At 32.7% G+C, this 60,760-nt stretch overlaps 3 protein-coding genes across 5 annotated transcripts in view; 2 read left to right on the top strand and 1 right to left on the bottom strand.

The window, feature by feature from the left end:
- Positions 1-9,716, top strand: part of LOC126725800 (uncharacterized) — a 10,159-nt gene extending 443 nt beyond the window's left edge. Inside the window, exons 1-10 of the mRNA XM_050430724.1 lie at positions 1-51; positions 520-585; positions 711-891; positions 1,020-1,216; positions 1,724-1,774; positions 1,932-2,023; positions 3,353-3,486; positions 7,407-7,501; positions 7,668-7,772; positions 9,422-9,716. The exon at positions 1-51 is cut by the window's left edge and continues 443 nt beyond it. Of these exons, the coding sequence (XP_050286681.1) occupies positions 1-51; positions 520-585; positions 711-891; positions 1,020-1,216; positions 1,724-1,774; positions 1,932-2,023; positions 3,353-3,486; positions 7,407-7,501; positions 7,668-7,772; positions 9,422-9,559 (1,110 nt within the window). The 3' untranslated portion in view covers positions 9,560-9,716. The remainder of the gene's footprint in view (positions 52-519; positions 586-710; positions 892-1,019; positions 1,217-1,723; positions 1,775-1,931; positions 2,024-3,352; positions 3,487-7,406; positions 7,502-7,667; positions 7,773-9,421) is intronic.
- A 19,499-nt stretch (positions 9,717-29,215) lies between these two features.
- On the top strand, positions 29,216-45,524 carry LOC126725799 (putative expansin-B2). 3 transcript variants are annotated; one of them, XM_050430723.1, is made up of 5 exons: positions 29,216-29,480; positions 29,592-29,704; positions 30,800-30,993; positions 31,266-31,285; positions 45,049-45,524. In XM_050430723.1, the coding sequence occupies exons 1-5, from the start codon at positions 29,306-29,308 to the stop codon at positions 45,354-45,356; spliced, it is 810 nt and encodes a 269-aa protein (XP_050286680.1). In that variant the 5' UTR covers positions 29,216-29,305; the 3' UTR covers positions 45,357-45,524. The 3 variants fall into 3 exon arrangements, with proteins under 3 accessions (XP_050286680.1, XP_050286678.1, XP_050286677.1); XM_050430721.1 differs by lacking the exon at positions 31,266-31,285 and having other exon boundaries at positions 45,029-45,523; XM_050430720.1 differs by lacking the exon at positions 45,049-45,524 and having other exon boundaries at positions 29,217-29,480; positions 31,266-31,805.
- Positions 45,525-55,375: 9,851 nt separating this feature from the next.
- LOC126728106 (mediator of RNA polymerase II transcription subunit 15a-like) overlaps positions 55,376-60,760 on the bottom strand; it is a 13,990-nt gene continuing 8,605 nt past the window's right edge. Inside the window, exons 5-7 of the mRNA XM_050433977.1 lie at positions 59,336-59,552; positions 56,020-56,094; positions 55,376-55,725 (exon numbers count right to left, since the gene is read on the bottom strand). Of these exons, the coding sequence (XP_050289934.1) occupies positions 55,537-55,725; positions 56,020-56,094; positions 59,336-59,552 (481 nt within the window). The 3' untranslated portion in view covers positions 55,376-55,536. The remainder of the gene's footprint in view (positions 55,726-56,019; positions 56,095-59,335; positions 59,553-60,760) is intronic.

Raw genomic sequence — 60,760 nt, 5'->3', positions numbered from 1 at the left:
GACAATCGCATTCCCGCCACTATTATCACTGGATTCCTAGGCTCTGGAAAGGTATATTTACTTTTTTTTATGTGTGCATTTCATGTCTCACTTGAACAACACTAGTAGAACCGACCCATCGATTTGGGACTAAGGCTTTGTTGTTTCTTTATGCAATTTCCTGAAGTAATAGTTAAATTTGGAAGTGGGTTGTATTTCTATTTTTTGAAAAGTAATGAAATTGTGTTTGAAATGAATGTTGGCGTAGTAAATTATAGTAAAATTCAAGAGGGTATAGTTGCTTGCGAATGAAAGAGAACTAGTGGGTTGATTTTTGCAAGCCTTGAGAGCTTGAATTCTGATTTCCGATACTGCCATTGCAAATCTTGCTTGTGACTTATCGGGTTTGCTAGTGATTTTCACATGCGAAGAATTATGATATAGTAAGATTTGAGTTGATGGAGATTTTAACTTTGTTTTTTTAGTTGTGGGTGTTTGTATAAGTGCTTATGTTGTTATGTTTTATTTTGAAATGAGCAGACAACTTTACTTAACCATATTTTGACTGCGGAGCATGGGAAGCGAATTGCGGTGATTGAGAATGAGGTATGAGGTTAACTTTGCTTCTCCTGTTGTGCTTATGTGTGTGTTGTGCATCCCATGTTGGTAATAGATCATTGAAGTTAGTTTTTAAATTTGTAATTTGTTGTGTTCTTTTCTTGATTTTGTAGTATGGGGAAGTAGACATTGATGGTTCTTTGGTTGCTGCGAAAACTACTGGGGCCGAAGATATTGTCATGTTAAATAATGGCTGTCTTTGCTGCACTGTTAGGGGTGATCTTGTGAGAATGATTGCAGAATTGGTCAATAGGAAGAAAGGGAAATTTGATCATATTGTAATAGAGACTACAGGTAGGGATTACGGTTGTTGCTTATGTTCATGATTATTATTTTTATATGTGCACTAGATGTACATGGCTGGCTTCCACTTATTTTCGATACTTTGTAAAACTTTATGCAATTTGTCTGGAATTCTGCAGGATTGGCGAATCCGGCACCTATCATTCAGACATTTTATGCAGAGGACCAGGTTTTCAACGATGTCAAGTTGGATGGTGTTGTCACTTTGGTTGATGCTAAACATGCTGGTTTTCACCTGGATGAGGTTAAGCCAAAAGGGATAGTCAATGAGGCTGTAGAACAAATTGCTTATGCTGACCGTATCATTGTGAATAAGGTATGCATGATTATATTCTTTTTGCTCATGTACACATGATTATTGTATTCTTTTTGTACACTATGTGTGACTGCTATATTCTTTTTGCACGCTGGACTTAGAGCTTAGTCATCTAAAATTGAGACTTCAGGATTCTTGACAATGTTAGCCAATCCATATGCTTTTCTTGATTTGAGTTTCAATCCCTTTCCTAGTTTGTTGCTGGCTTGTGCAACAACCTCATTCAGTGTGGCCTGATGGTCTCAGACTTCAGAAATCTATGAGCTAACTAGTTTACTTATATATATTTACACAAGTGGAAGTTGATTGACATCTTAGACATGGAAAAGTTTGGCTTTATATATATCTTATGTTGGAGCGCTTCCTCATGTTTGTGGTGCTGGGGTTATTAGAACCACTGTAATTGAGAAGTATATATCAAAATTTATTTTAGGATGATTGATTTAATTTTACTCGAGAAATTTGATTAATTTGCACTTACTGATTGGTTATTGTTGTTGTCACTAGACTGACCTTGTTGGTGAGCCAGAAATTGCTACTTTGGTGCAGCGAATAAGGGTTTGTATCATGCCTCTCCTTTAATTTAACTTAAATACTCTTTCCTTTTTTTTTTTTTTTTTTTTTCCTTCTAATCTTGTTATCTTCTTTTGGTTTTCTCATTATTCGATTCATCTCCAGTATTATGTTGATCTTGATGTTTTGTGTCTTAGAGCAGAATATAAATCGAATGGCTAACTTAAAGCGGACAGAGTATGGAAAAGTTGACTTGGATTATGTTCTTGGGATTGGAGGCTTTGATTTGGAGAGGTAATCATTGATTCCCATTTCTGTGTTGTGGGGTTTTAATAGTTCTATTATTTACAAAAGAAGATCCAAGTCTCATTGCTGTATATTTAGGACGTTCCCTGCTCTTTTCTCTAAAAACTAGTTTCTTTATAATATAACTTTAATTACATTATCATTTTATGCATGTATCACCATCCAATAAATTGAGATTGGTTTTGATATTGGAAGTTTGCTTCTTTGCACTCCGATTTGGCAACTACATGAAGTTGTCTCAAATTTGTGATGACCAGTTTTAATTTCACTGTTGCAAAGTAGCTATGCTCCTGGCCTGCTAGAGGCATCTGTTCCATTGGTGAATTATGACATTGAGATTCCAATTCTGGATATTTACTCTAATTATCTCATTCTGATGTTAGATCTTGGGCCTTGGAACGTTAATGCTTCCTTGACCAAAATAGAAGTGGTAAAATGGAACAAAAAGAAGAGAATATATTTATTTGAAGCGGGTACTATGCAATTTGCTCTTTGGTTTGCTGGTTGCTTCACTCACAAAACATTAATGTTCTCATTGTGAGAAAAATTCAGTAAAAGGTAGCACTCAATTTTTTGCCATTCACCAACCACCACTGTGTCCAAATTACTATTGAAGCTCCAAAAGAATGTTTTATCTTAATCTTTAATTTTTATATAAATCAATCTGCACGTTTGTTTTCTTATAAAGAGATTCCCATATTAGTTGCTGGTGCCATCTTTAACTTAATGCTTGATTTGTTTCTTTTAAGACTGCTTGTGAGTCTAGTTCTTTAGCTCTTAGAAAAAGTTTTTTAAAGTTCAGAAAAAAAGGACAAGGTCTTTGAAGTTCTTGCAATGATGGTAGGCTAAGTATTGACTTGTGCTCTACAATCGTCCCAGAAAAGGTAAAAAAATAGCCAATGAGCTCTAGCTCAAATGGCACTTCCTCATTTTGAAATAATGGGATGGAGGGTGAGGTTGTAATAATGGCACATCCTCTTTTATTTTATTTATTTATTTATTTTTTTTGAATTATTCTCTTACTTATCAAAAAATAAAAAATAAAAGAAAAAGATCCACTTTGTGTGTGTAACTTACCAATAACAAGAAGGGTTACACAATACACATTCATTGGGGTGCAATGGGGAACAATTTGGTTTGTCTATTTCCTTTGTGACATCCATTGTTATGACATTATCAAAGGGGCCTATTATTACTCTGATGTTTTTAGTCTTTATATGTGCTGGGATGCTTTGCATTTTTGCCATATTTCTTTGTTATTCCCCTGCTTCAGCTTGCATTTGCATTTGTAGGCTAACATTGCTGGAATATTTCTAGGATTGAGAGTGTTGTAAATGCTGAAGGTGCAAAGGAAGATGACCATGATCATGATCATGATCATGAACATGACCATGACCACAACCATGATCACCACCACCACCATCATCATGATGAACATGACCACGCACATGGTAACTCAATCATAATAGCATTTATTGACTTTGTTTGTGCCTAAAATGTTATCCTCTTTTGATATTGTGTACAACAATAAATATCTGTTGTTAGAATTTGTGGTGCGTTAATGGTGGTTTTATCAATTTCTTCTTGTGAAATTAAGACTGCGTAGTTCATCAAATTTATTAGATATTCTGAGCTACTTTTAGTAGATACTTGCTGTAACCTTTGCTTTCAAAATTTTTTTTCTTTTAAAGTAAACCCTCCCTCTCCCCCCCTTAATTTTCTGTTATAGCATGGTTACATGGTTGTAGTTGGGAGGGCACAAACCACAAAATACATAAGCTTAGTGAATTCACTAGAGTTTTTTGCAGATACAATAAATTGCAATCCTTGGTGAATCATGATATATATTACCTGGGAGATTCTCAAGCACAAGTCTTATTGGGTTTTATTTGGTGATCACTAGAGTTCTAGCATATGTTGTCTTTGTGAGAATTACTAATGTGATATTTAAATTGAAACTTCATTGATAAAATAATTATATAGAGTTAATTTCGAAAAAAAAAATTGTTTATATTTCATCCAAAAAATATGTTCATTATTTCAAAAATAAAGTTCAAGGGTATTTTCTTCATTTGCAAAGTCCTCCATAATGGTAAAAAAATTAATTATATAGCTATGAGATTAGTATGTATAAGACCATTCTTAGCAATCAAACTTTATATTTTTAAATATACTGTAGTCTAAAATATGATATTTATTCTAAGCATATTTGGAATAATAATATGTCAATGCTTTTAAATATTCTAGTTCTTGTGAGTTTAAACTCTAAAGAATCAGTTCTCTTAAGATTTGAAATTCTTAGCAACTGAACATATCTTATCGATTCCAATGAAATCTAGAACAACAAAAGAAATTATGTATACTTCACGCTATTATTGTTCAAGTGATTTTTAGAGAAAGAACCCACTACAAAATAATGAATATGTGAAGGAGTTCTTTTAGTCTATGACTTACACCTTATATAACCCTTCGATCCAGAACACAGGCTACTTAAGGCTAGACTAGAGATCCCTTCAACTTGAGTTTTGTTCTCTTTACCATTCCTTCCATCAAGGAGTTTAATTGAAAGTTACTTCAAAGTGTTATTCACCAAATGACATTCTAGGTGGCTTTCACAAATAGAATCTTGAAAGATGGGTCTTTATAAATTACTATTACTATTACTATTCAATAAAATAAATCTAAATATTATAATTAATTAATTACATAAATTATATGGGAGAAACATTAAGTCTCCTAATGGAGGTAATCTTACATTCTCCCACTTGGCCACATGACTTTTAAATAACTTGATGAGTGATATTCGCTGTAATATGGCCAAGATATTACCCATGCCATCTTGTTCTGAAATGCTCACATTCTAATATGATAATGCCCTTGAAGCCCCGACTCTAACCCCGTACCCGTACCCGTACCCGTACCCGTACCCGTACCCGTACCCGTACCCGTTTTGCTCCTACTGGACAGCCTGGATTCGGAAAATTTGGAGCTGTTTTTGGTGGTGGATACGGGGTTCCTTTTGGGGTTAGCAGGCCTTATTATGGCTTGGTGAGACTCGGGTCCGAATATGGATTCAGGTATTGTAGGAAGAGTGAGTATGAGCAGTCGAATCATAATGTGGATTAGCATATGAATGAAAGATTGAGTTTGAATAGACTGAGTTGGAATATGGGTAGGGTATGTACGGAGACTGGAATCTGAGGGGCATGGATTGGAATAAGGATCTGAGTATTGCCAAAAGCTAGAGTTTGAGGAGCCCATATCAGAATACAGATATGTGTATGCCAAAATTCAAGTGCAAGACATTCAATTAGAAATATGGATCTGGGTATGGTCGAAAACTTGAGTATGAGGCTATCATATTGGATTATGGATCTGGGTATGGCTGAAGTATGGGACACCTGGTCGGAGTATTTGATTTTTTATTTGAGTTGGAGCATTTCACTACTTGATGGTACAGGTGTTGGGAATTTACAAGAATTCCTAGATTTGTGAGAGGCGAAAAACAGATAGAAAAATAACACACCAAGACAATTACATGACACAAGAAATTACGTGGTTCGGTAATTTGTTTACGTACACAGAGTTGCTGAGATTTACTATTTCTAGGGAAAAATAAAAGATGAGGCAGTACAATGTTTCTCTCTCAAAACAAAACACAAACCCTAATCTGAAACGATGGTATATATATCCTACACAGAGGATCCACAATGGACCAAGCCTCAGAATATCTCCTATTAAAACCGTAGCACTTTTATCGGGTCGGGTTATAATCCGAATTAAACACAAACTAGGCCCAATTTAATAGGTAATAATATTATGGCCATATTACAGTGATTATCACTCATCAAGTTATTTAAATGCCATGTGGGTCAAGTGTGAAAATGGACGGTTATCTTCATTAGGAGACTTAATGTGGCCCACATACAATTTATCCTAATTAATTAATTATTACATATTTAGATTTATTTATTTTTTAATAACAAGAGTGATTGATGAAGACTATCTTTTAGGAGTATTTGTGAAAGTCACTTAAAAATGTTATTGGGTGAATAGATGTTATCTTGTGAATGGGCATTAATTTGTGAATGAACACTTTAAAGTAACTCTTAATTGGTGAATAAAAATTTTGAAGTAGCTTTCAATTGAATTCTTGATGAAAGGAGTCTTAAAGAGAACAAATGTTAAGTTGAAGGGGTCCCTAGTCTAGCCTTTAAATAACTTGTATTCTCCATCAAAGTGTTTTATAAAATGTAGGCAGAAGAACTTGTATTTTCCATCAAAGGGTTATATAAAGTGTAGGCCACAGACTAGAAGAAATTATATTGCAATGGGGTTTTTCCTTGAAACTCACTTGAACAATAACGGTATGAGTTATGTTTAATTTCTTCCATGGAATTAATTTACTTGAGCTAGGTAGTAGCAGGAAATGAGGATTGTTTATTTTGGACTCCAGATGGAAGGAAAGTTAGTGTTTGATTCTGCTACGCATGTTTGAGACATGCGACTGCAGCTAGGATACCTTGGAAAGGTGTATGGGGGTAGTAAGGTCCCAAGTATAGTGACTTTCATTGTGTGGACAGCAACCTTAAGTTCTATATTGACCGTGGATAATCCTATCAAATGGAAGATGGTGGTTAATAGATGTATAATGAGTAAGTGTAGCTGCAAAACCATGAGCTTTGGCCTTTTGTACTCAAAGCTTTCAGGGTTTTATGGGTGATGCCAAGGCAGGTGATGGATTTGTTGATTGTATGGAGAGGAGTGTTTGGCCATCACAAAAACAAGGTGGTGGGGCAAGCTACGTTGCATTGTCTTATGTGGATGATATGTAGAGAGAGGAATCGTCGGAACTTTGAGAAACGAGGAACTATTTTTGGAGGAAGTTAAGAAGAGTTTTCTGAGATCTTTTTTTTTTTTTTTTTTTTTTTTTTTTTTAAATATTTTCCTTTGATCGGGGGTTGTCATGTAGTTCCATTGTTGATGTTTTGGATCATATGAATGTTCGTTTGTAATTCCTTAAGAACCCCCTTTTTTAAGGGCTACTTTTTTATGAAATATCTTATAAAAAAGAAGTTGCGTTTAGATTCTTCCATTGTTCTAGATTTCTTACACTGCATGGATTGTCGACATCTCTCTCTGTCACGAACGCACACACACACTTTATCTCATTATTTGTCACTTTGTATTGGATATATGCTTGTTAGTTGCCAGAGCAGATTTGTCTGAGTATTTGTTTTATGGCCCTGGCCATCCAGTAAAGACCGGAATTTACAAAATGCTGTTGCTCTTCTACATATAGTATTATGATAAAATCCCAATGCAGTAATCCTAGAAACCAATAACAATGTTTGTCCCTCCTTATCTGCAGAACATCATGATGGTCACAATTCTCATGATCACAGCCACGATCCTGGTGTTTCTTCTGTCAGCATAGTTTGTGAAGGGAATTTAGATCTTGAGAAGGTTGGTTCTGTACATATGTTTTGCACTTTTGTGACAGTTATCTTTATGATTGATGAGCATTTATACCTTTTTGCTCAATCATATGCTCTTAATTTCAGATAGTTTAATGGCCTGGAAAAGGTAAAAAACTGACAATTTGAACTGATGACCGATCATTTTATTTCAGGCAAACATGTGGCTTGGCACATTGTTGTTGGAACGTAGTGAGGACATCTATCGGATGAAAGGTCTCCTATCTGTTCAAGGCATGAATGAAAGATTTGTTTTTCAGGTGAGAGTTTCTGAAATGCCACTGGCCTTTGTATATATTTTTCTTAATTATATGTAATTTTGATTGCTATATATCTATTATCAAATTTTTTATTTACATCTTTAAAGATAATTCCTTGGGGTACCATAATTGATTGGGGACAATGTCTAATGAAATGGATGTCACTAGTTTGAATCGTTCCCTTTCTCTTCTATTGGGGCTAAAACTCACTCAACGTATTTCATTTTTCAAAGAAGCTCTCAGGATTTCTTGAGTTGATATTTCTCCTTTCACTCATAGAATGGTGGGTCTTAGGACATCCAAGTAGAGTTACCAAATTATACTCAGCTAATAGGTACTAAGAGAGGACCTATCTTCCTTTCTGTTGGTTGCACAAATATTCAGCATCTTATTCAATCAATGACCACGTCTCTTGTCAATTTTGAAGGTATGAGTTGGGAGAGGCTCCCCTTCTGTTTAAAACTCTCATGTTTCCTCCCATTTTAATACAGATGGGGGACACGTGGCAAGTAACAAATCTAATGGTAGAAAATAAAACACGTTACAAAAATTTTTTTATTCTTAATTGACCGCACCTTTCAGCAATCTCCTTACAAACCCACCGGGGCCACCACTGATGCAACGACTTTGAGCAAACAGGATGGAGCCATTGGAGATGATGGGTCTTACAACGACTTTGCAGCAAATAGGACAGAGCCATCGGAAACGAAGGCAAAGGTGCAGGACTTGCCTTTCCGTCGATTGAAAAACATGAACTTTTATTGATGGTGGGATTTATCTGTGAATTCCTATGCCTGAAACTCACATAAAATCTGATCCAATTCTCCAAAACCACCATCTATAAAAATAAAAAGCACCATCAACCCATCAGCCACCCACAACGCATATTCATTCTACCCATATTCACAAATCTAGAGAAACCAAACCCACATTTAAAAAACCCAGCCTCTGCCGTTGAACCAAATGGCCCAACTTATCTAGTTTCGCTCCACCGCAAGCTCATCGGAGGACCTCCGTTTCGTGTGCCACTGCTGGACCTAGTTAGCCTTGACGGCGTCAACGCTCTAGCCACAACACTCACCGCCACATCAGTCCCAACTGCCACAGTTTCTTTGGTGTGGAGAGTGCTGACGGGAGAAAGAGGAAAAGAAGGGAAAAAGAGACAAAAAAAATTGAGAGAATGACATCGCATATTTTTAGCCTTTAGATTGTTTATCTGCCACGTGTCCTTCATCTATATTAAAATGGGAGAGAATGGGAGAGTTTTAAATGGGAGGGGAGCCTCGCCCGTATGAGTTTATGTGTCTGGTTGAAAGTCGAAACTTGAAGGACATTACTCTTTAATCTTTATTATATGTTTATTAGAAAGATCAATAATGCCTGATAACAAATTTCTTTTGGGAAGTGAAATGAGATCTTTCACATTTATGTCTGCTGTCTCTCTCTCTCTCTCTCTCTCTCTCTCCCTCCCCATATTGGACTTTTCCCCCTGATTGATTCCTTATTTGATGTATTCTTGCATATTGAGTTCAATGAGAGCCGGGTTTATCTGTTATTATTTTTGAGTTGGTTTTGCACAATTTTTGTTGCATTTCTGAGCATTTTTATCTCTGCCTTTACTGCTTAATTGTGGTATTCTTGTGTGGTAGGGAGTCCATGACATATTCCAAGGTTCACCTGATCGGTTGTGGGGCGAGGACGAACCAAGGACAAACAAGATTGTGTTCATAGGCAAGAATTTGGATGCACAGGAATTAGAGAAGGGTTTTAAAGCCTGCTTACTTTGATACTAACAGGAGGTTTTATCCATTTTGAGTCTCACTCTCTGACACTAGACAGATGGTGCTTGAACGTTGTGTTGGTAACTTGGTTGTCTAATGGTGCATATGAGAACTATGTGAAACAGTCAATTATAATTGCCATATAGAAATTAAATTCTGATCCCTTGAGTTGTTTGGTGTTGTCAACAATAGGATCTCTGAACTTTTGTCACACGACGACTGTCATACTGTGCATATTCAAGCGATGATCTCTTAACAAAATTCTGGTAATTTTTCTTTCTGACTTAGAATATGTCATCACATCTTGTTCCTACAAGTAGGTTTAGCCCAATTTTAACTCTTAAGAAAGCCTTTAACTTTTCATAGCTCAAGACCAAGAATCCTAAACCTGGGATGTCAATGAAAAAAGTCATAATTAAAATTACTTACTAATATCATACAAGGCTTAATAGGGTGGAGGGTGAGGTGTTAGGTTCAAAACTTGTTGGATGTATATAACTAATAAATAAAAATTGTTTAATTTACCAATAAAAAAATTATAACAGTTTTAATTACCAAAGTTCCACCTTCAAATGTTAAGTAAATTCATTCAAGAGTGCCTTACAATTCTCCAATTTATACAGTATATATAAACCCCTTAATCTTCTACAACTATTGGAGAATTTCCGAACAAATATTTATTTTAGCTGGACGAAAATATTCCACTAAGACATAGAGCCATTTAGTACTAATTATGACTTTTGGCAAAGTAGGGGAGCCTTAATTTTAGATAATTACTAGAACTTCAAATTAAATAAATAAATGTATCTATGCTGGGGGTCAAATTAATGCTTGTAATAGTTGATAGAGTGTACTACGAATCATATGAAAACATTTAGCGTAATCTTCACGATGTATTGGGAAGAACACGTAATGATTAATGGAATAGAAGTGTAAAAGACAGTATTAGTTCAACAGGAGTGATGCAAAAGACCATATATAATCAACATAAAAGTACACTTCAAAAACATGAAGAGAGACGATCCCCCATCACCATGTTAATTTAGTTTGCCCTTACAAAGAGATAAAGATGTGGTAAAAAAAAAATAAAGATAAAAAGATAAAAATAATATATATATATATATATATATTTATTTATATATATAAAAAAAAAAGACAAAGACATAGATGTAATTTTTTTTTTTTGAGACTGAGCTCAGGGCAGTTATAATGGTCTTTCACAGCAATTGAAATTCAAGTTTCCCATATCATGACACTTTTAAGCCCAAATCAAGTTCATCTTTCACATAACATTTAAACTCAAAGTAGTGATTTAAAAAATATATATATATATATATATTTATTTATATATATTTATAAAGGCTATATATGGCCTTTGACAACAATTGAAGTTCAAGTTTCCCATATCATGACACTTTAAGTTTAAATTAAGTTCATCTTTTACATAAAATTTAAACTCAAACTAGTCATTGAAACTTAAAAATAATTTATTTATAAAAACATTACTTATGTCATGACTTGAGCAAAGTGCTAACTATATATGTGCTTACACCCCTAAAAGGACTAGCCAAATTACAAGTGGGGCTTTTCGCAATCACTTATAAACATAAAATCCACCCCTACCAGGTTTGCTTTGACACAGTTTGTAAAGGATCGGGGAAAGCGCTAGCCATATGTGGCCTTACACCCTAGAAAGACAAATCAAGTTGCAATTAGTGCTCCTTGCAATTACATATAAACCTAAGATCCACATAGTAAACACTAAATGTGGGCTTTTGTAACGAGCTAAGGAAAAACTTTAGCCATATTTCACTATACCCTAAAATGATTAGTTTAGTCATCACCATTAAGGCTCTTTGGAGTTGTTTATAAAGGTCAGATCAACTTAGTATATGCTTGATGTGGAACTTAAAATACACCCACATAACACACACTCAATTAATATTCAATCAAGCTGGGGCATCACAAACTCCCCCATTTTGTGGATTGTGTCATTGAGCTCACACAAGGTTATCAGGTTGGCTTTGATATTGTTTATAATGAAATGTACTAGTTACATCTACTTTGTACCCCCAAAAGGACTAGTCTAGTCACAACTGCGGATTCTTGTAAATATTTTTAAAGCCTAAATTAATAGTATATATATGCCCGATGTGGGACTTAGAATCCACCCACACAACACAATCTTAACAATATCCAATCAGTATGGGACATCATAACTTACGTCTATTTTTCTCACAACACTTAGTCAAGGAAGTTGTTACCATACCAATACTGGCCATTAAATTGATATCGATATTCCTCTAAAATGTATCAGATAAAATATCGAGTTGTACCGATATGTGTCAGAGATATTTCAAGTGTTTTGGCTAGTATAATAAAAAAAAATGAAAAATAATTATTAAAAAACATGATAAAAGGCTAATATATTGGGTTTATGTACTTAGGCTAATATTTAGGCTTATAAAATATGTGGGTTTTAAATTTTATGTTGATAAATATAAAAATTAATAAATTAATACTTATGCAAATAAATAAATAAAAAACATACACACACATAGATATATAAATAGTGGTAATCCCGAAATGGTATATCGGTATGAATTAGTATTGAAATATTTTGTTTCTTTGACCAAATTGAAACAACCTCGTGTATGAAATTGACTCTCCTGCGCTAAATTCCTAATCTCTCCGCTAATTTTTCAATCCAAAAAGCCTTGGGTATGAAACCATTTTTGACGCCAAAAAACAAATTTCGTAGCCAAATGTCATAGACAACGAAGATTAGGACTTTTGGTGATTAAAATTTTTGTTACCAAAAATACATTTTGTTGTAGTGTCAATGTCTTGGTTCTTTCAAAGTTTCACACTTTCAATGTTTTTCTATAAATTAAAATTTTAAATAATTAGAATAATAGAGAAATAAATTTGAATTCTACATTATTTTTTTAAAAGCATTCAAGACAGTGAGGCAAAATACAACTTTCTAGGTATCTTGCTATACTTTTAACACTTTTATATTGATCTATTTTCTAACTTTATTTTGAGTGATCAAATTACATGGTTTTTACTTTATATACTTAGATTAATTTCTTGAATTTGTTTGAGATTAATTTTGCTTTCAATCTTCCCCCATTGAATTGAAACAACTTTATCACTGGGACAACGATTAGGTTTTGTCTATGTAATTTTCTTGGAAAATCTTCCCCCTTAAATTGTAACTAGGAAATAAAGCTTTCTAATTTTAATTTTCCTTTGATTGTATCTAAGACACAATACCATGCAAAATTTTTTCTTTTTAAAATATCTTAAAATATTTTCAATTATTAATAAGATTTTAGGTTTCTTAATTTTTCTTATAGTAAATTAAAGGCAAAAATATAATTTACACTATAATTTTGATCAATTGTCATCTTAGTCCCTTAATTTAAAAATTATCATTTTAGTCCAGTAACTTTAATAAAACACCACTTTAATTCTTCTATTCGTTACCATTAAAACAATTCTGTTAAATCCCTTAAATGAGGAGTTTCATGTTTTTAATATAATTTTTAAAAGTGTTACTTACTAAACCCAACCCGGATTGGCTGGTCAGACTAGTAACTCGGTGACTCGGCACATAAACCTATTTGGGTTATCAGTTGAATCGGATGTGCACAAGACTTAGTCAAAACCGGTAAAACTTGGTAGGTTTTAAGCAAAATGTGTGACCCAACTAGGTTTTAATAACTCAGCTAAATTTGTGAATTGTGTACAATTATATTAATAGGTTCATTTCGTTGATTTTTTTTTTATTGTTTAATGTGTGATACTATGGTAATTTAAATAAGAGAAAACCTAAAGAAAAAAAAAAAAACACTTTTCAGTTTTACGTAGCCAGTTAGCACATATGTATGAGTATATGTTATATATTTTATTTCTTAAACCTCATTTTCTCTTCTTTTGCTTATGTTTTTTGTGCTTTATTTGTTTATTGCTTTAAGTTTAAGCCTTTAACCCTTTTTCCCTTCTTTTGTTTATATAGTTTGAGATTTGCAATTTTTTTAATATACAAAATTTTGAGACACGTAACAGGATTTTATTTAGCAAAATTTTTTTTACAATCTTATGACATTCATTTATTTTGCTTGTGAATTTTATAAAATTTCTAATGCTATTGCTTATAAATTAATCCTTAATTTTGAATTATAACGGCAAGTTTAATTAGTCATATGCCCTTTCTTATCTTTTTCTATTTATTTAATATACATATTCATGTTAAATTTTTTAAAACTTACTTATATATATATATATATATATATTTTTAATTTAAAAAATATTTTTATTTGACCTTGCAATTCAACCTTTGACTCACTAGTTAAACAGTGACTTAGTGATCAAGCTCATAGACAGGGTTGATGTTTAGGCCCAACTTAAAAAAAAGACAAGTGTCCGTTTGGGAAAGATTATTTTTGCCAACTTATTTTAATATTCAGTTTATTTTTGCTACTATTCATGAGTCACATTACACTTTTTGTTACTATTCTTGGATCTTACTGTACTATTTCAGCTAATTTTTATGTTTACATACCGTACTTTCAGTAAAAAGTTTTCAATTTTAATAAAATAAGTAGATCTTAAACAAATATAACTAAATTTTTTTTTGGGGCCAGGGTGCCCGATTCCCCTTGAGTCCCCTACTGGGCCTGTCCCTGCTTCAAAAAATAAATGAGGTGGCCTTGTGTTTTAATCCCAAAACAAATGTAAATACCCATGCCTTTCATGAGCCTTCCCCAGCTCATGTACTCTACAAATCCATACTTTTGCATCACCTGCGCGACCTATGTGGTCATCCTTGTCATATAGAAGTTTAGATAAAGAAGCCAAAACTTTGGGAGGCTTTAGTTGCTCCTCCTCGCATGCTGACCACTGTGATGGAAGAACACGATCACCATTCACACGATATAGCCTCAAGAAAGCTGTACGCCATGCATGTCAATTATAATCAGGTATGAATGCATCATGCATGCTTACAAAGACATGAATACAATATGTGTTTTAACACAGTCCATGCACACCCTACGGACTTTTGTTAGAGACTGTGAAAAGCCTTTAATAAGACTAGAGCCACCTAGACAAACTTTAGGCACAAGCTAGGGCTGTCAAAAGTCAAAACAGTTCTTCTAATACACGAATCATTCGCCACTTTGTTAGAAAAAAACCTTAATAAAACCACCAATAAAGGTCCTGAAGAATTAAGAATGGTAACACCCCTATAGGGGCGGAGCCACATAGTGGCTTGGGGGGCCCCGGCTCCTGCCAAAAAAAAAAAAAAAAAAATTTCCATTAGAGTAGGTAGAAAAAAAAATTGACCCCCCCCCCCCCCCCTCAATATTGGACAACCGGTCCCCATGCCAAATTCTCAACTATTTTCCTAAGCCCAACTCAAATATTCTCTCAAGCCTAGCTTTAGTTTTAGGCCTTATCACCTTATGTACTCCAAATAAAACAAGCTGGCCCGCTCAAGTCCAAACACTAAAAACAAAACTTCACTTTCTCTTCATTTCAAAAAATCCACCCACTGACCCACGGAATCCCTTTCTTTACTTCTTATTCTTTTGTTTTGTCTTCTTTGATACACTTTCATTTGCACCGGTACCGTTGCCCACCTACCAGCCCCCAAAACTCCAGTCCTCTGTACTCACAGTCCGAAAAAAAAAAAATATCTTGACCAATTTTTTCTTTCTTCATCAGTTTTAGTTTTGAAACTTGGTGACTGGTGAGTTTTCTTCTCTTTCTTAAGCATTAGACATTCATCTATTTTTAGTGTTTTTTTTTTTTTCTCAACTATCTACACCTAAATATTCACATGCTCTTTATATTTTCATAGATTTTTAGAGAAATACATGATTGAAGGCATGGGGAGATTGTTTGTGATGGGTCTTGAAGGGAAGATTTAAAGTTGGAGGCAGTCAGGCAGAGATAGTAGGCATTGCCACACGGGTGACCCATCTTTGCACTTTGTGAAGACAAAGTTTCTAAGGTAAAATTGTTTTGATTTATTACCTATTTTTGATTAGTTAGATATCATGTGGCTGTGGATGTGGCCGTGGGTGTTGTTAAATTGTTTGGTTTTGTGTACCAGTACTTGCGTATTTAATTTTTGCTTTTGTTTGAGGGGTTATTATTAATTAAAGTCGTATTAAAAATGGGTTGTATGTTTAAATTATAGTGGAAATTTTGTTTTTTCTTGAGTATGAATAACATTCATATAACTAAGTAAAAATTTCTAATTAAAATTTTATTTTTTAAACTTCTTTTCAGGTTAATTTTTGAGTCATATTCTTATAGCTAAAAGAATTATGAGCAAACGAAAAACAATTGATGTATTCTTTAAGAAAAAAGATGTTAGCAATTCAGAAATTAGGACACCTATGGCTGTAGAAACAAATGTTGATACTTCGATGCCTGATGAACACCCTGATCCCTCCAAATGTTCAAGAATTCAATCTGAAGAGATAGATCGTGATCCAGGATCACGTAAACAAATATGTGAATTCCCTATCAACAAACAAGATGAAATCCGACGAGCTTATCTCAAAGAAGGTCCATATCAACCTAAAAATATAGACTATCCATACAACGATGATACTCATCGTCGTCAATTTCAACCTTCATAGTTCGAATCAGCCCCCCCATGTAAAAATTCCTGGCTACGCCCCTGCACCCCTACAACATAACCCAAATCACTTAGACAAGAGCCATGCATCGACATAAACTTTTAAGAAGAGGCACGAATTTAAATGACAAAATAACTCTCCAAACAATCCTAGAGCAAAAAAAGGAAGACGAAAAAAGAAAAAAAAAAGGAAGAAGAAAGAAAAAAAAGAAAATGATAGATCAAGTCCAAATCAATTGCATTTAAAGATTTAAAACAGTAAAACTCCATAATATTGAAATACATTTATTGAAGTACTCATGAGTCATGACTATAGAGATTTTAAAGAGTTCTATTGGGATACTATAACTTTTACTACAAGAACTTTACAATCTGATGTGACATCCTACTTAAAAGATACGATGACATCACTCATTAGCACCTAAAACTAAATTCCATGTTAAGTTTAATTTCATTATATCATTACCATCTCCATCTAAAAGATTAAGTGCTCGTTTGGAGAGCACTGAAAGTTGCGGTGCGTTTTACCCTTCACGTTTTGCCTTTTTTTTTTTTTTGATTCAACCGCAACATTTGACTTAGTCTTCCGTGAACAGTGCATTTGTGCATTGTTCATGTACCCATAAATTTCACTTTTCAACAACTTTTTCATTAAAAATGGGTCCCGCGATACTATTCACATATTTAAAAATTATTTTGTTACAGTATTTTCAGTTTCAGTTTTCAATTTCAGCAACAATAAACTCAATCCAAACGGACCCTAAAAATTAAAAAAACCTTGAACTCAATTTGATGATCCATATCTCCTTTTACAATCTGATGTGACATCCTACATAAAAGATACGATAACATCACTCATTAGCGCCTAAACTAAATTCCATGTTAAGTTTAATTTCATTATATCATTACCTTCTCCATCTAAAAGATTAAAAATTAAAAAAACCCTGAACTCAATTTGATGATCCATATCTCCTCCATCTTGCTTTTGGTGTCAACCTCCTTTTCTCTTCACATCCTTGCTTGTTGTTAGGGTCATAGTTAAACTAGTGACCTAGTGACCTAGCTCATAGACAGGGTTGACGTTTGGTTCGGATTTAATAATTATGATTTTCCAAAAAAAAAAAAATACTAATAAATTATTCAAATTTTAGATTTGATGGTAAAAAAATAAATATTTTACCGATCAAATACCTGGTATGGGTTTTGTACCTAATTTGGTTGCTTTTTTCAAGCACCTGGCAGTTTATCTCTGTGGGAATATTTTCTTTTCTTTTTGAGTTTCGTTGGAGAAGGAAAAAAAGAAAAGAAAAGGAACATTAACGAATATAAATCTCAAACATGCAATCTTTTGCTTGAGAAATTTGGTTAGTTTCTCTTCAAAATAGGGATAGACTCAGGATTTCAAGCTTAGAAAAGCTGGAGTACTGTAAGCAAAAAAGTTAAAAATTAAAAAACTACAAATAAGCATTCATATAGTATTAAAATGACTTGGATTGGGCTGAGCTTTCTAATGGGAGCTAAGATTTTGAAAGAGAGGGAGTCCAACTTAAAAAAAAGACAAGTGTTTGTTTGGAAAAAATTATTTTTGCTAACTTATTTTAATATTCAGATTATTTTTGCTACTATTCATGAGTCATACTACATTTTTTGTTACTATTCTTGGATCTTACTGTACTATTTCAGCTAACTTTTACATTTATATACAGTACTTTCAACAAAAAAATTTCAGTTTTAATAAAATAAGTATATCTTAAACAAATATAACTAAATTTTTTTTTGGGTCAGGGTGCCCGATTCCCCTTGAGCCCGGGCCTGTCCCTGCTTCAAAAAATAAATGAGGTGGCCTTGTGTTTTAATCCCAAAACAAATGTAAATACCCATACCTTTCATGAGCCTTCCCCATCTCATGTACTCTACAAATCCACACTTTTGCATCACCTGCGCGACCTATGTGGTCATCCTTGTCATATAGAAGTTTAGATAAAGAAGCCAAAACTTTGGGAGGCTTTAGTTGCTCCTCCTCGCATGCTGACCACTGTGATGGAAGAACACGATCACCATTCACACAATATAGCCTCAAGAAAGCTGTACGTCATGCATGTCAATTATAATCAGGTATGAATGCATCATGCATGCTTACAAAAACATGAATACAATATGTGTTTTAACACAGTCCATGCACACCCTACGGACTTTTGTTAGAGACTGTGAAAAGCCTTTAATAAGACTAGAGCCACCTAGACAAACTTTAGGCATAAGCTAGGGCTGTCAAAAGTCAAAACAGTTCTTCTAATACACGAATCATTCGCCACTTAGTTAGAAAAAACCTTAATAAAACCACCAATAAAGGTGCCTGAAGAATTAAGAATGGTAACACCCCTACAACATAACCCAAATCACTTAGACAAGAGCCATGCATCGACATAAACTTTTAAGAAGAGGCACGAATTTAAATGACAAAATAACTCTCCAAACAATCCTAGAGCAAAAAAAGAAAAAAAAAAAAAAGGAAGAAGAAAGAAAAAAAGGAAAAAGATAGATCAAGTCCAAATCAATTGCATTTAAAGATCTAAAACAGTATAACTCCATAATATTGAAATACATTTATTGAAGTGCTCATGAGTCATGACTATAGAGATTTTAAAGAGTTCTGTTGGGATACTACAACTTTTACTACAAGAACTTTACAATCTAATGTGACATCCTACCTAAAAGATACGATGACATTACTCATCAGCGCCTAAAACTAAATTCCATGTTAAGTTTAATTTCATTATATCATTACCATCTCCATCTAAAAGATTAAAAATTAAAAAAAAACCTTGAACTCAATGTTGATGATCCATATCTCCTTTTACAATCTGATGTGACATCCTACCTAAAAGATACGATGACATCACTCATCAGCGCCTAAAACTAAATTCCATGTTAAGTTTAATTTCATTATATCATTACCATCTCCATCTAAAAGATTAAAAATTAAAAAAACCCTAAACTCAATTTGATGATCCATATCTCCTCCATCTTGCTTTTGGTGTCAACCTCCTTTTCTCTTCACATCCTTGCCTGTTATTAGGGTCATATTTTTCATGTATTGACATATCCTTTGACAAAATACACTTTACTTGTATTTGGATAGTTTTAAGTGATTTTTAGAATATCATGAAGAATGTACATCTTAGGATTTTATCAAGTGGTATCGTTAAAGACATGAAGATTGCACTAAGAAACAAGTAAAGAAAAGCTGAAAAAGTGAATCTTGACGCTAGCTCGACACTAGCTCAATACAAGCTATCTATCGAGAATTAATGAAAAGCCTTGATACAAGCTCAACACATCTTAATCTATGCTTCGCATATCCAGAATTTAAAATATGTTTTTCGGCTAATGATGACTTGGACTTCTAGGGTTTTATTCACTAAACATCTAGGGGGTATAAAAACTTTATTTTAAAATCATCATAAGATACATACTTAATTAGAGAATCTGTACACTTATTATGAAGCTAGTGCATTCTTATCTTTAGGGTTTTGTGACCAAGTGCTTCATTCTTACAAGTATATTGAAGAACTTTGCATCCAACAAGAAGCTTCAAGTTGTTGGGAGTTAGTCACGTCCTAGGATTCGTGCAAAGGGAAGAATTTTCTACAAAATCAAGACCAATTGGGGATTGGCTCGAGGATTTAACTATAGGTTAGTATTTTGGGATAGACCAAGTTTGGGGTAAGATTCTTTGTACTTATAATATCTTAGTTTTGATTAGTAATTCTTGAGAGTGGTGACATAAAAATCACTCGGTGAGGTAATTGCCTTGTGAGAGGTTTTCCCCGTTAGTCAACAAATCACTGTGTCAATTTATTTTCCTTTGCACTCTAATATATTTTGTGATTTTTTTGTGCCTCCATGATTTACATGTAATTTGACCTAATTAATCAACTTGAATAATTAAATTAATTAATTGGGTTCAATCTATAACCCAACACCTATGTATTGAAAGAAGCATATCGAGTCTTGTGTGTCTCTTAAACTGTCCAAGCCTGACAAAGCCATCAAGGCATTACCCACCAATTTATTTGAGGTTGACCGGAAAGCCCTCTCTGACCTTATCTTGAGATTTTTTTATTATTTTTATTGATTATGTTGTTCTTTTTTTTAGTTGAGTAATTTTGGTTTAATAGGAGCCTCTTGCTCTAAAATTTTATACTTTAGTCATTTTTTAAAGTTAAATACATGATTTTTATATAAGATTCAACCAATTTGTGCATCATTGGATTCATTGCCCTGGAATGAGATATATAGAAAAATCTAGTTGATGATACTTAGAAATGTTTTCATGGTCTTAATATTATTCATCCATTTGCTGTCGAAGCATTTTGTTTCAATGTTAGATTCTTTACAATATATATACACACACACATTTTGTAAAAGATTTCAAATGTATTTTTTATTATTGGTGTCATGCCCCGAACCCAGTAAGAGCTAGGCACATGACAGCAACTACACACTTATAAAGTTTACACCCTACAAGTGTGAAATGCCTTCTTAACAACTAAAGAATTATCCTCAAGGAAAATTTTACAAATAAATCCAAAAATATCTTCAATAATGTAATTCTCAAAGGGTCTCCAAAATAATAATCTTTCAACATCATAAAGAATATAAACTAAATATTTGAGACTAAAGTCTGAACAAAAGACAATATTAAACATAAAGTCCAAATCTTATTCCAATGATTCCTAAACTTCACTCATACGCACATCCCAGCGGAAGCCCAAACACATGCTACTCTTCCTGATCAAAATCTGAAAGGGGAAAGAGAGGGGTAAGTTGACAGCTTAATAAGTAACCAAAGTCTTAATAAGTTTTATTAAGCAAATTGATCTGTAAAAATAATAAGTTGCACATAAATCAAATATTTTAAATCTTACAAATATATCATAGATGGATTAGAAAATAATCAGTCTTCCATATATCAAAACTATAATTTATAATATATTCCAAAAACACATAAGCAATTTCAAGAACTTAAAACAGTTCAAATATTCAAACATAATTCATATTCTTAACAATCTTTATGACTATGATCACGCTATATCCCTGTGACTGGGCATCAAATTCAAATGAAACTAGTTCTGTGCTAATGTATATCCCCCATTAGCTGGGTCTAGAAACATGATAGGCTCGTGATGCCCCAAATAGAACTGGTATCAAAGTACCAATGAATAACCCCCATTGGCTGGGTATCAGAATCAAAACATAGTTAAATTGTCTAAAAATCATATATATCAAATCATAGTTCAAACAAAAATATATTTCATTCAAATACATATATAATAAAATCATATATTTAGTAAATCAAATATATTTGTGATAATTCTTTATTCTTTACTTTAAATTAATGTAGCTAAAACAATTAAGATAAAATTGTAACAATTGTAAACAATTTTTAGTAGTTAAAATACGCAAAATAAAACCAATTAGGATAAGGTTACTTATTTCAACTAACTCACCACAAAAGAACTTTTCTCTAACACTTTCTCTAAAATCCTTAGATTTCAACTAAACAAATTTTCAAGTACCATTTACTCAATAATCAAATAATTAAGAAAAACTTATAATGATACCCGGTCAGAAGAGAGACTTAAAAATATATCATAATTTTCCACTATTATCTCAAAGCAAAAATTCACTTATTCACCATATATTTATATATATATATATATATATTCTTTATTTTCTGCCACTAATAATCCCCTAGGATAAGACCCATAGAATGTATAAAGGGTAAAAGTCACTTGTAAAAGAAGAGGAACAGGTGGACTCATCTTTAGGTACACGTGTTTTCCTCTTTTGTAATTTAATTTAATTTTTTTTAACTGGTGAGACCTCAAAACTATACTACTAGATTTTTGAATTTTCCCAACTCCATCAATTTCGGGTACAATTCCTTAAAGCAGAACTGTGCAGAATCGAACCCACCATGGCCATGCCTAACCTTTTGCAAACCCTTCAACACTTAGTGCACGTTTGGATTACATTGAAAAGAAAAGCAAACGCGCTTTTGCGTTTTTTGTATGGGTCCTGTACATAGGTGGACTCATCTTCAAGTACACATGTTTTCCTTTTTATTATTTATTTTTAAATTATTTATTTATTTTTTAACTTGTAATACCTCAGACCTATATTACTAGACTTTTTTATTTTCCCAACTCCATCAATTTCGGGTACAATTCCTTAAAGCAAAACTATGCGGAATCAGACCTAGTATGGCCATGCCTAACCTTTTGCAAACCCATCTACACTTAGTGTACATTTGGATTGCACTGAAAAGGAAAGCAAAAGCACTTTTGCGTTTTTTGTGTGGGTCCTGTGCACTATTTATGGGACCCGCAAATACTTTTTTTTAGCAAAAACAACTTTAAAACTGAGTCCTACGGCATTATTCACATATTTAAAAATTATTTTGTTACAGTGTTTTCAATTTTTAGTTTTCAGCAATAAGCGAAATCCAAATAGACCCTTAATATAAAAGAGGCATAGGAAAAGAATAACTATTATCCAGACAGTACAAGTACCAAGAATATGATTTAATCCCTTCTTGGTTTAGATCGTAAAATTCATTAGATATTTAAATAGTTTCACTTCTTGGCCAAAATACCCACATAAAAAAAAATACTCTAATTCCAAATAAAGCTTAAATTTGACAAGAAAGAGATTCTTAGGCTCTTACCTCAACTGTGCAGTCAAACCTTTTCTACTTGAGTATTTTGGGTAGTCTCTTCTCTCAAAATATCTGTCATTATACGCTAATTTAAATTAGCTTATATATAGCTAGGGTTTCAACCTTATTTTCTAAAAACCCCCTTAGTAATATTAATTATAAAATTGACCCATAAACAAATTTACTTAAATACCCCTCCTTTTAAATATATATATATATTTTCCAGGTATTACAATTGGATAATGGAATAGTATTTCATTGTCGTAGACGGTGAGGATTATGCGTCTTGAGATGAAGGAACTATCATCAATAAGGATGAAACAATATCTTCAATAAGAAAGAAAATTAAGGAACAAGATGTTACATGAAAGTCAAATTATTTGAGAACCAAGGTTGGAATGTTGTTTAATTCCAATGAAGAAGTCAAGCATATTATATTCATTATGCTAAATAAGTAATTTTTGGTGTGTCAAAAAGAACCTCTAGATCTAGAGATGATGGGAAGTTAAGATACTTCACTCTCAAATGTAGGGCAACTAATATCCTTAAGCTGCAACCAGTAAAGAGAGAAGGGAGCAAGGCCAAGATATATATATCAATGTAACCATATGTCCTAATGGAATTTATAGACTATCTTATGTTGTGCTTGATCATATCTATACTTTGAGCTGGGAAAAGTTAGATATTTTAGATGCAATAAAAAGTATGTGAAAAAGGAGACCTGAAATAAATGATAAAGCTAGAAGTTGCATGAGTAAGAACTATAAATCTCTTGTTATTGAAGTAGAAGGACATAAAAATCTTCCATTTGAAGAGAAAGATTGTCAAAATTACATTGATACTCTTTGATTTAATTGAAGTATAATTGATCAAGTTCTTAGTTGCTAATCACAACGAGCTTGTAATCTCATGCATATGCATGAATATACTTAAAGATATACAATAAGATGCATAATATAATTCCTATATATATAATTTGAATACTATTGATAGTCATTTTTATATTTTGTTAATTCTTTAAAAAATTTTGTAATGATATTATTAGGTATCAAAATGTAAATTGTCCAAGTTTTTTTTTTTAATTTTTATTTTAATTTTATAATTATTGTGAAACACCTTCTTTTTTTTTTTTTTTTTTTTTACGATTCATTTATTCTAGACTCTTTGGATTTTGTACTTAATAACTTACTTGGAAGAATATTTATAATATGGTTTCACATTTAATTCTTAAATTAAGAAATAAAACTTTTTAAGAATAAATAATTTAGGACACATAGCGCAAAATTGGAACTCTAATTTGGAATTTTAATTTGAGTTTCTCTCAGCTTCACCTATTATTATTACTAGTATGTAGCCCCGTGCTACCGCATGGGAATGGATATATCATTAATCATGAGTTTATTCATATTTAAAAGGTTCAGTTAAGTCTAAATTCATATTATTAACCAGAAAATTTCATTAACAAAACTTAGCAGTATATATATTTTACACAGAAAGATGAACCTTGGTGACAATGTTTATCCAAAAGATCCATTCACGCTTTTGAATCTTTAATCTCTATTGGTAATTGAAATTTTCGTAGCCTAAAAAATTTAAAATTAAAAAAAAAAAAAAAAAAAACCCTCAGAGTTGTACTCATTTTGTAATTTTACGATGGGCCATTTTGTAACATGATGGGCATTTGTGTGAAGAAAAAACCTTTGAAATTCCATGGCTGATAAAAGAAATTCTCTCCAATCTCTTTTTATAGAGAGAGGGGCTTGTGCGTGTTTTTATACATCCTTCATAGTTGTATTATCACGAAGCAGGTCCAATGGATTTAGATTAATACTACTGAATCTCAAAGCATGAGTGTTTAATGTGTTATTAATTTTATCTCATTGGCTTCTGCACATGACAACAAAATTAAAAATAATTAGATTGTACACGTGTATAGTAAAATTGGACTCCAATTTCAGATTCTAATTGAACAATTGGAATGATAATATATGATAGTAACAACAATAGGAAAATTCAAATAAAATTTCGAATTAAATTGTAACAATCTGAATTAAAAATTCCAGTAGAAAGACAGGGTGGAGTGATCCACTCCAAGAAAGCGACCAAACTTGCGTAACTATAGAATAATAAATCTCTCTTCGGAAATTTACATTGTTCATAGATTTTACCTTCATTGAACATTTTAAAAATATAGTGACTCACATCTGCCATCCAGACATCTACAGCCGGGTCCTCTCCAATTCGCGTGAGATTCCATTGATCACTAAGTTCCTTTGTAGCCTGCAAAAAGTATCATCCATCGGTCCACAGCAGTACTTTCTTCATTGTTATAGGTGCCAAACCTGAACAAAAGCCAAATATAAGGATAGTGAATTTTAGGCATAATGTGCATCTAATCACATATTAGCAATTTATAACAAATGTAAAGATGCAAACTTTGTAAGTGAATAGTAAACAAAATTCAGTGTCAAAACCAAGAAGAAAGCAGTTTAATCCGAAACTCAGTGCAACTGTAAATATGCAAACTTTGTAAGCAATTTATAACAAAGATGCAAACTCTGGCTTTGCTATCTTTTTGGAAATTATGCAATGTACCCAAACCAAGTTCTCATCACCTATATTAATCTCTTTGGTTTTCACGTTTGACTACAAAATCAAGAAAATACTTAATTAGCACAGTAACTCACTTGACCCGATACATAGAAGTGGTTTTAATGAGAATGAGCCCACATACATTTAGCCACATGATGCAAAATTCAACTTCAATTTCAGATTCTAGACACATGGCACATAATTAGAGTTCTAATTTAGAATTCAATTTCACACTCTCTCTGCTTCACCTATTATTTTATATATAGATTATTATTATTATTATATAAATTCCTTAATTTTCAATCTGATTTCCTCTATATTTGATATTACTTTTATGATTATTACAATCTCCAATACTATTAAGTTCTTTTAATGGAGGCATTATTGAACCAACTCGAAGTTGAATGCGTTCCTAGAGTTAATTAAAAAACATTCATAAATTTATTTTTGTCAAACATATCTGCTCTTAGATCAATGTATTTTTCCATACTACTAATTTAAAGACTGTGTTCTACTCACCTACTTAAATTTTTTCCTGGAGAAGAATTAATGTCAGCTTCAACGTGCTAATAGAATTTAGAAGTTGTATTATTGAGCAATTTTGGTACTATATATATTTTTAATTCTTTTTCATCTACTAAGAATTTGTCCAATTGTGGGGTTTTCTTTCCTTTCTCTCTTTTTCTTTTCCTCCTGTGAAACTGTGAAAGTGATTCCCATGTGAAGCCTCAGTCACCGGATTGGGAATTTAAGATTTTTCTTTTTTCTTTTTTCTCATCTTGAAAGTGATAACCATGTGATTAGCCTCACATGGCTTAATTAGTCAATTTAATATCCCCAAAATTCTTTACATTAAAAAGCAACAAAATGTGGACCATTGGATGATCCTAATTAGATGTTACATCAGAACAAATTTGTCAACTATTAGACGGCGAAGAAAAAAAATAAAGTTTGACCTATATATACCTTATGTACGTAACATTCCCCTATATAAAAAAAATAAAAAAATTAATGATTATCGACAGAATTACACGAAGTGCCTTATTCTATGTACCAATTAAAGAACCCCAATCCTTGCCAAATATTACGTGCCGTTGTTTCTGAATGATGTGGACTCCCACGTGCGATATGGGTATTAATTCTACCGTTGGATAGGCAAAGAATGATATATTCAATGGCTATAACCGTTAATAACGGCAACATTAAGGAACATGTTTCGCTTTTAATCAAATTCCTCAAATCTTGTGTCAAAAAAAAAAATTCCTCAAATCTCTAAGGAGCTTGAATACGTATCCCCCTGAAAACGGGGTCTTTGTAAAACAACAAGCTAGCTAATCTAGGACCCAAAGACAATCCAAATTGAGTAATAATGTTAGGAATGTTGCAAAATTTATTAAATATGTCCTACAAATTGATAAGTTACCAATCAAAAGAAACGTGTGTTTTTTTTTATTGTTTAAACGACACAAATCATATTCTTACTATATTGTTTCTCAAAAAAAAAAAAAAAATTCTTACTATATTAATTTTGTAAATTTTTTTTAATAAAATCTATCATTGCTTTAGTATTTACCAACTATTTATTTTGAGAGGAATTTTTCAACAAAATATAATGAGATCGGTAGATTTCGGTTAGTTTAACTGGCTAGGTTCTGATGGTAAAGTCTCTAATAATTGAATAAGAGATATGAGATTTAATTTTCGTCTATATCAAACCGATTGATGTCTTGATCTGATAATAAAAAATTATCATTAAGAGCGAACTTCATAAGTTGAAACTCAAAAAAAAAAAAAAAAAAAAAAAAAAAACCAAACCGAATTAAACCCTCCATTGAATATGGGATTTAGGAGTCATGTGGGTCCAATGCGGTCCCTCCAAGATGGCACAAATGCACGGGCAATTGTTTTCTAGTTGATGTAACCAGCCAAAAAAGAAAAAGAAAAAACAAAAGGTTCTGTTGTTGATGTAACTGTCATGCGAAATTCAACAAATATAGTATGGTCAGGTGGTCAGGATCAATGGTTACTTGTACACACGGCAAAGTATCTTAATCCTAAAGACTAAGGGTTCATTTGGATAAAACTGAAAATTGAAAACACTGTAACAAAATAATTTTTAAATGTGTGAATAGTATTGTGTCACCTATTTTTAATGAAAAAGTTGCTGAAAAATGAAGTTTGTGAGTCCCATGAATAGTATACATATGCACTGTTCACAGGAGAAAAGTCAACAATCACGGTTTGAAAAAAAAGAAAAACCAAAACGTGGATGTGGGAAGCGCAAAATGCGCTTCCCAAACGCACACTAAAGGGGAATTTGGTTTGGCTTAATGTTACATTATACCGTAATATTACATTATTGTAATTTTACATTAATGTAATCTCAATACAAGAATACAATATTACATTGTTTAGGAAGGCAATAAGATTAAGATGTTATGATATATTTTGTAATTTTAAATTATGGTAATATTAGAAAAAATAAAATAAACAAAAAATCGTAATGTTACACTATCGTAATGTACATCACATTAAAGGTATATCATAGAGAACCAAATGCCCCCCAAAGAGTGAGCTCGGATTCAACCCATCAATTCTCCATCCAATTTCCTTAGATAAGTTTGATTTTTTTTTTTTTTTTTTTTTTTAAGAAAAGGAAAATTTGTACACACACTAGTAAATTCTTTTATGTTAGGGTTTCACAGTAGTTGAAGAAGTGCAAAAAGGTCAGGAGGCTGTTGTCTATGTGGGGTTTGGTCATTTTGGACGGTGCAGGAAGTCATTAATATTTTCTTTTTTAATAATGGAATTATATATATTTAGAATTATTTATATATATATATATATATATATATACACGGAGTATATAATTACTTACAAAGTCATAGCCCGTGTTTTACTTGAACAAAATATTATAGAAAATTTTATTAACAAGCTCAAAATTATGCTGAAGTCCTTATCAAAAAAAAAAAAAAAAAAATTATGCTGAAGTCACGGTATGCTATGATATGGAATAGCCCATATCTTTATAACTTGTAAAAAACAAATTCAAGGGTACCCGACCATTGCACCATGGTGATAAATACGTGAAGGACATGTGAATTCAAATTCGTTGGCTTGATGCTTAAGAAAATTGATGCAGGACAATCTAGTCTTCCCATGAATCCCACCTAGATTAGTCCTACCATAGACCTTAGGCTTTTCACCTAAGGTGTTTGGACTCAGTCTCACCACCAAACAATCACAATGCAATCTCTGTAAATAATTTCAATAATAATAATAATAGTAGTCTATGAATACAAAAGAAATCATCTAGAGCTTTATATGCAACTTCCAAGAATCCCAAAGATAATGATAAACTATCCTAAATAAATCCTAAATAATTTCAAATACCAATCTAATAATCTTATAAACAATTTCAAATACTAATCCAATAATCCTAAACAAAAGATAATTATGAACAACTAATCTAACCAACTCGAATACCAATCCAAACTAAACAAATAACTACCTTACAATATGAAATTATCTACTGAAAATCTAAAACAAAATATTGAAATAACATTTGGTTATACTCCAGCATTAAAGATGAAACTCAAATGCTCTTGTAATTAATGACACGTGGCATGTGATCATTGGAAGCAGTAGAAACCAAGCACTGGCCTCTGCCTATAAATACCATCAAGCCATTCCTCTGACACATTATCTCTATCAATTCAAGCCAGAAACCACAACTTTCATAGGCTCAAATTACTGGGGGTTCTTCGAGCACATTGTGATAATGGCTTTTGTTCCATTCTCTCTCTTTACTCTTCTAGTCCTCTTTTCACTTTTACTGAATCCAACCTCTGCCTTCAACCCCAAGCTGCTTAATGTCTCTAAGCTTCAGTCTAGCACTAGTTGGTCACCTGCGGGTGCAACCTGGTATGGAAGCCCCACAGGTGCCGGGAGTGATGGTAAATGAGAACAAATTAAGCTTACTATATCACATATTGATACAGTATTTGTGCAAAATATGACATTTGTTTAAGACAATGTGCTTGATTTTTCATAATTTTTCCTTGTAGGGGGTGCTTGTGGATATGGAACTGCCGTAGACCAAGCACCATTTTCTTCAAAGGTGTCTGCTGGAGGCCCTTCTTTATACAATTCAGGCAAAGGATGTGGAGCTTGTTATCAGGTGCAAGCCCATGTTTCTTTGGAAAAGTATAGATTTATATGGATAAAGTTTGGCTCTAAACCAGCTTGGAGTTATCTTTTATTCTTTTTAACTCATTGCGTGACGAATTATGTAACTATCCATGTATATTATTTAAATAAGATATACGACTTATTAAAATATTTATGTGACTAGTACTAAACATGGATTATCTCTTTAATTCCTACATAATTGGTTGAAAGAAGGAGGCTCCTAAGGGCTGAGGAAGTGGGGACCTAGGGGACCATGGCCCCTTTGAAATTTCAAAAATCCCTATTCTCTCTTTATTTTTGGTAAAAAAGAAGAAGTAATTTTAGATATAAATTTAAATAATTTTCTGCCTAAATTTTACTAAAAACATGTAACACATTTATTTAGGTGATTAATGCATATTTTGTTTACTCTAATTATTTTTATACTATAAATTACTCATTAATTCAAACTGTATTTAATGTATTCAAATAAATAGAAACATTTATATATTATTTATGTATTGTTTCTTTTCTCTAATTACTCTTATACCATAATAGCATATCATAGAGATATATAAGTAAATATTTTTAATAAAAACATTCTTTTTTCTTTTTATTTAGAAAATTAGTGATATGAACATTATTTTTTTCCTTTTAGAAGAAACAATAAAGGTTGACTTCATGGTAAGGAATTAAAAATATATTAGATTATATATATATATATATATATATAAAGAAAATTTCTGACTCTGCCACTAATGGCTCCAAGCATGTTTGTAATCTAACTTTTTCCAATTTACTATGCCTTGTTTAAAAAAATTCAACTTGTTAAGAAGTATCATTTAATTTATTGTCTTCTACATAAAATAGTATAAGTTTTGAAAACTTCCTTTCTTAATTTAAATTCAAATAATTTAAGTTAAAAAAAAAAAAAAAAAAAAAGAGTATCAGGAACCATATAGAGTTCAGTAACATATAGTCTTTGTTACTACCAAAATGGATTAGAAGACTAGAGAAAAGGGGTGAGAGTGAAGACGGAGGGAGTGAAAATTGTATATATGTGTGAACCTCACAAAATCATCTTGTACGTATTGGTTGACTTCAGGTGAAGTGTACGGCGAATCAGGCATGCTCGGGGAATCCGGTGACTGTCGTTATCACTGATGAGTGCCCTAGTGGTCCATGTGTCGCAGAGTCTGTTCATTTTGATTTAAGCGGTACTGCCTTTGGAGCCATGGCAATTTCTGGTCAAGAAGATCAACTACGCAATGCTGGGGTCTTGCAAATTCAATATACAAGGTAATTGCCGTGAGAGAGAGGCTAAGGGAATAAATAAATAAATAGTACATTTTTATTTCTTGAAATGTGACAAAATGCTTCAATTCATGTCCTTAAAAAGTCCACATTTTGGCATGGTCTACATGTCAAGTGCAAGAGATTGTTGCTCAATTTCAAATATTTTGACTTTATATTATCATTCTTTTAACTTTCTCAACATTTTCTTTTTGTCAATTGTCGTTTCATTATCTTCTTGTCTAATATGACTAAAACTATGGTTTGCAATAACGCAGAGTTCAGTGCAACTACCCAGGTGTGTCCATAGCCTTTCACGTTGATTCTGGCTCCAACTCCAATTACTTTGCTTCCCTAATTGAATATGAAGATGGAGATGGAGACGTATCTGCAGTTGACCTTAAACAGGCAGTTGACTCGAGCACATGGCTTTCCATGCAGGAATCATGGGGTGCAGTTTGGAAACTTAATTCAGGCTCAACATTGCAAGCTCCTTTCTCCATCCGCTTGACCTCGGCCGTGTCCGGAAACACTGTTGTAGCTAACAATGTTATTCCAGCTGGTTGGCAACCAGGCCAAACTTATCGATCAGTCGTCAACTTCTAATCCTAAATAATATGCTTGCCTTTGGTCCTAGCTAAAGGAGGTGGAAAAAAAACAAAGATAATGAAAAATATTTGTAGCTTTATATTTACGGTGAAGATGAATTAAAAGTCAGCTTATAGTTAAATGACTTTATGTTTGTCTTTGTACCCCTACTATGAATACTATAGACTTACCTTCTGGGAAACAAATGACCAGGAATCTTTTTTTTTTTATCCCTCTGATTATTATTTTCTTTTTCTACATTTATCATGTTACTATGTCTTAGATTTTCTCCATTTGGAAATTTAACGTGGTTCACACTTCACATGGAATTTAATTATTATATACGCCAAACTACACTATTGGTTTCTCAAGTTTGTCAAGCGATCGTTTTAATTTGGTCCCCCAAGTTTCAAGTTAGCACCATTAGTCCGCAAAGTTTTAAAGACGAGGTTTATTAGTTATTCGGTTAACTACCATTAGTTTTAATGCTTACGTGACTAATGGATTGATATGTAGCATTTTTAAATGATATGACAACATTTTTAATATTAAAAAATTAAAATTTATTTTTACACATAAGCAAACTCATGACTTATTTTAATATCCAATAACTGACTCATTATGAAACGGGGAGTAATTTTAGAGAAATCTAAGGAATAGCATCTAAAGTACTGTACTTAAGTTTTGTCCAAATCAAAATAAATTGAGTGATAGCTTAGTCGTATCGACATCATCTATGATGTCTTGGGTTGAAAAGAGGTGGCTGGAGACGCACCTTCTCCCCTCCTCATTTATCTAGAAGACTAAAAAAAAAAATCTCTTGGGGACTATATTTGTGATTAACTAAGGGAAAAATATTAGGTACTCTCGGAGTACCATAAATGTGTACTCCCTCCTCTCACATAAATGGTGGGTCCCACCATGAATTTAATTAGTGGGACCCACCATTCATGTGAGAGGAGGAAGTACGCATTTATGGTACTCCGAGAGTACACAATAATTTTCCTTAACTAAGGGTTTTTTTAAAAAAAAAAATTATATAATATTTTTTAGAATTTATTTATGGGATTAAGACAATGTTGTTAATTATTAGCATTGATGGCCATTTTTAATAGAGTTAAATGGTTTGTAATAAGGCCTTACTCTTCAACCTAGTGTTTCCACATATGGATATAAGTATTACATTATTAAGGAGCATGCTCATTATAGTATGTTTTTTTGGGTTAGTTCATTATTGCTCCTATTTATTTCTAACTTTTGAGTAATTCTTAGGTATCTCAGAGCACGGAGAATGGTACTCATTCCTTTCACATTCATGGTGGGGTCCATCATGAATGTAAAAGAAAGGAGCACCATTTCTCTATATTTTAGGAGTATCTAAGAATTTTCCCTAATTTTCAATTGTTGTTTTCTTTGGATTCTCTTCTATCTTTTTCATTTAGTAAGTTGTACACTTTAGTGCTACTACATGACGTTGGCAAATTGGTTTTGTATGTCGTTATTGGGTGTGCTAATGTGAGGCAAAGTTCTAATGAAATATTAGAAATCATAATATGCTATTTGACATTTTTTTTATAAAAAATATTCTATTTATTATTTATTTATTATATCATTGAAAAAAAAGGAAGATATATTCAACAATGTCTCCTTCCTTCCCCACTCCCCCTAAAAAAATTAATGACCTGCATTGTATAGCCATGAGAGTTGAAACAACAGATTGAGTTTTAACAAAAATACTCATCTCACAAATGTCACACTCTAAATAATCAATTCTCATTAAACCTATCTCGAGAGGATGTTTTGTACTTTGTTGATGCCCATTTTTGTGAATCCATATCCAAAAGCCCATGAGGAAGAAAGCCCAATAAAAATCAAGGCCCAAAGACCCACCAAGAAGACTGAAGAGCAAGAAAGGTCCAGAGAAAGAAGTGCAAGGGAAAGCGATCTACAGCAAAACGTAGATCTGCAGCAAATTACAAATCTGCAGCAGAATACAGATCTGCCACAGAATATAGTTCTTCGGCAGAATGGCTTTAGCAGATCAAGACAAATTGGGCCTAAGACCCATTTGATCCAGTCAACATTATTTGGCCCACAAAGGCCCAAATCCTTTTGTATAAAAAGATAGGCGTGGAAGCTAATATGAAAAAGCACGATGAAAAGAAACAAGGAACAGCAAGAAGTGTCAGCAGTAGGAATCACGTGAAGGAAAGAAAAGCCAAATCAAAGGAAAATGACAAATATAGTAGGAAACGCATAAAGAAATAAGACAGAGACACACAACAAAACAAAACAAAACAAATTTGCTATGGTAGAAACGGCGTGGGAACGAAAGAAGACAAAATATAGAAGACAGTGGAGCAAGCACAAATAGGCCGGAGCACCACCAACCTATACCCAGCTAATACAAGGGAGGTGGGCCCACGATCAAGGGGATTTAGAGGGTGTGGTTTAGTAGTGGGGGGGGGGGGGGGAAGGGGGTTTATATTTGGTTTCCTGCCATGACTTCTTTTGGGAATATACCTTACTGGGATGGTATCTTATTCAAAAGAAGTAATAGATGGTTGGGATGATCTGATGCATGCCATAGAGCTAGGTAGTGAGGTAGCACAATCCTTATCCATTTGAACCTAGAGGTAGAGGTATACAGCAGGAACAAACAAAATGGAATTTTGTCGTGAAATGAGTAATAGTGCAGCTGACGAATTCTGAGTAATGGCAATGGTCGGGGCAACCAATGGGTTGGTGGGTAGTCCTGAAGGGATGCCCACAACAAATCAAAAATAGTTGGTGAAGCCCTAGGAGTAAAAGGGAGAAATCTCATTGAATCAATTCACTATAAAAGGAAGAGGTAACCATGGCAGAAAAGGAGGAGAAAAAACATGGAAGAGAAAAAAACACCGAAGGAGAGACCCAACGGGGGGGAAGCCCATGGTAAGAGAATAGTAAGCACTCAAAGAGAAGGACCCATGAAAAGGAAAGACCAAAAATGGGGAACAACCCACAGCAAGAGATTAGTAAGAAACTAAGAGTAAAAAGAACGGAGAAAAAGAAAAAAAAAAGTGGTAAAAAGAAGAGAGAAAACATGGTAGAATTAGGGGCATGCATCAATAGACCATCTTTTCCCTCTCTCTAGAAAACCTACTCTTTGAAGTCTCCAAAAGTAATAGCTAGTAGCCATTTAGGTCTATTCTCCAAAATGCACAACTTTGACGGCAGAAGCCTATGACAAGGTTGTTCAAGTTGGGGTTTGGGTTCCTTCTTGGTTTACTTATTTTATGGGAAGATTCAATACTTGATTTTGATTGCAAATATATTTGATTTCCCTCATTATAATTTATATCTGCTGTATTTAGTCATTCTGTCGTAGCACGTTTTTATCATGTTTGCTGCATCAGTTGTCCTGCTGTGGTATCTTTACTTGTTGTACTAGTTATTCTGTTGTAGCACCTTTTCATTATATTTACCGTGTTAGCTATTATACTAGCTAAACCTTTTATGCTGAAGCTTTCTTCTTTATTTGTTATTACGTGTTTTACTTTTGGCATAAACTAATCATTATCCTGTCATAAGTATATATATACATATATCTTGTTTCTCATTTTCTGCAAAATATATATTATAGATGTATATGTGAATACGTATAAATATATTTACGAATATGTGTATGTATATATTTGAGAATATGTTAACCCATTTAAACTAACATTTGTTTAATGGGTATTTTCTTTGGGTTTTAGATTTGTTTATGTGCAGGAAATAAAAAAGTATTTCTGTAGTAAGAAAAATGAAGAGCAGTCATTCACGTTGCAGAAAGCTTTACTGCACAGTAGAAGGTGTTACTGCACACAGCAGAAAGCTTTACTATGCAGCAGACAGATTTTCTGCACAGCAGAAAGCTTTACTACACAAACAGCTTTATTACGTAGCAAACAGTTTTACTGCACTGCAGAAAGCTTTATTGCATAGCAGACGATTTTATTGCACAACAGGAAGTTTTACCGCATAGCAGAAAAGTCAGTCCTGCGACAGAAACTGGAGAAAAGTTCCTTCTGCGGCAGAAACAGAGGATAAGCCCACTTTGCAGTGTCTTCCCTTGGACTTGGACTCAACGTTTGCGCACAAACTGGCAGCGGCAAAATGGTACTTTGAAGCCCATTCTGCGAAGCGCCAGGCCTGACTTCCTTCTTAGAAAAAGAAACGTAAAAAGAACCCTCTACATACTTCTAAAAGGTATTATGGATGCCATCTTAAAAAATAGTGTTCCCACAACACTACATGCGATTACCTGTTAGGAATCTTATATTCAATTTAATATTCTAATATCCTAATAATTCTTTGGTTCTATCACTTCAATTAGTAGTTACTTAGTTGGTTACATATATTGGCCCTTTAGTTAGTATTTATGGGATTAAGACAATGTTGTTCATTATTAGCATTGATGACCATTTTTAATAGAGTTCAATGGTTTGTAATAAGGTCTTGACTCTTCAACCTAGTGTTTCCATATATAGATATAAGTATTACATTATTAAGTAGCATGCTCATTATAATCTGTTTTTTTTTTTTTGGGTTAGTTTGTTATTGCTCTTATTTATTTCTAACTTTTGAGTAATTCTTAGGTACCTTAGAGCATGGAGAATGGTGCTCATTCCTTTCACATTCATGATGGGGTCTACTCATTAAATTCATGGTGGAGTCCATCATGAATGTAAGAGAAGGGAGCACCATTTCTCTATACTTTGGGAGTACCTAAGAATTTTTCCTTATTTTCTATTGTTGTTTTCTTTGGATTCTCTTCTGTCTTTTTTATTTAGTAAGTTGTACGCTTTAGTTCTACTACATGATGTTGGTAAATTGGTTTTGTATGTCGTTATTGAGTGTGCTAATGTGAGGCAAAGTTCTAATGAAATATTAAAAATCATAATATGCTATTTGAAAATTTTTTATTATAAAAAATATTCTATTTATTATTTATTTATTATATCATTTAAAAAAAGGAAGATATATTCAACAATGTCTCCTTCCTTCCCCACTCCTCCTGAAAAAATAATGACCTACATCGTATAGCCATAAGAGTTGAAACAACAGATTGAGTTTTGACACTCTAAATATTCAATTCTCATTAAACCTATCTTGAGATGATGTTTTGTACTTCTAAAAGGTATTATGGATGCCATCTTAAAAAATAGTGTTCCCACAACACTACATGCGATTACCTATTAGGAATCTTATATTCAATTTAATATCCTAATATCCTAATAATTCTATAGTTCCATCACTTCAATTAGTAGTTAGTTAGTTAGTTAGTTACATATATTGGCCCTTTAGTTAGTTGTGATTAGAATGAGTTAGTTAGGACTTGGGCATTGTAGATAATTTAACACATGACTTAATTCTTAGAGCACATGTTTAATTAATTAGTCAATTATCTTAGGCCATGTGAACCAATGCCATTAGAGCTAATCTCCTATAAATACATTATTGTAATTCAACATTAGATATTGAAGAATATACCAATTTCTTACTTAGTGGATTTCCTCTCTCTTAATATTTCTCTATAGAGGGTGACTATCTCAAATTAAGTCAATTTTTCTATAATTCCCATACATCCTCTTACAATTCCTATTAGTCTCCATTAGGAACCACTAGGTTTTTAACATTACCCAGCAAACTGAGGTATTGATCATACAATAAGAACCACCAGGTTCCAAACATTCCCAACATACTTAGAACTCACATTTTATTTAATAATAATGAGAGTAATTGATAAAGGTCCATCCTATTAAGGGTGTATTTGTGAACAGTCATTTAAAATGTTGTTTGGTTTATAGACGTTGCTTTTGGGGAACACTCACTTGACAATTCAAGATGGAAGAAGTATAAATAGAGAATCAATATTAAAATTGAACTGGTCCGTAGTCTAGCCTAGAAAAGCATTTATTCTCCATCGAAGGGTTTCTAAAAAGAAGGTAGAAGAATTCATTCTCATTCATTATTTTACAGTGGACTTTTCTTTACAAATCACTTGAACAACAATGGTCAGAGAGGTTTTATTTCTTCCGGCGTTTTAGATTTCTCATGTGTGATATTTGAGATTTCTTCATGACTTATTAGTATTTCAGTAGTATGAGTTTTTTGTCATCAATATTGATGTTTGTGCGTTTATAGATTGTGCATTTGTTTTGCATCATTTAATAAAATTCAATTGAGCGTATCTTCTACGTGAGTGACATTTACAACTTTTCAATGTTTGAAAGAAACTATGAGATCACCTCGTGGGACCTGACTGATGTTTGCCCATTGTATGATCTCTTTAAATTTACAAAGAAAGAGAAGGATGACGTTAAAAATAAGTTGAAATCAAATCCTGGTATAATATGTTTGACTTCGGATTTATGGACCTCTGTTACAAGTGAGGGATATATTTGTCTTATGGCGCATTATGTGGATGAGAATTGGGAATTGAAAAACATCATCTTGAATTTTTATCATATGCCACCTCCATACATGAGAACTCTTTTATTGGAGAAAATTTTAAGTTTCTTGGAAGAATGGGGTATTGATAAGAAAATATTTTCCATTGCTTTAGATAATGCATCTAATAATGATAATTGCCAAGATTTCATAAAGAAAAAGCTTAATGAGGGGGGTTTATTGTTAAGTGATGGTATCTTTTTCCATGTGCATTGTGGTGCTCATATATTGAATCTTATTGTTCAAGAAGGATTGAAAGTAATAGATGACTCGGTGATTAAGATCTGAGAAACTATGAAATATCTTAAAGGATCAGAGAGTAGAATGTGTAGATTTGATGAATGTGCCAAGATAGTTGGTATGAAGAGAACAAAGGGTTTACGTTTAGATGTGTGTACAAGATGGAATGCAACATATGACATAATTGACAATGCTACGAGATATTGTTCTGTGTTGAACCGTTTAGTAGAGGAAGATGCTAATTTCAAGCATTGTCCATTAAGGGATAAATGGAATAGAGTTGAAATGATAACTTAGTTTTTGAAACCTTTCAATGACATTACAACTCTATTTTTTTGGAACTAATTACCTTACAACAAATCTATATTTTTAAGGAGTGTCTCAAATTGAATTGCTCTTACTTGAAGAACTGGAGAGCCGAGATTCATTTATCAGTAATATGGCAAAACAGATAAGGTAAATTTGAAAAATATTGAGATTGTTATAGTGTGGTGCTAGCTTGTGCCATTGTTCTTGATCTAAGGTATAAGTTGGATTATGTGGACTTTATTTTCAAGAAAATAGAGCCAATTGAGCACATTGCTGAAATGAAGGTGGAGAGCATTGAGACTACATTGTATAAGCTTTTTTCAGAATATGAATGTCCCAAGCCTATGGCCACTACAAATGTTTCATCTTGTGTTGGGAGTTCTAGTCATACTAGCGGTGTTATAGATGATCCTGATGATGATGAAGATAAGGAAGATGATGTACGTGAATTGCATTTTGTTTGGTATATGTTGTGCTATGTTTTTTTAATAATAAAGATTGTATTGTTGTGTGGTATTATTTTCCATAGCAATTTTTTTTAATGATTAGGAATTTGATCATTATGAAAGTGGTCATGGTGCCAAAACAAAAAAAATCTCAATTGGACTTGTACTTAGAAAAACCTAGACTTAACAAAAAGAAAAATTCAAAGTTGGAAGTTCTCTCTTGATGGAAAGAGAATTACAATTGGTTTCCAGAGCTCTCTTTAATGGCACGAGATCTCATGAGCATTTTAATAACCACTGTTGCTTCTAAATCAAGTTTTAGCACTGGGAAAACAAATTCTTACTCTGTATCGATCACGTCTTTTACCAGAGAATGTGGAAGCTATGTTGTGTACTAAAAGTTGGCTATATGGATTTGAAGGTAATTTAATTTATTTATAGTCATAATTATACAATTTTAATTCTTTATTGATTTGCTTTCATGGTACATTAAGTTATATTAAAATATTGTATTGTAGATGAAGATGCTGACAAAATTGGCCAACTTGAGCTATAATTTGCAAGTATGAATATTTGCAGTGCTGAATCTGCTACCAACGTTGAGTAGATTGAGATTGGGGTGTAATTTTTATAAAATATTTGCTTATTCTTCTTTACTTAATATGTTATGTTTATTTTTAAATCTTTTTTTTTTTGTTTAGTTTATCTTTCTAAGTAATCTAACTTTAATTTTAAATGCAACAGGAACATGTGCACTTAAAAAGACCGATAACTTGATATGGTCCATGACATGTAGTTTTTTTTTTTTTTTTTTTTTCTTTTGTGGGAATGGTATTATTAGTGATGTAAACTTAAAATATACTTTTTACAAGTTTACAAGTTTGCTATCATGTGTGTGAATTACTTACCTTTCTACAAAAAAATCAAACATTTATTTTAAATATCTTGATTTTCCATGCTAATTATGTATTTAAATTTTTACATTACAAGAATCCGAACTTTTTGTACTGGTGCTAGACTTATTGATAAAGATAGGTCATGATTCATATATAATGGTTACATATGTTTATTTCTTTCTTGATTTATGGGCACTCTTTTTGGTGGAGTAGTAGAAGTATTGTCCTCATGTGAAGTGGTGTCTTGTGACCTAAGTATACAAATACTTCTCTGATAAAAGAGTTTGAATGTAGAAGCAAACTTTGGCTTACTGGCAGGATTCCCCTTCTAACACCCATTTGGTTTTGGTGGTCTTTAAAGCTGATTAAGCTGTCTTGCTAGCTACGACTGGGTGGCATTTCTATATACTAGTGCAAGACAATGAATTGTACAGCTGATATTCATATTAGCTGGCTTTATTGACTTTTGCATCATTAGTAAAGTTGATTAAGATGGTTTGCTACTTTGCTGGCTTACTTGTTTTGTTTGTTTTAAGATCTATCTATTTTTGAAGTTGTAAACTTGTAATTATATGCATTTTGACAATGAACTATTAACATTAAAGACTTTTTCCATCATGAAGTTATGACTATAAATAATTTTTGTCATGCTTAAAACTGTCAGAATTGAAAGGATATTAACAAGTGGCATTAAGTGCAATTCATTACCTTAATTGATTTTACTCATTCTCTTTAAACAGGTTGTCATTGATTTGTTTTTGTAATTGAAAAAAAAAAAAAAAAAAAAAAAAAAAAAAACTTGTTTGAAAAATACGAGTCAACTCGACCCGACCCGCAACTCGATTGACCCATTTGACCCGCGACCCGATTGACCCATAAACCCAATTAACTTAACTCGACCCGAACCTGAACCCGACCCGACACGACCGTTTTGCCACATCTATACACAAGTCTTGCCCAGAAAACCCTAAAAACACAATAGATGCAATAAAACTTCAAAACGAGAAATCTAACATCCTAACATACTTTTAAAACATACAACTACATAAACCTAAACTACATAGACATATTAAAACATATTATAACAAACAAAGAAAATAGAAAGATTTAAAGCATAAAAAGAAAAGAAAAGGAAAAAAGAAAAGTTTAGACTAATACCTCAAAGAAAAGCTCTTCAAGCTTGATTTTTTATTGTTCACCTCAGTCAAATCTATTCACAAACCAATAGGAAAGTGATTAGTAATATTAAACTCAAAGATCAAGGTCAGAAAAGGCCCTAATCAAAATAAAATTGATTTGAGGATGTTTTGTGAAAATCTCCCTCTTTGATTAACTATTTCTTGTGAATCTTAGTGTTTTCCCGTAGGATTCTATGTGTTTTTTTGGAAAATATACCATGTAAGGCTACTTATAGTGTGAAAAAAGGGGTTTGAACGTCCCCAAACGATGTGGGATTTGTTCCAAACCTCAACATTAATGCAGAAAACTTGCCTTGTATAGTTTCCAAAAATCGCTATGCGTGCGCAAGATAAAGCCTATGTGCGTAGGCTGATTCTTGCGTGCATATAGCTAGGGTTTCCTTTGGTCTTAATTTTTAAAAATAGATTTATTTTCTCATTAAAAGTTATATTTTTCATTTTAACATTTCTCAAATCAATTTATCATCTGATTGGGCCTCTAGACCAACCTTGGGTTTTAGAATTCAGCATCATTAGGGAATGGGGGCCTGAGTCGTAAGGGGTACAAAATGTGGTGTCTACATGTAAATGTTCATCACATGGACAATGCTGGTTTGATGGGTGAAGCTGGCTTGATGGATAATGCTAAATTTCTCTTCTTTTGCTATATGATGGACGAGGGTGATTTTTCTCCTCTTCAGTTGCCCCCTATTCCTACCGTCATCTTTATGGACGCGGTTGGAATATGAAAGGTGATGAAGCCACTTTCGTCAGTCGATAGGTTTGTCTAGGCAGAATCCAACATGAATGAGTCTGAGATCTACAAGAGAATAACAATGGTGTTTGGATCGTCCACCTGTAGGCGACTTTGTGTTTAGACTATCCACTCGTAGACGACTTTGGTCATTCATCCACTCGTACGCGACTTTATGTTTGGGTTGTTCACTTGTAGGCTACTTTGGTCGGCATTCATCCGTAGGCAAATTTTGTCCACTTGTAGGTGACTTTGGTCTGCATTCAATAGTAGAGTCTAAACTTGGGTTTGAGGTTAACTCATTTGCTAATTAATAAAAGAACTTAAAAGAAAATTTAACTTTTAAAAAATGTAACGGAGTTCCTTGAGATGGGATGGAAGTTTGGTCACAACCTATACCAAAGCAAGACCCATTAAATATTATCAAGGTAGCCACAGACTGATATTAATCTAGATATGTACATATCTTCCACTAAATGGAGTAAACCCCTAATAAGCATTTGAGTCAATGATTGTTCACTTATTCTTCATAGATGAATTGGGAAACCTTGATGAATTAAGCTAGAATGGTGTGTAGCTGACCCTAATGCCTACTTCATTGTAGCTATTACTAACCATAGACGTTAATACTTGTAGTTTTTCATCCAAAAATAGTTGAAAACATCTATATTATTACGACCCAAAACTGGTTTTGGAGTCCCAAAAGTGTGGTATCAAGAAATGCGAAATGATTCATTATAGTACTAGCCCACACTTGTTCCAAATGGGTAGAGGACATTGAAGATCCACAACTATTTCTGCATCTCAATTAGGTTGAGTTGTTGTTGCAATTGTGAGAATGTTCAACCAAAGTAGCAACTATTGTGCATTCCAATAATATTTGACATTCTCATTTGGAAGGAGAAATCATTTTAGTGTTGGAATTCTTCAACGATTTGCGAGGGGGCACCAAATGGGAAATTATTGTGAATTGTTTTTGAGAAATATAAATCTAAATGAAAATGCTTAAATTCATCAACTAAATTTTGAGCTTGGCTTGAGCAAATAGTCAAGTCTAAACTTGAACTTGAACTTGGTTCATTTGCTAAATAAACAAGCATAAACATATAATATTATGTTTATTTAAATTAAGAATCAGAATCAGACACATGCTTATTTTCTTAACACATGATTATGTTTGAATTTTACTAGTTTTATAGTCGAGCCTGAACTTGGGTTTTAGCTTGTTTCGTTTGCTAAATAAATGAACATAACAAATATTGAACTTCCAAAGAATGTGACAAAGTTACTTGGAATAGAATGGAGTTCTGGCAACATCATATGTCAAATCAAGACTCTTTAACCATATCGTTAAGCCTGTTACAAACTAATATGCATCCAGATACATACATCTTTTCCACTAAAGTGACTGAATCCCTAATAAAAACTTTAGTGTCACAGTTTGATGGCTGATAACTTGTTCTCTATAGATGAAATGGGAAACTTCGATGATATGAGCTAGAATGGTATGTGGCTGACCTTAAGGCTCGATTCATTGTAGCAATTACAAGCTACGAAGGTTGAGACTTGCAATTTGCTGTCCCAATATATGTGAAGAACATCTATAATAATATGACCCAAAAATGGTTTTAGAGTCTCAAAAGTGTGGTGTGAAATGAAAGGGATAAGCTAACGTCAAAAATCTTATAACTCAGTGATATTACATGTTCTTTTTTTGGAGTTCCTCCCCATTGTTGTAATTATCAAATTATAAAAATTAAAACAAAACAAATGATAAGTCAGCAACAATGTGAGTGACACTAGGCCATTGTACCTTTAACCACAAGTGACAAATTGATGAAATATGTACCCCAAGCCTTCATACGAACAATCCCTAACAATTTTTTAGGTGAACGATGAACCATTGAGCCATACCAGAAACCTTACAAACCGCTACACCAAAGTACTCCTAAGCCACGTTGTGAACTCTTTAACTTTGTGATATTTTGGGTTATGTTATTTGGATCTTCACTAAGGCATACAAGCCATTTGTTCAATATGTTCAACAATGGTCACATACCGACAAGGATGAAGTAGGGATGCCAATCCCCATTGGCACTTGCCCGAATGGAATGGGTTTTGTTAGGCCCATTAGGGAATCGGGGCAAATCAGGTTCAGGTATTATCCAAACCCGACCTATAATAAATACTTTTTTTTTTTTTCAAAAATAAAATCAAACCATAAATTTAATTTCTCTCTCTCCCTCTCTCTATCATAACCGTCTTTTCATTTTAACTCTTATTTTTCTGTTTTTAATGAAGGTGAGCCTTACTAGATCTAAATTTCTTTATTTTTCTTTGATTTGGGTTTACTTTTGCTTAATCTTTAGAACTTTCTATCACAAAAATGGGCTTCTTGTATTTTTTGTCAAAGAAAGAGAGATCTCTTTCCCTTAGCCATTCATGAACACCTTGATCACATTCCACCTTACTGGACAGTTGAGAAGTGACGGAGGTCTTTACTCAACTAAGCAACAAGTTAAGGAGGACTAGACAAGGTCAACTGCGGGTCACAAGTGGTTGGTTCTGTGTTGCCGATACCCCAACCGCAACAGAATTAGTAAACATATCTCACTAGTGATAAGGGGGAAAAAAAAGGAGGGATTTAGCAATGTCTTTGCATGCCAAAACTCGAGCATCTCAATGGTGGTTATCCAAGAAATTGAGTGCTGCAAATATAGCTCTGTTCTTTGAAAATAAGCTAAATTTAGTGCTACTTGAACTCTTATTTGCTATCTGGGGTGAATTTAATGCCACACAAAGAAACTTCCTTCTATTGATTATAAATTTCCACCCACTTTTAGCTAAAGCCAGAATGCTCAAAAAATTCATTTGGTATCTATTGGAAACCAAAGTAAAAGAAATGAGAGGAATTGCATGATGATAAAAAGTAACAATTTGATAATTGAAGCTTCACTTGCAGCAATATAGTTGCTCAATTTCAAATATTTTGCTCAATTTCTGGCTCCAAGTGCAAGAGATTGTTGCTCAATTTCAAATATTTTGACTTTATATTATCATTCTTTTAACTTTCTCAACATTTTCTTTTTGTCAATTGTCGTTTCATTATCTTCTTGTCTAATATGACTAAAACTATGGTTTGGAATAATGCAGAGTTCAGTGCAACTATCCAGGTGTGTCGATAGCCTTTCACGTTGATTCTGGCTCCAGCTCCAATTACTTTGCTTCCCTAATTGAATATGAAGATGGAGATGGACACGTATCTGCAGTTGACCTTAAACAGGCAGTTGACTCGAGCACATGGCTTTCCATGCAGGAATCATGGGGTGCAGTTTGGAAACTTAATTCAGGCTCAACATTGCAAGCTCCTTTCTCCATCTGCTTGACCTCGGCCGTGTCCGGAAACACTGTTGTAGCTAACAATGTTATTCCAGCTGGTTGGCAACCAGGCCAAACTTATCGATCAGTCGTCAACTTCTAATCCTAAATAATATGCTTGCCTTTGGTCCTAGCTAAAGGAGGTGGAAAAAAACCAAAGATAATGAAAAATATTTGTAGCTTTATATTTACGGTGAAGATGAATTAAAAGTCAGCTTATAGTTAAATGACTTTATGTTTGTCTTTGTACACCTACTATAAATACTATAGACTTACCTTCTGGGAAAAAAATGACCAGGAATCTTTTTTTTTTCTCCCTCTGATTATTATTTTCTTTTTCTACATTTATCATGTTACTATGTCTTAGATTTTCTCCATTTGGAAATTTAACGTGGTTCACACTTCACATGGAATTTATTAGAATTATTTAATTATTATATAGGCCAAACTACACTATTGGTTTCTCAAGTTTGTCAAACAATTGTTTTAATTTGGTCCCTCAAGTTTCAAGTTAGTACCATTAGTTCGTCAAGTTTAAAAAACAAGGTTTATTAGTTATTCGGTTAACTACCATTACGCTCCGTTTGTTTCGATGGAAAATCTTGTGTAAAGATAGTTTTCAGTGTTTTCTAGTGTTTGGTAGCATAAAAAAAGATAAGTCAAAGGAAAACTATCTTTGGTCAACATAAAAAGTATGACTTATTTTTAGAAATTGTTTTCCACTAATTTTTTTGGGAAAACAATTCTATCTCACAGCAAACTAAATAAGGGAAATTAGGAGATTGTTTTTCAACTCATTTAAAATTACTACCAAACATTGAAAAATGAAATAGTTTTATTGAAAATAATTCTTGGAAAATAACTCATTTTCTAGAAAATATCATTGTTGAAATAAACAGAACGTTAGTTTTAACGCTTACATGGCTAATGGATTGATATGTAGCATTTTTAAATGATATGACAACATTTTTAATATTAAAAAAAATTAAAATTTATTTTTACACATAAGCAAACTCATGAGTACAGAAAATGGTGTTTCCTTCTCTCATATTCATGATAAGGTCTACTCATTAAATTCATAGTAGGGTCTACTATAAATATGAGAGGAGAGAGCACTATTTCTTTGTGCTCCGAGAGCACTTAAGAATTTTTCTGAAATGAGTTTTCAATATTAATTTAATAATAGAGTATTAAATACAGTTTTACTTATGTCTTTACTCTTTGAGTCATTTATTAACAAAAACCAAAATGGAAAGACTTAGGTATAGTGTTTAGATGCTGTTCCTTATGTTCCTCTCTTAAGATTCAGCCATGTGGATTTTTTCTCATGGCATGGAAGTGTATTTTTCAGTTAAGTAGCCACATGACTGAATCTTAAGAGGAAAACCTAAGGAATCTAAGGTGTTGTTCTTAAGTTTTGTCCAAACCAAAATAAGTTGGAGTGATAGCTTAGTGGTACTGACATCTTCTATGATGTCTTGGGTTAAAGAGGTGGCTGGAGACGCACCGTCTCCCCTCCCTATTTATCTAGAAGACAAAAAAAGAAAAGAAAAAAGAAAAGAAAAGAATAGAATCTCTCTCTCTTGGGGACTGTATTTGTGATTGACTAAGGGTTTTTTTTTTTTTAATTATATATTATTTTTTATATATTTTTTAGAATTTATTTATGGGATTAAGACAATGTAGTTAATTATTAGCATTGATGACCATTTTTAATAGAGTTCAATGGTTTGTAATAAGATCTTGACTCTTCAACCTAGTGTTTCCATATATGGATATAAGTATTACATTATTAAGTAGCATGCTCATTATAGTTTGTTTTTTTGGGTTAGTACACTATTGCTCTTATTTATTTCTAACTTTTGAGTAATTCTTAGGTACCTCGGAGCATGGAGAATGGTGCTCATTCCTTTCACATTCATGATGAGGTATACTTATTAAATTCATAGTGGAGTTTATCATGAATGTAAGAGAAGGGAACACCATTTCTCTATACTCCAAGAGTACCTAAGAATTTTTCCTAATTTTCTATTGTTGTTTTCTTTGGATTCTCTTTTGTCTTTTCATTTAGTAAGTTGTACACTTTAGTTCTACTACATGATGTTGGTAAATTGGCTTTGTATGTCGTTATTGAGTGTGCTAATGTGAGGCAAAGTTCTAATGAAATATTAAAAATCATAATATGCTATTTGACATTTTTTTTATAAAAATATTTTATTTATTATATCAATGAAAAAAAAAAAAGGAAGATATATTCAACCATGTCTCCTTCCTTCCCTACTCCCCCTAAAAAAATCAATGACCTGCATCATATAGCCATGAGAGTTGAAACAACAAACTGAGTTTTAACAAAAATACTCATCTCACAAACGTCACACTCTAATTAATCAATTCTCATAAAATTTGTCTCGAGAGAATGTTTTGTGCTTCTAAAAGGTATTATGGATGCCATCTTAAAAAATAGTGTTCCCACAACACTACATGCGATTACCTGTTAGGAATCTTATATTCAATTTAATATACTAATATCCTAATAATTCTATAGTTCCATCACTTCAATTAGTAGTTAGTTAGTTGGTTACATATATTGGCCCTTTAGTTAGTATTTATGGGATTAAGAAAATGTTGTTAATTATTAGCATTGATGACCATTTTTAATAAAGTTCAATGGTTTGTAATAAGGTCTTGACTCTTCAACCTAGTGTTTCCATATGTGGATATAAGTATTACATTATTAAGTAGCATGCTCATTATAGTCTTTTTTTTTTTTTTGTTTAGTTCATTATTGCTCTTATTTATTTCTAACTTTTGAGTAATTCTTAGGTACATCGGAGCACAGAGAATAGTGTTTATTCCTCTCACATTCATAGTGGGGTCTATCATAAATATAAGAGAAGGTAACACCATTTCTCTATACTCCAAGAGTACCTAAAATTTTTTCCTAGTTTTCTATTGTTGTTTTTTTTTTTTGGATTCTCTTCTGTCTTTTTCATTTATTAAGGTGTACGCTTTAGTTCTACTACATGATGTTGGTAAATTGGTTTTGTATGTCGTTATTGAGAATGCTAATGTGAGGCAAAGTTCTAATGAAATATTAAAAATCATAATATGCTATTTGACATTTTTTTTTTTTATAAAAAATATTCTATTTATTATATCATTGAAAAACAAAAGGAAGATATATTCAACCATGTCTCCTTCCTTCCCCACTCCCCCTAAAAAAATTAATGATCTGCATCGTACATTCATGAGAGTTGAAACAACAGACTAAACTTTAACAAAAGTACTCATCTCACAAATGTCACACTCTAAATAATCAATTCTCATTAAACCTATCTCAAGAGGATGTTTTGTACTTCTAAAAGGTATTATGGATGTCATTTTAAAAAATAGTGTTCTCACAACACTACACGAGATTGCCTGTTAGGAATCTTATATTCAATTTAATATCCTAATTTCCTAATAATTCTATAGTTCCATCACTTCAATTAGTAGTTAGTTATTTGGTTACATATATTGGCCCTTTAGTTAGTTGCGATTAGTATGAGTTAGTTAGGATTTGGGCATATGTAGATAATTTAACACATGACTTAATTCTTAGAGCACATGTTTAATTAACTAGTCAATTAGCTTAGGCCATGTGAACCAATGTCATTAGAGCTAATTTCTTATAAATTCATTATTGTAATTCAACATTAGATATTGAAGAATTTACCAATTTCTTACTTAGTGCATTTCCTCTCTCTTAATATTTCTCTATAGAGGTTGACTACTTCAAATTAAGTCAATTCTTCTACAATTCCCATACATCCCCTTACAATTCCTATCAGTTCCCATTAGGAACCACTAGGTTTTTAACATTACCCAACAAACTGAGGTATTAATCATATAATAAGAACAACTAGGTTCTTAACATTACCCAACATACTTAGAACTCTCATTTCATTTAATAATAATGAGAGTAATTGATAAAGGTCCATCCTATTAAGGGTCTATTTGTGAACAATCATTTAAAATGTTATTTGGTTTATAGATGTTGCTTCTGGGGAGCACTCACTTGACAATTCAAGATGGAAGAAGTATAAATAGAAAATCAATGTTAAAATTGAACTGGCCCGTAGTCTAGCCTAGAAAAGCATTTATTCTCCATTGAAGGGTTTCTAAAAAGAAGGTAGAAGAATTCATTCTCATTCATTATTTTACAGTGGACTTTTCTTTACAAATCACTTGAACAATGGCCAAAGATGTAAGATAAATTTAAAGTTGCGGAATAAAATACACATACCTCCAGCCATAGTTGTTTAAGTTTTTGAAGAAAAGAAGACTCACTATATGATGATAGTGTATATAAAAGGGTCTTCTAGTCTATGGCCTTTCCTCACACATATCATTTTGATGGAAACACAGGCTATATATATAGGCTAGACTAGGGACCCTTTTAGATGAAGATTTTCATAACTCTCCTTCCATCAAGTTGCTTAAAAGTTGTAACTTCATGGTGTTTATTAACCAAATGGGTTACACCATTTGAGAGTTACTAAAGGATGTTACATCTAACATGTAACTTTCACAAATAGGAAACTTAAGACATGAAATAAGAAACCTAAGACATGAGTTTCATCTTCACTCAAATGTGGGCCACATAAAATTCTCTTTAAGGAAATATAATCCTACATTCTCCCACTTGGCCCACATAAAATTTAAATAACTCAATAAGTGATTATCATTATGCTATAGCCATGATATTATCCATGTCACTAGTTGTGAAATGCTCCCACTCAAATAAAGAATCCAATACATGAATCATGGCAGTAATATCCTTAATTATAATGAGTACTTCCTTCCATGTATTACAATGTATGGTAATCCTTACGTGAGTACTTTATGGGCCATTAATTCTTTATGAATGGACTACCTATTAGCCATTCGAGTCCTCCTCTAAACATCCCCACGGATATACTGTTCTTTATTTATCCCCATGGATTAAATAAACTTTATATATATATATATATACTTTATGTGCACAAAATAAAAATCATATATTTTCTTCTCCAAAAATAACCAAATATGTGTCCAAAACATAGAATAATTAGAGAGAAATTAAACACTAAATGAGCTAACAGGTTCCATATGTCCAAAAGACTTTTATACTGCTTTGCCGGCAAACCTTTAGTTATGAAATTAACAAATATTAACTCAATAATTTTAACACAATGGACACTTTCAATTGCTTAAAACTCTCTCTTAGATTGAGTTACTTTATGTCGATATGTTTATTTCGGCTTTCACATTCATTGTCCTTAGAGAAGAAAATTATAGCCAAGTTATCTTTGAAAAAATCTTTAAAGGTCTCATCATAAAATCGACAACCTTAAGACCTATCCATAATGCCTGTCTTATAGCTACATAGCATATAAGATATCTTACATGACAAAAATCAAATCACTACTTCCAAGTAGTATGTCATTCATATTTAGGCATAAAAACAATGCATTTACTCCCACTGATTTTAAGGTATATACATCGATTAACAATGTGCCTAGTAAAACCAAATGGCACAACAAAGTTGGGGTACCTTTATATACCATTAGTAGGATGCCTATATGCCTAAATTTTGCAATATAAAACTTTTATTGGGAATCAAACCTTAATGGATCTTGTAAACTAATATAAATAGTTTTCACAAAACCTTTACCTTAAAGGAATAAATTCTCAAGTTTTTACTCTTGAGCAATTAGATCACTCCCACCCTTGTACTTAATTTCTCATTTTAACATATTTTATTCAATGAGATGGGTGATTCATCTACATGAGTACCAAAACATAGATCCACAAACCCAAAGAATATAAACTTTAATGCTATGAAACTTAAACTTTAATTCTAAATTAACCAATGTCAATTTAGTAGTAAATTCAACCTTCCTATGGGTAGAGGCGCATCATGCATGAATTTACTATAAAACTTTATTCATAAAACTAGTAAATATAAACACTAAGAATCAAATTTTCCATACAGATGGGCCTAGGAAAAATCTCATCTTAATGCTACATTCACCATTTTATTCCAATTAAATCATAAAAATAATAACCTCCCTATGGGGCCAAGTCATTATCTTCATGAATTAATTGCCACTTAGATGCCTTTGTACCTAATGAAGTCTTGTAAAAATTTCTTGATGTGATTATCATCATGGCTTAGGATGCTATGGCCACTCCCATGTCACTTTGATATTCACCACCTCAAATAGCATCATAAAGATCAATCAATCCTAATATTGATCATGACAGTATGCACTCCAAAATGACATGAAATAATACTTAAATACATGATAAGTGCAAAGAAACCTAAAATGCACTTAAATAAATTACTCACTTGAATGATCCAAATCTCATATGTAAGTGTAACAATAAACTTTATGAAATAATTTCAAACTTACATGCAACACATTTATCCCCATAATTTATTGTAAAAGGTTATGGTTTCCAAAATATAAGGATCATTTGTTTTATCATGCCAAATATATTGATCCACAAAAAATTGTCTCTAAAGCAATTTACAATTGAAAATTGTACAAATTATTGAGGTATGTTTGTCATATGAACCACCATACTGTTACTAATTATTTTCCAAATAATTAAGATTTTTCTATCTAGGAAACAAACATAAATACTTGGATGAGCACTTGATGAATATCAAAATCAAAATCAAATTTATGAACACTTTAAGTGCCATGGCATGTATTTTAGTCAAATTACCCACTAGTCCACATTGGCATATTGTAAAATACTATATGTGGACAATTTAAGATTAGAGAAAACAAAATCCTTGAGTCACACATGTAATGAAAAACAAATACATACAACGTAACTACCATTGAACATGTCTAGTTCTATATAGATAATAATCACGTGGATTCCAAATTAATACTTCCAATCTCAAAACTCAATGGTAATTTGTTATACATATACCAATAAAGATGCAAAACAAAACTTGTTCTCTAGGATTTAGAGTACACATGCTCTATATTTGCATTCAGGACAACTTAAATTAGTGCATACAAACTTTTACCATAGATGCTACAAATATACTATGATTAGAAATTTCTCAAACTAAGATCACTAAACAACATAGCATGAAAGATGGCTCTGATACCAAATATAAGATAAACTTAAAGTTGCGGAATAAAATACACATACCTCCAGCCATAATTGTTTAAGTTTTTGAAGAAAAGAAGACTCACTATATGATGATAGTGTATATAAAAGGGTCTTCTAGTCTATGGCCTTTCCTCACACATATCCTTTTGATGGAAACACAGGCTATATTTATAGGCTAGACTAGGGACCCTTTTAGATGAAGATTTTCATAACTCTCCTTCCATCAAGGAGCTTAAAAGTTGTAACTTCATGGTGTTTATTAACCAAATGGGTTACACCATTTGAGAGTTACTAAAGGATGTTACATCTAACATGTAACTTTCACAAATAGGAAACTTAAGACATGAGTTTCATCTTCACTCAAATGTGGGCCACATAAAATTCTCTTTAAGGAGATATAATCCTACAAAAGAGGTTTTATTTCTTCCGCCGTTTTAGATTTCTCATGCGTGATATCTGAGATTTCTTCATGACTTATTAGTATTTTAGTAGTATGAGTTTTTTGTCATCAATATTGATGTTTGTGCATTTGTTTTGCATCATTTAATAAAATTCAATTGTGCGTAGCTTCTACATGAGTGACATTTGCAACTTTTCAATGTTTGAAAGAGAAACTATGAGATCACCCTCGTGGGACCTGATCGATGTTTGCTCATTATATGATCTCTTTAAATTTTATTTTCTTTCTCATTACTGTTATTTTATTTTATTTTTTTAGAAGAATCATTACTGTTATTCAAGTATTTGACATTTTTATTTATTTTATTGGTCGTATACTTATGGAGATCTGATGATTTGGATATACACTAGTTGTATTAAAACTAGATGGATGATAAATGATGATGCAAAAAATTGTCAGTTAAACTCCTCGTCAATACAGATGGATGAAGGCGTTGGCTTCATCTAGAGACGAACATTTTGGTGCTATTCTTCTCTGGCTTTATAGCTGATGATGCAGAAAGTCGTCAGTTAGACTCCTTGTCAATACAGATGGACGAAGGCGCTAGATTCGTCTAGAGACAAACCTACAATAAGATATAAAATAAAGAAAAAGAAGTACATCAGTGTGGTGTGTGTCAAAGGGCCTCCAATAATTAAGTTAGAATGGAATTCAATTGAAGTATCTTGAAAAAGAATTCAACTTGGGAATAGTTTTTATTTATGAGAGTTGTGTGCATGGTTGTCAAAATCGCAATCCGGATCGTAAAATTGTATGATTTTACGATCTCACCTCACCAAAAAGTTTAAAATCGTAGCAGGATCGCAAAAATGGTAGGATCGTATGTAGGATTGTGTAGGATCACATAGGATCGTAGGATCGTATGGGATCCTACCGATCCTACCATTTGGCTTGATTTTATTTTTTATTTTTTAAGTGAGATTCATTTGGGTAAGATAATCCACCTAAACCCACAAGCCTCATAAGCCCAATAATGAATTGAAGTCCCAAATTTACCCCTATGTCTACATAAAATCTCAAAAAAAACCTATAGTACTTAAGTTTAACGTTTTCAAAAACAAAACCTAAAATATTTAGATGATGAAATGGGATATGACAATGATAGTGATTAGATTAGAAGAATCTTAGAATGGGAATTCTCTTTTGGATTTCATATTTGTAATTAGCTAGTTTACCTTAGATTGAGAATGCTCTTTTGGATTACATATTGTAAACTTGTAGTTAGCTAGTTTTTATATGCTAACTAGCCTAACTTATTTTGGATTTGGAGCTTAGAATTTGGAAAACATTTTCCATATGTGTAGATAATATTTTGGTACTTAGTTGCTAATTAAACATATATTGAACTTTTTAGATACATTATATCAAAAGTTAAATATATTTTGTTTCGTTAGAATGACATAAGAACGATGTAGTGCATACAAATTACATTTTATGATGCAATTTTTTTTTAAATGGATGGATTCATATTTTAAGTGATTATATTATATACAAAGTCACTATCAATAGGTTTTTTGCTTAAAATTTGAAAATAGGTAGGATCTTACGATCTACAATCCGATCCTACGATTCTACCTACCTCCCACGATCCTACGCAGGATCCCGATTTTGACAACCTTGGTTGTGTGTACCTCTGGCACTTTGGTTTGTGTGGATTTTATAGCCATTTTCTTCATTGCCTGAATGAATATTTACATTTATGAGATATGGAACCGTTGGTATTAATGACTGGCTTTTATTATTTGCCAACGACTATTCATCCGTTGGAGCCTATACGTTACTCCTCAGCTGTCTTGGGCATTGAATGTCTCTTATGACTTTGTTCGTCGTTGATGTCCGTACATTATGTCTTACAATGGTAGCATTTAATTCGTCCTTCGAGAGATGGACAATCTTAATAATTCATCAGTAATGAATGTGGAGGCGTTATAGACTTCAATGGTCTTTTGCTTGTTGGTTTGTCGGTTACATTTTTGCTTGTCTGACACGTTAATTGTTACTTATGTCATTTATGAGGAACTCATTTAATATATCTGAGGTGTGGACGCAAGGAGGTCGTTGCTTTAGGAGTCGCTATCTAGTTTTTGCAATGGCCTAAAAACCACATATATAACGTCCTTTTGAGGAAGAACTTTTTGATCTTACTACCAAAGATATGGGTTCGAAGTTAAGGTACGGTTTTGGGAAGGTGTTAAGTACCCAAAACCGCTTATCCTTAAGGTTAGCTTTCCATCATTGTGTCTTATGTCTTAACCCTATTAAAGACACACTCAATACTTGTATCTAACTCACACATACACTAGCATACATCTAACAATCAACCTAATATCAAACATCCATAACCATACAGCTATCATGCTTACAAACAAAGCCAACCATACATCTAATCATGCGTCTCAAACAACCTATCATTCATCTAGCATACTTTATCACATCACAAGCCCTAATCATCATACATCTAAAGACAGAATTGTGCTGCAGGCTTGCCATAGAATTCTGTGGCATTGTTGGAACAGAACCTTGTAAGTTCATTGATTGCAACTGAGGGTTCATTTGATTTTCATGAGACTCAATTTGAGCAAGTTGAGGTGGCTGTTGCATGGTTTGCATATGAGGCACAGGAAGCTGTCCTTGCTGCAGTGCAGGCTTCTTAGGCCGATTTGTGTTAATAATTAGATTTGATTTTAATAAAATTTACGATCTGCTTCACATATGACCCCAACTTCTCCTTGTAACCAGGTGATATATTATTTTTGGAAACCTGTAAGAATGTTATAATACGCTCCAACATAGTCTTAAATACTTTCAACTTCTCAAGCTGATCTGACTTTGATTGTTGTGGAAGAGAATCATGCTGGAGAACAAAAAAAATAAAAATAATTATAAGAACAAGAATTCTAGTAAAGGACGAAGATCAAGTTACAAAACATAATCAAGTTATTTTTAATTTGTTCCTATACAGTAAACAGCGGGGTGTTTCTAAGCACAGGTGTATTAACCGCCCCATGAGGACAGCCGCCACTACTTTCAACCACATATCCATCTCTCCAGAAGGATGCCATTAATACCAAAACTATCATGTGATAGGCTGAATAATGAGTAAACTTAGACGATGAATTGCACAAGGAATTTTTGAAGCACAACATACCTGCTGCAATTTAGCAGCAATTTTCTGGTACATTTCACTTATTTCAGGCAAGTACAAGTCCTTCATGGTTTTGATCTGCAAAAAGAAATTAGCAGGACAGATTATCAAACTCTTCATTTCTTCAGAAGCCTTTATTTATTTCCTTATTATCAGTGCACTAATGCATGCTTCCCCTTGGGGGAAGGTTATACATATCCGTTAAAGCATGAGTTTGTATAGGGTTTTACACAAGCTTCAGTTAACGTTTCAACCAGTGGATTTTATAACAATACAAATATGAAGCTGTCATTGTAATGTACAAATATATTCCAGATGAAATTTAATAAAGAAAAGAAAAGAAAAAAAGAGGGGGGGAACAAAAGGAGTCTTAAATTGATAACATCCATCCATCATCCACAAGTGCTATTCAATCTTAATTTCAGGAGACAAATATGCCTATATTTATGGATCCTAAACCACGTTCAGCTGCACTACAATAATCATCTTTTTCTTTGACCTCATGTACAAAGTTTTTCTTAAAATATTTCCTTTTAATGAACTTTGATATGAAATAAATAAATACACATGTCCACTCATGCACAAACAAGAATTCCTGGTTCTTCTCTATGCTGATGCACCCCACATCTTTCTTGATAAGTACACCAGACAGCCTAGTTGATGGATAAAACTCACTACATTTGACCAAGATTTCATCTTCTATCTTGAATTCCTTTTTATTTCTACTCAACATATGGGTGGTTCCCCTTTTACTTCATGTTGACCATCTTTCCTAATAGGAACTTCACCAGACTAACTACTTGCTAGATAAACCATATTACAATTAATAAAATACTAATTTTCTACAAATTACTCTCAAGCCTTGCTTTTATATTATTTTTGGCTCAGGATAATGGCTGTAGAGATTTTTCCTATAATCTATTTAATTACTCATGTGAAACATTTTTTTTTAATATAAATCTTAGCACCCAAAAGCAAGTTTTTTTTTTTTTTTTGATAGGTATGAAATATGTATATTCAAAAAAGGCACAAAGCAAAACAAGAGAAATTCAAAAAACAAAGAAGGAAACTAATTACAAAGAAAAAGAGAACTAAGGAACAATGTGAGAGAATCACTAGATGTGAGTCCCCAAGCCCTAGAACAATCATGAAGAGAACCAGTAAAAAGAGCAAGCAACTTGTCATTGGATATGTCCAAATCCTCAAAAGTCCGCCAATTGTGTTCCTTCCAAATACACCACATCAAACACAACACAACTAAATTCCAAATGATAGAGGAGTGCTTTTATATCATTGCCTAAGCCCCACTCTGACCATATTCTCTCCAATGCACCAAAATCACTATTTGTCAAATCAAGTATGTAGTAAAATAACTCAATCTGCTACACAACTAAAAAAAAATATGAATAAAAAATATCATCTCACGATTAAAATACAGATTCTCTCTCTCTCTCTCCCCCCTACCTATATATATATATATATATATACAAATTTTTATGAATATTTAATAAATAACAAATAAAGGCTGTGCAACCCATGTACAAATGTTCAGCCAGCAGCTTAAGGGCATACAAAAAGGTGAAATTTCAATCTAGGAGTTGAAGATAGCCATGAAAAGAACTCAAAAGCAACCTATCCCCTTTGTAAACAGGAAATTTTAATCTCTCAAGCACTATAGCATATCTTTTCTGCAAAACACCAGATTGAACAAGATGATCTAGAATTTTTTTTCCTGCCTAAAACTACTAAGACTAGGTTTCAAATACACAATAAACAACTATTAAAAACACTTCCTTATCAAGCCTTCATAGGTTCAGTCACCAGTGAAAGTTATACTTACAAAAATATATATGACCAGCAATGCTCTACAGTACCAAATGTTGGGCTATAAAGAGGCAACATATCTATTAAATGATTGAAATTGAAATGAGAATGTTCAGATGGATAAGTGAAAAATAGGGTTTGAAATGAGGAAATCCACTTAAAGGTAGGGGTAGCCTCTATTGATTAAAAGATTAAGGAAAGTCACTTGAGATGGTTTAGTCATGTTCAGAAGAGAGTGATTAATGCACTAGTAAGAAAGAGTGAGTTGATCCAAGTTGAGGGAACGAAAGAAGGTAGAGGAAGACCAATCATTAGTAATAGTAATAAAAAATAACATGTCAATTATAGAAATAGCAGAGAGAATAACTTCAGATAGAATAGAATGAGAAGGAAAAAAAAAATGTGGTCAACCCTAACTAATCTGTCAAGGATCTAGAGCACCCCCCCCCCCCCCCCCAACCACACAAAAAAAAAAAAAAAGTTTGGGACTAAGGCTTTATTGTTGTTGTATCAAGTTAGGCACACGCTAGACAACTAGTAGTAGTACCCAATGCAGATATCCCCATCTAGGCATAATCATGAAGAGTAAAACCATAGAAGTGGGCTAACAAGTACTAAATTTTGTGTTTTTCCCACTTTGTAAAATATAGAAGTGGTCCTTAATTGGTCATTTTTATTTCCAATATTAGTGTTAATGGTTTCAATAAAAGGATTAAAATTTAATTATGAATCATTTAAACAAACTAATAAAAACAAAAACTAGTTCATTGTTGAAGTAGTTTTTATTTTAGATTTAGGTCAAAACTAAATTGAACTAGATCTATGGTTTGCCAAGCACCACAAAATGTGCAAAATAAAATTCATGATACGAAGAACAAACAAGCATAGAATAAGAGAATCTCTTGAAGAAAACAGATATCTATCACTGAAGTTCCATATTGGAGAAAAATATGGAAGAATAGTCATACACTGATTTATTATGTGGCCCTCATAAGACTGGTTTAGCTGATTGTGACTATATATAGTATACTATATTATCATCTAAGTTCCTAGTTTAATGTCAGTTGCATATGGCAACACTATTTATCATCAATAATGCATCATAATGTCAGATTTTTTGAATATATTTTTGTATATATTTTTTCTTACCTATCAAAAAAATAAAATAAATAATGTCAGATTTATGAGTATCTAAGCTTCAATGATGTTTTGTTAGAAAATAATTTATTATTTCTTTTAAAAAGAACAAGAAGTTCAAATTCTCTACTGCTAAGATAATTCTTCACATCCTATTAAGTTGGAAGCTTTGCCCTTTATTCCATATCTACATCGTTCAAAATAATTATTTCTTGTTGGTCAGCAACCATTATCAATTAAGCCCAAATTTCAACTCCACCGAAATTAAACATTTCCCACAATACCTATGAGAATATGTCATAAGTGAAACTTCATCCAATTAAAAAAAGAAAAAGAAAAAAAAGAAATAGCATATTACCTTTTGATAGACCTCCTCTTGCCAATCAGCCCCATTTGCTTGCCCTGTCTGAGACATAGTTTCCATTGTAAGCATTTTCAGAGATATTTTTCGTAGATAATCTGACTGGCTTGTGGCAGCAGTATAAGTCTCTTCCTCAAGCCTTATAGCAATTTTCCTGAATTCATGTAATCCCTTTTGGCCAGAAACAGGGAGATGCCTTTTCAAAGTTTCCAATCTATACACAAAGGGAGATACTCTTATTATGTTACTGACCATACAGGCAAAATTAAGCGATGAAAGAAAAAAGTCCCAAATTGGTAAACTATGCTGACAGTGCAGAACTTAAAGCAACAAAATGTGAAAAGAAACCATATAAAATTTCATGAAATCTTTTTTTTTGATAAGTAAATAAAATTTCATGAAATTTTAAAAATATGAACAAAAACCCAATATTTTTTTCTCTGAAAAAAATTAACAGTAGCACTTGCTTGTTCAAGGTTCACTATGGAAAATCTGTCAACAGAAAATGTTTTCCTAGTCAACTAACATGATACCTTGCTTTCCATATATTAGACCCCCAAGTGTTCCTCAACGAATTGTATTCCTAGCTCTTTATTTGGGTGATGCATTCAAGTGTTTTGTTTCCAACTCCTAATATAGCACTATTAGTTCTTGTAGTCAACTCCCATGATACGACATTTGCTTCAATGTCATATCCAATTCTTATGCTTGTAGATGCATTTGTCATATTTCCGAGAAATTTTATTTTTCTTCATATGAGGATCATCGACACTTACCACAAGCCTATCTGACATTAATTTGAATATTTGTTCTCTTCTTTTTCCAGTTATGCCCTTCCTCAGTTTTTTCTAATAATTCACTGCAGTAAAATATTGCTTATGGTATGAAAAGCTACTACAAGCACATGCTTTATCAAGCTCATATACGGAATGAGTAGCTAAGCACGGACACTTCATTTGGGGTGCCGTAATCGTGTCATAACAGTGTCCTATCTGCCGTCTCAAGTTATAATTTTTCAAAAATTGCTCATGTCGTCATATTGTACCCACACCCATGTCCATGCATCCTACATTGAGTAAAGAGACACAAGTCCCACCAGCCAGAGTACAAGTACAGGCCTAACAAAAATGTCCGTGCATACCCTAATATTGAAAATCATCATATACATATTGAAAATCACATAAATAGGCTTTAGAAAATGTAGATCTAGAAAATACCCAAAGAGGAATCCATGATAGTGCATGTATTTGCATATATAAGCACATAATCATATATGGAAGCATAGAAATAAAACAAAATCATGTGATTAGTACACTAGTTTTTTATTTGGAAACAATATACTAATCCTAGTAATCATGTAGAAAACCATATATAAAACATGATAATCACAAAGCAAAACATGACATCTATTTGATTAAATGA

Source organism: Quercus robur, chromosome 5 (assembly GCF_932294415.1).
Source record: "Quercus robur chromosome 5, dhQueRobu3.1, whole genome shotgun sequence".
NCBI lineage: Eukaryota > Viridiplantae > Streptophyta > Magnoliopsida > Fagales > Fagaceae > Quercus > Quercus robur.
Note: the sequence above shows the minus strand (reverse complement) of the source record. Positions and strands in the feature narration are given on the sequence as shown.

What these genes read in the sequence shown, in the direction of transcription:
- LOC126725799 (XM_050430723.1), top strand. Translation starts at nt 29,306, where the DNA reads ATGGCTTTTGTTCCATTCTCTCTCTTTACTCTTCTAGTCCTCTTTTCA. An exon ending in GATGTGGAGCTTGTTATCAG is followed by an intron (nt 29,705 to 30,799) that starts GTGCAAGCCCAT and finishes GGTTGACTTCAG; the next exon opens with GTGAAGTGTACGGCGAATCA. An exon ending in TTGCAAATTCAATATACAAG is followed by an intron (nt 30,994 to 31,265) that starts GTAATTGCCGTG and finishes GCAATAACGCAG; the next exon opens with AGTTCAGTGCAACTACCCAG.